At 43.3% G+C, this 72089-nt stretch overlaps 2 protein-coding genes and 1 pseudogene across 3 annotated transcripts; 2 read left to right on the top strand and 1 right to left on the bottom strand.

The window, feature by feature from the left end:
- Window positions 1-2887: 2887 nt before the first annotated feature.
- On the bottom strand, window positions 2888-4341 carry LOC308166808 (putative nuclease HARBI1; annotated as a pseudogene). The gene is made up of 2 exons: window positions 3318-4341; window positions 2888-2943 (listed from the first exon to the last, which is right to left on the bottom strand). The product of its transcript is annotated as a putative nuclease HARBI1 (transcript).
- A 10426-nt stretch (window positions 4342-14767) lies between these two features.
- LOC308166807 (uncharacterized protein) lies at window positions 14768-17463 on the top strand (the record flags this gene model as incomplete). Its single annotated transcript, XM_080541132.1, has 1 exon — window positions 14768-17463. One exon carries the CDS (start codon window positions 14768-14770, stop codon window positions 16376-16378), a length of 1611 nt encoding a protein of 536 aa, XP_080397258.1. The 3' UTR covers window positions 16379-17463.
- Window positions 17464-33952: 16489 nt separating this feature from the next.
- Window positions 33953-41775, top strand: znf1035 (zinc finger protein 1035; the record flags this gene model as incomplete). The annotated part of the gene is made up of 3 exons (XM_080541131.1): window positions 33953-34384; window positions 35459-36129; window positions 36781-41775. 3 exons carry the CDS (start codon window positions 33953-33955, stop codon window positions 40781-40783), a joined length of 5106 nt encoding a protein of 1701 aa, XP_080397257.1. The 3' UTR covers window positions 40784-41775.
- Window positions 41776-72089: the final 30314 nt, after the last annotated feature.

Here is a 72089-nt window from a genome sequence, read left to right as displayed (position 1 = left end):
ACACACGCACACACACACACACACACATGCATGTACGCACAGATCCATACACACACACACACACACACATGCACATATGCACAGATCCATACACACACACACGTACGCACAGATCCATACAGATACACACACACACACACACATGCATGTACGCACAGATCCATACACACACACACACACACATGCACGTATGCACAGATCCATACACACACACACACACACACACACACACATGCACATATGCACAGATCCATACACACACACACGTACGCACAGATCCATATACACACACACACACACACACACATGCATGTACGCACAGATCCATACACACACACACATGCACGTATGCACAGATCCATACACACACGTACGCACAGATCCACACATACAAACACACACATACATCTCATTTCTTTGATTCTCATTCAAGCCATTTCTGTGAGCTCCATTTTCATTTTTTAACACTGTGTAATGAACAGATTGACTAACAGTTATATGTGGTGTATATGTGTACATTTGTATCATTGAAGGAGACCTCCTTTCCTTTTTTTACTTTTGTCTATATTTGTAATATGTCTGTATTTGTTACCTTTTTGTTTGTGTCATGATTTTGTTTTATATTAAATGCTTCCTGGAGGATACTTGACTGATGAAGTCACTATACCTTGTACACACACACACAAACACATAGATCTATACCCTGTACACACACACACACACACACACACACTCACACACATACACACACACACACACACACACACACACTCACACACATACACACATAGATCTATACCCTGTACACACACACACACACACACACACACACACACATAGATCTATACCCTGTACACACACACACACACACACACACACACACACACACACACTCACACACATACACACATAGATCTATACCCTGTACACACACACACACACACACACACACACACACACACATAGATCTATACCCTGCGTACACAATACATGATGGAAACAAAGACACAATAGGACAACATATTGTTTGTTGATTCAAATACTGATTCCACTAACACTATAACCATATCTATACACACTATAACCATATCTATACACACTATAACCATATCTATACACACTATTACCATATCTATACACACTATAACCATATCTATACACTATAACCATATCTATACACACTATAACCATATCTATACACACTATAACCATATCTATACACACTATAACCATATCTATACACACTATAACCATATCTATACACTATAACCATATCTATACACACTATAACCATATCTATATACACTATAACCATATCTATACACACTATAACCATATCTATACACACTATAACCATATCTATAAAGACTATTACCATATCTATACACACTATAACCACATCTATAAAGACTATTACCACATCTATAAACACCATTGCCACTATACACACTATTACCATATATATAAAGACTATTACCATATCTATAAAGACTATTACCACATCTATAAACACCATTGCCACTATACACATGTATGCACTCATTGTACAGTACCGCTTTGAGTTGCATTTCATGTATAAAAGGCGCTATATAAATAAAGCTTTACTTACTTACTTACTTACTTACAGTAAGTGGTATTGGATAACGGGCCGGTTTCGGAGACAGGGCTTAAATTAAGACAGGAGTAGGCCTAAGTCAGACTAGTTAATCCTGGCTATTTAAGTGGCTTGCATGGACATGGCTTAAATTTGGCTTAGTTAGTCTGAGACTATGGAGTCCTGGAGTAAGCTTAATGAGAACACCTAGTTCAAGCCTCATTAGACTAAGTGGGAGCACAGGCTGTTGGTCCAATTGTGCTCATGAAAACCTGAAATGGAGTATAAAACACCATTGTTGCAGTGAATTTTGAGACAAGACAATGGCAGAGGCAAAGAGAATTCGCTCCAAAAATTATAGTGAGCATGAAAAAACACTACTAAAACAAATTGTATCAAACCATCCAGTCATTGAAAGCAAAATCCATACTGCTGCTATTGAACAGAAGAAAAGAAGTGCTTGGACTGCAATTGGCAATGAATTCAATGCAAATGAAGATGTCACCACAAGAACAGTACAACAACTGCAGGTGAGTTAATCTTCATTATTAGGCACAAAAATATGTGTTTGTTTCCTGTTGCCTATACCCTGCTTATTTATGCCCTACCCAAATTATTTCATGACATTTATGTCAAGTTCAATCTGTTTCTCTCATATCTGGCTCTCATATACTGTAACAATACTCCTGCTGCTTGTAGCATTCACATTGAATGAATATCCTGTTTTAAAACGATAGTAACCTATTTTAAGGGGCCATATGAATGTTAAACATGGTGGTAGAGTAAGATATGTTGCACAAAGGAAGATCCATACCTATGTGAGGGGGAAAGAAATATAAAATAAAATCATTTCTCCACCATGACCTAAATTATCAGGAGACACACTTATTTGTATTATGCCTTATCAGTACCAGTATTTCAGATTTCCCATATTACTATTTTTGTCACATCAAAAAAGAAAACTAATGAATGATATCTGCCTTCATAGGTTCTATGGAAGAACATTAAACTGGGATTAAAAAAAGAGAATGCAGCAAGCAGAAGAGAGCGATTTATTACAGGTGGTGGACCACCAATAAAGGACACATCTGATGAATTGGGTGTCTGATATAATAGAGCACCAGCAACCTCTGGATGGTATACCAGACAATGACCGTTTGGACAGTGAACATGGAGAACTGAGCACAAATGGTAAATATACCTCAGGAAGTAAATTGGTTACAGGACCATATTAGTTTATTTGAGTTTGTAACAGTGGTCTTTTTTTCCAGAGGAAACCAATCAAGAGCCAGTTCACAACGAGCCTGAACCCTCCACATCTGCTATGGCACCGCTGGGAGATGAAGCTGCTACCATCCAACAGAGACCAAAAAAGATAACTATGCATGAAAAGTTAGCCAGAGAATTTCATGAGCATAAAATTGCATATTTAAAAGAAGAACATGAAATGAAAATGAGAATTCTAGAGGTTGAACTGGATATGAAATTGGGACAGAGGGCTATGCTCCAAAAAAGAATTCTGCATACCAGTAGCCATGGTGAATATGAAGAATTGTGAAAAATAAAAATAAATGTATTGTCATTTGACATGCGAGTGTGAGTGAGTATTAATCATCACAAACTACATTTTAACCAGCCTTGGTTCACTCGTTTAATTTTGCTTTACATTATTGTAATTTTGTACAGAAACAGTATGCAAGCAAAACTATACCATAATGAATACATTCCATATTTAAATGCTGAAGTGCTGCACTGTGAAGTCCTCGCTGGTCATTGGCTGCCTCTGCCATGGGCACATCTGCATCATCCTGATCTTCCATTGGCAGATCAGGACAGCCATGATGCTTCAGGTAGTTGTGCAGCACAGCTGTAGCAATGATCACTTTGCAGCATCTTCTTGGCTTGAAACGAAGCGTATTTCGTAAGCACTGGAATCAACTTTTCCATACTCCAAACATACGCTCGACCATCCCTCTAGTACGGATATGAGCTCTGTTGTACCTTTGCTGCTCAGCTGTTGTGGGATTTAGATGTGGTGTGAATAAATAGTTACTCTGACCATATCCACTATCACCAAGTAGTAGTCCACTATGTTGTCCTCTCTCAAATTGTGCACACAATGAAGAGTTGAGAAAAATCCTTGAATCATGGGTTGCACCTTTCCAACGGGCAACAATGTTTGAAAACTCCAAATTAGGAGTGCATACACCCTGAACATTGATTGAAAACCAGTTCTTACGATTCCTGTATTCCTCTGCATCAGGAGTTGATGGACACTTGATGGGAACATGACATCTGTCTATACAGCCAATCACTCCTGGGAAGTGCCCATATTCATAGAATTGCACTTTATAGTTGGCTTGCCCAGCAGCATCAGGGAACTTGATGTAAAGACTCCTCAGTTCACAAATGGCACTGCAGACTTTGTGAACTATTCTACATACAGTTGGTTCACTGACACCACACAAATCACCAGTTTCACGATGAAAGATTCCACATGCCAAGAACCTCAAAGTGATCAGAACTTGCAGTTGATTGGACACAGGCCCTCCTCTTTGAGACAGAGAGGAAAGTCTAGGCTCAAGCAAAGTAATTATCTCCAATGCATTTTCCTTGTACATACGAAAGCGGTCTCGAAAAGTTATTTCATCAAACTGATTCAATGGATCACTCCTATCCAGCAGTATTCGTCTGGCTGGCCTTTGTCGTGCATGTTGGTCCTCATTTAGATATTCCAAATAGTCCATGCTCCCAAACAATCCAAGCTCAGTTTCACAAACAGTAGCCTAGCCTACTAAGCGGGAGTTAAACCTGCCTCCTTGGCAGATTAGTTTAAGCTTCAATTCAGTCCAATTTAGTCCTGGAGTAGCTCTAATCCTCAATTTTGCAATCGGCTTTGTTTAATCCAGAACAGGCTTAATCCACGACTATTTTAAACTACGTCTGTGCAAGTGAATTTCAGTTAAGCCAGCTCAAACAGCATTTTAGTCTGGGACTAGGCATAAGCCTTGTCTCCGAAACCGGCCCAACGTGTCTGCTAAATATCATATAGGCTACACAACTACTACCTACCATACAGTACTAGGCCGACTACTACTAACTACACCAATACCTTCCTTTACCTAGTCCTCTTCCTACTGTAAAGATGTGATACATAGAACTTCCAGGTCATTTCAAGTTTCATGTTTTATTGAAGTGAGAGGCAGTAAAGTTCTTAAGCCCAATGCACACGGCGTGCCATTTTGTCGCACGACAACATTCGATTCTCAATTCACACCAATGAATGAATGACTTGTGCATTGTCTCATTGAGATGCATTCAAAACAATGGAATCGAATTCGGCAGTGCGACAAAATCGCACGCCGTGTGCATTGGCCTTTAGGCTTCGGTTCCTGACATTGCAGCACAAGTCAATAAGGCAACAGGCATAAGTCAAGATAGAGAGTGATTCACAATCATGTCAGACCCTGAATAGTCCTAACCCTTATCCTCACCCTCACCCCCACCCACACCCTCACCCTCACCCCCACCCTCACCCTCACCATAAATCCACTCTGGTGTAGCACCCAGAACAAGTGTAAAGTGGTGTGCTCTTGTGGACACAGAGCCTCTATCTCCTATTGACACTGTGATAAGGAAATATAATCGTTAACACTATCGGTCGTTATGACGATAATTATATTTACACTGCTCCGAATGTAAACATAACCCCAGGCACAGGTGGGGCTACACAGTACAACCACTGTACTTTGAACAACCGCCAGTTTTTTTTAATGTGATTAGGATTTCAGTTCCTCTGTCTACAGTCAACACACTTTTACGTGACCTCCAGTATCACAATATTCAAAACCAGGAGGTAGCGGCTGTGACTATAGTCTTGCCTGTGTGGAGGAGGCCCATACTCCTGCTAACACACTGGAGGAGGACAGAGTTCCATGTGACACACTGTAGTAGGACAGAGTTCCATGTGACACACTGTAGAAGGACAGAGTTCCATGTGACACACTGTAGGAGGACAGAGTTCTTCGTGACACACTGTAGAAGGACAGAGTTCCATGTGACACACTGTAGAAGGACAGAGTTCCATGTGACACACTGTAGAAGGACAGAGTTCCATGTGACACACTGTAGAAGGACAGAGTTCCATGTGACACACTGTAGAAGGACAGAGTTCCTGGTGACACGCTGTAGGAGGACAGAGTTCCATGTGACACACTGTAGGAGGACAGAGTTCCTGGTGACACACTGTAGACTTCCTGCCTTGTGATCCAGGTACACTCCTATTCTGGAAGAGGAAGCAGCCTGGCTCTGAACAGCTGTGTTTTCCTTTACTATGCCAGAAAGAGGAACCCAACTCTGGGCAGACCAAACCCCAGAGCAGCATTGAGGCCAAGGCGGTTCTCATCAGGCGCGTTCTATTCCTGCTGACCTCCTTTATATGACATGGCTAGACACACGCGCTCCCCCCTCCACCGCTACCTCCACTGTGGCGGCCCAATTTGTCCCACCACAGTTTCATAATCAACCGAAACATCTTTTTACACTTCTCGTAATAGCATAAAATATCTTTAATGTTGTGTTTTGCGCCGTCTCTCACTCCCCCCCCCCTGGACCTGGGAAACATAGGACCTGGTAGAACATAGGACCTGGTAGAACATAGGACCTGGTAGAACATAGGACCTGGTAGAACATAGGACCTGGTAGAACATAGGACCTGGTAGAACATAGGACCTGGGGAACATAGGACCTGGGGAACATAGGACCCGGGAACATAGGACCTGGTAGAACATAGGACCTGGTAGAACATAGGACCTGGGGAACATAGGACCGGGGGAATATAGGACCTGGTAGAACATAGGACCTGGTAGAACATAGGAACATAGGTACGCTCCCTTCTGGGGTCCTTCACAGCATCAGTGCTGTCCTCAGACAGAATGACCTCATTGTGGGCCGTGTCGGGGTCCAGGGTCAGACAGAATGACCTCATTGTGGGCCGTGTCGGGGTCCAGGGTCAGACAGAATGACCTCATTGTGGGCCGTGTCGGGGTCCAGGGTGAGGGTCACACCAGTCTGAGGCATGATCACACAACAGTAAATAGTAATAACAAATAAAACATCTACCCAAGCATTTCATTACTGCAATGCACACGGCCCCGATTTTGTCGCACCGCCGAATTCGAATTCGATTCCATTGTTTTGAATGAGACAATGCACACGGCGTGCAATGCGATATTGTCGCAGGACAACATTCGATTCTCCATTCACACCAATTGAAATAATTCAAAGAATTGAGAATCGAATGTTGTCGTGAGACAAAATCGCACGCCGTGTGCATTGGCCTTTAGGAGGCATAGTATAGGGGAGAAGCAGGTGTCTCAGGAGACGCAGGGCTGGGGGGTGGTAATGTCTCAGGAGGAGCAGTTAAGGTGTAGCCTGAAGAGACAGTGCTGATAGACGTGCTGGTCGACGTAGATATGTGTAAACCACTTGGTTTGGTTGGTTATTGTGTGATAAAAATGTAATTTTAATACCTTCTATAACTCTTCTATAACACTTTAAGAGATCATCTCTGGACATCACGGGCTCTTCATGTTCATCTCTAAAGTAAATCAGTTTGTCAAGCAGCCAACCAATAGCTAACACTGGGACTCCACCTTGTGGTGAAAGATGGTATTGTTATCCATTGATGTGATTTTCTCCCTGAAGTCAACATTAAACATGCAGTGAGTGAGGGATGCTCAAAGTTAGTTGATAATCAGTGATACAGTAAAATATTCCGCGCTCTGGAGGCGTAGCCAAGTATAATACAGGCTATTATTATTATAATAACAAGGTGATTAAAAGCAGTAAACACTGTTGAAACGTTATTGTGCCGTGTGCGGTCTGAAATATCCGACATAATTCGGCACAGAATTAAGAATATCAGAACTGATAGTCATCATAATCTACACTTGGGATGGTTTTGTTTGTGTAATATTTAATACATTCCTGATCTCAGTCTCCGACTCAGAAGGCACTGGAGGAGATCTGCCTTTCTCGGCTTAGATATGGAGGACTAAGGAGAGGACGCGAGGATCGAACCGTATTAATATAATATCATGATAGGCCTACCTGACATTATTGCAGTAGCCAACATATTTGGTGGCAATTTTAGACGTATTGCACCTTTAAAACGAAGGGATTAAATCATGCATTTATGGGAACGAAATCAGCACATCACATGATCATGTGATGATGTGTAGATATTTATTTGACTGTCCTCAGATTTTGCCTACAATGTAATAAGAATAATATTAATATAATAATAATAATAATAATAATAATAATAATAACCTTTATTTGTATAGCACTTTTCCTGCAAACGTTGCGGCTCAAAGTGCTTTAACACATCCACACAGCATAAACACAATAATAGAACAATAGTAACCAATAAAACACATCATAGCAATAGTATAAACTACACAATAAAACAAGAATAAACCAAACAATCCAAGGGGCATAGAACAAAGATAAACAAAACAGCTAAGGTGTAATGTTCCTCCGCCCCCTGCCCACACCCCCCCCCCTCCCCCCTCCCCCCACCTGAGTGGACAGTGTAGGCTCCGCCCCCTGCCCCTCCCCCCACCCCCCACCCCCCTCCCCCCACCTGAGCGGACCGATGTTGCTATCCTGAGACGCCATAGAAACTAGTATTTACTGCGTCGCGAGCGAGCGAGCGAGCTAACGTCAATCCAGTGAGACACGGGATGATGGAACGTTGATCACAACAATCGAACGTCGGAATCTGGGTGAGTGCGTTGTTCGACAGAACCCCGCGGTGTACAGACGTCCCAGGCCTCGTGGTGTCTCTCTCTCTGGGCTGCAGACACGCAAACACGCGTACAAAAGCGGAACGCCAATAGCTCCTAGATAGCTGCTTGACAGCCAACAACGAAGCATTCATCTCAAGCCATTTCGCATGCATACATTGACAACGTTTTGGGACGTGCATTTATTATGTTCGTCTGTTGTAATGGCTTTATACTATGCAATTACGGTAGTGTTTTTTTAGATGGCTATCGGTGGTGATATATTGTAGCAGCTAGCTAGCCTGCTGGCTACATCGATAGCTCGACTGACATTTTGTAGCTGTCATAGCTAGCCGTGTCCACTGCAGGCAGAGAGGTTAGCTATCCGTCAGTCTGGTTACAACACGGGCGCTGGGCAGTATTGTACAGTATGTTACTCATATGAGACGTTGCTATGCAGTCCTATGATTATATGCGTTATGCATTCATTAAATGTCTCTACCCTCTAGCCCTTTCAGATAGCGAACTAATATAAAACGTTTTCATATTGCAAGTTAGCTTTCAAAATGGCCACTAGTTGTTACAATGTTCCAATGGAAATGTAGCCCAGTGTAAAGCAATGTAACATGTCTCCCCACCACCACCATTCTGTCCTCTATCTAGATGCCAAAACGAGACTCACATGCTGCTTGCCTAACAAGCTGCAACTTGCAATGTAGGCCAGTACTAGGGCTAAGTTGTAACTTTACTTAACCTGTTATTTTGCTTCTGAAACGTGCAAAGTTGCTAGCGACTAGCCTATTTCAACATCTCCATTAAAAGTGTGATTTAGTCCAGGAGAACTAGCCTTAGTCTGGGTCCGGGAAACTGCCCCCCACCATAAGGTTAGACACGTATAGATCCACAGACTTCAAATAGATATTTCATAGTTTAAACTGAACTTTATTGCATATCCACCATGTTTTTTAGACAGACCACCTGGTTTGTGTATTGATATCTTACATTTACATTGAGGCTGCGTTCGTAAATTCGCTCTGGAAATCTGATCAGCACTCATGGAATGCCTCTTGTCCAATCAAATTACTTACCTTGTGTGTGCTCCGGCGCTCTCAGAGCGAATTTATGAACGCACCCTGAGTCTCAATGTTGACCAATGTTGACAGTGTAGCTGTCAGTGATTAATGCATGGCTTGCATTAAGGTTTTAGCTAATCCGATCACATTTCTAAACCATTTAATAAAACCATGCTTTTAGGCAAATGTGTGTTAGGCAAATGCCAACATAACTCTTGAGTAGCTGGCTTGAGAAGGCAAATGCATCTCGTTTTGGTGGCTAGAATCTTACATTAGCTTTCCAACGTTACATTCAAGTCAATGCAGATCACTTCGGTCAGACTCTCTCTGCTCTCGCCTGAAGTAGGCCATGGCGCTTGTGCACTTCCCCACATTGATTTAAAAGCACAGGATTGGTACGAGCGTAAGCGCTTAGGCCCGTCCATACCCATTTAAATCACACATGCCCACTCCCAGGGAGAACAAAGCTCTGGGCACAGGGTCACCCCCGATGTCATGCCAAATAATGTCCGTTTGCCAAAATCTGTCCGGGGTGATGGAATCAGGTCTTTCCAATGCTATGACGCATTCATTACTATGCCAAAGCTAGCATTCTGTTATGCTAATACTTTGTTATCAATCCTAGCTAGCTAGCTTACTTATGTACTTATCATCCAGCAGCATGCCAGTCATTTGACTGAACTATTACTGCCCCAAATGTACATTTGATAAGTAAGCAAGCTAGCTAGCTATGATTGTAAACAGAGTAGTATCCAGTTATGGAATTATATTTATCACTACTTTGGCTGATGTGATGTCGGTCTGTTTGCTCAGTTATCTAGCCAACTCAAAAACATTAGCGCAGTGAATTACGCGCGAGCCAGCATCAACCTTAATGCTATTCAAGTGCGAGACGAGTACATTTGTCTTCCATTTACATTTACATTCCCAATTTAAGATGCACATGAATCTGTAGTAGTGAGCTAATGGAGAAACAACGAGAGGTAGAGTTTACTCAGGAATGTCCGGAATCCTAGCATCAGCATAGCGTCGGCATAGCAACGGTGTTCGAAAGGCCTGATTACATCACCCCAGACAAATGTTGGCAGGCGGACACTATTTGGCATGACAGCGCCTCTGGAGCAGTTAGGGGTTAAGTGCCTTGCTCAAGGGTACAACGGCAGTGGTAGCAGGGTTTCCGTTAACCGGTAATTACCGGTCTTTGTCCGGTAACATTTGTTGAAGTCCGACAAATTTAAACCTCTTCGGTCATAATGTCCGGTGAAAATAATTCCCTCTAAGCACAATTTGAATACAATTCGCTAAAGTTCACATTCTGATTCCTTCTATATTAAAAAAGACGAATATATAGGCTATATATTTATTTTATTATGATATGATTTGACGCCGGCATGATGATGACTCCTAATGTGTAGGCTAGCGGCTGCCTATGCGAAACAGCGGTGGCAGGGTTGCCAGATGGGATTGACAATACAGCCTAACTAACCAGTCTATTACCGCTAAACCCAGTAGCCCATTCGGCGATAACCCGGCCCATCTGGCAACCCTGCGCAGCGGGCCACCATAATAATAACTTTTATTTGTATAGGCTAGCGCTTTTAACCTGCAAACGTTGCAGCTCAAAGTGCACCATAGCGAGCGAGAGGTAAACATGGCAAGACAAAGTAAGCTTAACAATTACTTCATGAAACCAAGCTACAATGAGTCTGACTCTAAAGAGATGGAGGCGTCTCGAGGGTTCAGAGTTAAATGAAAAGAACATTTCCCCTGGCTGCGTTTAGATGGGGAAGGAAAAATGTTCTGCTCACCGTGCAAAAAATCGGGGAGGAATAACGGATTCACGAGAGGAGCATAATATAGCATATAGCGAATATGAGAATGTCTCACTGATCACAGTCGGTGCAGTGAGCACATATCGGCGGTCAGTTTGAGGCAACAGCAAACCACTATGAAATAGTGTTGTCACGATACCAATATTTTACCCTGCGATACTATACCAGCCCAAGTATCACGATACTGAGTAGTATCGCGATACCGCGGCACTTTTGTAACACTTTTTATTTTTATGAACATGCAATGTATTTATACAAGTTACAATAACTTAATGAGTGGTGCATGAATAACATGCATGTAATGCATTACACTGTAACTCTACAGGTAAGTAAAAGTACTGAAACCGATATTTTTGTGAATAACATGTTTATTAATAAGTAGTTTGAAACATCAAACAGACCAACTGGCCTTTTGCAAGAGTATAGCAAAGTAGGTGTGTGTGTGTGTGTGTGTGTGTGTGTGTGTGTGTGTGTGTGTGTGTGTCTGTGTGTGTGTCTGTCTTTCTGTGTCTGTATGTCTGTCCGTCTGTGGGGTCTTTTTCACGAACTTGAAAAGTAAAAGCAAACACTGGCATATCAAAAAAATAGAGGGCTACTTCCAAACTGTAGCTCAAGACTTAACTCAACTTAAGAAAACTCAGTGGTTTTAATTTTCTAGTTAATGCCCACTGAGCTCGCAGGAACCATAGGAACAACGTTTGAGGTTGCTAACCTGTTAGCCGACAAAGCTAACGCGATGGGTAGTCGCGAAAAAGGCTGCGTTCGTCAATTCGCTCTGGAAATCTGACCCGCACTCGCGGAACGCCTCTCGTCCAATCAAACGAATCGGTCGCTCTGTGACGTTGCACCCAGTGTGCGCTCCGGCGCTCTCGGAGCGAATTGACGAACGCAGCCGAAAGTGTTATGAGTTGCCCCGCTGGTACCGTGTTCAACACGGTAGTATAGTATTCCACGGTAGTACCGTTGTATAAAGCTTATGGTATAGTAGGCACCGTGACATTTTGGCACCGCGGTATATCGTTGGTGCCGGCATATCGTGCAACACTACTATGAAAGACCACTGTGAGCAGGCTAATGAAACGGCTCACAATAAGCTGCACTCTCAGCTACAAGTTGCATTTCACATGGCAAAAAATGGCATCGCATGTCATCAGTATGTGGGACTGACTGAGCTACTGAAAGCAGTTAAGGCTCCAGATTGTGTCTTGAGTGAGGGCATTTACCGCCACAGCGACTCCGTTGACATTGTGGCGTGCGTTCAGCGCTGGACATGGCATAGCGCGCATGCGAATCATGAAAGCCTATATTATATTTATTATATAGCTCGCATCTAATCGTATCGGATGAGAAATAGACATTAAACGGTATATATAGGCTACACAACAGTAATCACCGCGACAAACAGCTATATTATATTTTAATATGATGACCGGAATATCTCATGTTTGTCCGGTAAATTGAAATCTTCCCGGACACGTTGACCGGCACAAATTTTTTCTAACGGAAACCCTGAGTGGTAGGATACCTTAGATGTGGTGCCAGCGACCCTCTAGTCACCAGCTCACATTTTGCTCCCTCCTGGGGTGGGGATCCAACCAGTGACCTACCGGTTGCTGTCCGGCCTCTCTAACCTCTAGGTTTCTGCCGCCCCACAAAGTGCTTCCAGAGAAGGGTGGTGAAACGGGACTCCTCCTTAATCTCAGCTATCCTCCCTTGTCCATGAAGCACCTTTGGGAGTAAAGACAGTTCCTTTTTCCACCTGTGTAATACAACAACCCGCTGTTATCGGCCTACCTTGTTGCTTGTAACAAAACACATATGTGCCTATATGTGCACCTTTGCACTTCCCCACATGTAAGAGCCATTTCAGCGGGATGGGTTATTACTCAAGTGTAATGAAGACTGTTCCTTTTTCCACCAATGTAATAACCACTTAGTCACTCAGTTATCAGCCTACCATGTTGCTTATATAACACACGCTTATACAATGTTGTTATGACAGTAATTGTATCCTTATTACGCAGGTATAGGGCCAGCTTACTGTAAGGTGTTACCCACTCCTTAGTAATAATATTAAGCATGCCTGAGCATAGACTACTTTTTCTTGTGATGAGTGATGGATAGATGATTCATTTACTTCGAAAAATGTGTTTGTTGCAAGTCACTTTGGATAAAGGTACCTGCTAAATGGCAAAAATGTGAATGTAGAAACATGTCTTGACAAGACCAACGACTGTATTGCACAATATCTATGGTACAATTCTAACTTTCTGTTTCTTCTCTTTTCCACAGATCCTGTTCTGAACACGTAGAGTACGACCAAACAAGATGCTTGACAAACGCCCATCAAGAATGGAACTAACCCTTTTTGGGAAAAAAATCTTAAACGTTGTTCTTTTTTTTGATGGAATCCAATGAGTGGACAGTCCTGGAGAAGCGTTCATTGAAGCAAACCATCCACAGTAATCATGTGTCACTTTTACATGAGTTGGACAGACTCACTGATGAATGAAACACTGCTGGTCCTTTGGAGAACCCTTCCCCACTAAATGGAGAGATCTGATATTGTCAAGGTACATAGATTGTGCCCTCACAAAGTTACTTAATGCCTCCCGCAAGCATTAGCACGGGGGTGGCTGTGGCACAGGAGGTAGAGCCGGCGTCTAATGATCGCAAGGTCGGTAGATCAGCAGTTCGAACCCCGACTGTCCACATGTCGAGGTGTCCTTAGGCAAGACACTGAACTCCAAATTGCTCTCAATGAGAGTGCCGGTGCCTTGCATGGTAGCTTGCCGCCATTGGTGTGTGAATGGGTGATTGAGAGGCCATTGTAAAGCGCCATTGTAAAGTGCTTTGGAATAAGGCGCTATATAAGTCAGTTCGTTTACCCTTGCAAGTTTATGTTAATTCTCTAACCTCTGCTTTTGTTAATTGTCTTGACAGTTGCCTGAGACTACTGCTCAACTGTCGTCCGGCTCCCTCAACCAGGATTGATGTCATCAGCTCTAGGAAGACAGCCACTGGACTCTGAATATGGAACACCCCCCAATGGATTACTCTAGCTATGTTGAGCCAGATGGAGAAGCAAGTGCCTTCATCTGCACAGAATGTGGCGATGGCTTTATTCGCTACCCAGAATTCCTCAACCACATGAATACACATGGACCATTGGATTCGTTTTCCTTAGATGGTTCTTCAAATGGGTTCGAAGTCCCCCGTGAGTATGTGCTCCATGAAAATGGAACACTCACATTGGTCGACAGGTATTCGGTCAAACCACCTTCCGCCAAACCACCTTCCTTTAGACCACCATCCCCGACTCCGCCAGTGAGGAGACCGCCATCCCCACCTCCCAAAGTGAGGCCAGTATCTCCATATCGACGTGCACGCTTTTCTACGTTGGCAGCACCAACCAACCCACCACGCGTTAACACCTCTCTTCCGGTGAAGTCTTCACCATGCCGATGTGAAACATGTGGCATGTCCTTTAATGGCCAGCAGGGTTTACGACAGCACCAGCAGTATGGGAATGCAGAGAGAGGTTTTAAGTGCACCTTGTGTTGCAACGTCTTTGAAAGCAGAGAGGAGCTAAAGAAACATCTTCAAGAGCACAGCGATCAGAGATTTTACTGCTGTGGTCAGTGTGGAAAACGCTTCCTGAAACGGGAGAGCTTGAATGCTCATCGGACAGAGCAACACAGTTGGCTCAGGCAAGAGAGAAGGTCGGAACACGATCAAGAGAACAAAGAGAGAACGTATCCTTGTAAGAAGTGCAACTTATGTTTCTTCTGGCTCTCCGACTTGCAGAGCCACTTAATCAACCATTCCAAGAAAAAATCGGACCTACACACCGTTGACTCTTCAATAGACTCCAAACGCCAGCCTCAGCAAGACCTTAAGTCACACACACCCCGTCAGAACATCGACAAATCTATTGATCTGAAGAACCGGAATGGCAATTCTGTGACCTCTTCTGGACACAACGATGACACATCTGTCAATGTGAAGAACCGCAATGGCAGCGTTTTATCCTCTTTTAGACACAACGATGACACTGTTGACACGAAGAACCTCAATGGCGCTGGTGGCACTTCCGTCAGACCCTACCAGTGTGGTTTGTGTGGCGCCAGTTTCCAGCATTTAAAAGACTTAAAGGAGCACCACCTCTCCCATCAAACTGATGAAGACATTGAAAGAGAAAAACAAGAATCAGAAGCCACACCTAGTCGGCGCATGTTCAGGGTCCACCATGCGTCCGCAGTGCAGCCGCCACCAGCGGGGAAGACGCAAGGGAAGAAGAAGAGACGCAAGGGAGGCTCTGGTGCGAAATTGCATCCATGCAAACACTGCCACCGTGTATTTAATCACTCCAGTAGTCTTTCTCGGCACATGAGGTACCACAAGGGGACTCTTCACACTTGCGTGTTCTGTGGGAGACATTTCCCAGAGCGCTGTGATGTCAGGAGGCACATTTCCATGTATCACAAATCTGAACTGGAGAAGAAGCCTGGGCTGAAATACATGGCCTTGCACACCAAACCAGTGAGTGGTTCCCAATTGAAATCTGATAGGTTGGTTGTGAAAAGGTCGAGGAGACGCAAGAGGTCTTCGGTAGAGGTAGACGTGGACATGGACGATGACGGGGAAGATTCTTCTGGCTCTAAACCAAGGGTAAACTACAAGTGTCGAGAGTGTGGGAAGAGGTTTGGGCTCTTGTGCGTGTACCAGAGGCACTTGCGGTACCACAAGAAGGAGCCCTTGATGACGGAAAAGTGCCCGCGCTGTCCAGCTCGCTTCAGGCATTCCTCTGCACTGGAGCAGCATCTGGAGAATCACCCTAGTCAGTCGGCAGGGGAAACGCACACGGAAGGACAGACTTCCCCCACCGGTGGGTCTAATCAGGACCCTCACGTGGAGTATGACAATGCAGAGGACCAGGAGGATAGGGTTGTCGAGGGTGAGGATAATGGCGCTTTATCGCAGGTGCTATACGAATGCACCGAGTGCACAGAGACGTTTTCAGATCTGCAGAGGTTTCTGCAGCACCAGAGTTCTCATGGGTCAGATAACCTTGGGGAATTGAAACAATAGACCTGACCATGTATGTACTGAGGGTGAGGGGAAAGTGTATCTTGGGACTGCTTAAGTAACATGAACGTTCATATACATTTCCCACATACCCCCAATTCCTGATTCATGTGAAAGTCTTGAGTTGTACCAACACATTTCCTGTTAAGATTTGGCCTTTGATCAATTTTGCCGTGAAATCGATACCAATCAAGGAACTGAAAGCGGTATTGTGCTGTGGGTGGGCATTTGATTCTTTACCAGGTCATGATGGCATTAATTTGATGGAGACGACGGAATTACTGAAAATGTTTTTATGTGATTATGTTAACTTGAGGTAGTTTTGTAATTCTGATGTTTTTTTACCTTCTTTGTCTACGCCAGATAATGTTAGACGCAATGTAAGGTTGCAAAATTCACGTAAGTACGGGAATCTTGCAACCCTAGATGGTACTCATGGGAATAAAGACATGGTAATCTTGTAGAAACATGTCTTGCTCTACCCTCTAAACATAAAAGCTTTTTTGAGACTGAAAGTCTCCCATGGTGCATCTTACATTTTTCAGGATCATGAACTCTGTGACACAATGACAATTTTGAATGACATCCAGGTCAGGGTTTTTGGCTCTTGTGAAAAGGCTCTTGATGTTTCTTTCTGTTTTATCATCTCTCGGTTGTCTGCCTCTGGGAAGTTTCACCCCCCCAAAAATTCACAAAATAGTTTGGCTAAATGTACTCAACAATAGGACATCATCATATCTGAGGGACTTCTTGCTTCCAGCAACCACGGACAACATATTTCAAATCAGCCAAGGCTTCCCTTATTGGCTATTCTCAATGTGGGTGTGCCTCTTGGGAGGGTTCAATATGGGAGGAGCCAATGACTACCCTTATGACAATTTGGTTATTGTTAGCAGGAAGACCCCCTGTGTATGGTGATGTCATACTTTTGAGTCTACCTAAATTCTCTTGATGTGACCCCAAGATAGCTGTTGTTATATTAGTTTAGGATTAGCATATTTCCCCATCAAGCAGATACATTCTGATGACCACGGTCAATGATTAGAATGCTACAAACTGTATTGGCACCTGAGAGTTTGTTGTTTTTTGCCATTAAAATTTAAGGAAATAACTTGTCTTTTTTTGTCCTGGCACTGAATGATTTCCCCTTGGTTACCTTTCAGACATCTCAAATGAGGTTACTGCATAGTGTTAACAGGCATGTTTTCCTGCTCGCTAGTTGTTTTGGATTAGAAACCTATGTGTTTCTCTCAGGGTTCTCCACAAATGTAAAGATTTAAAAGTGGCGCCGTGCGCCGTCACTATGTAAAGATTTCAGAGCAAATGAAACAGATATTTTGTAATGATAGAGTAACTATGTTTCATCAACTATGTTTCATCAACCAATGAGGTAGTGGATAGTGGGTTGGACTGGTGATCGGAAGGTTGAGAGTTCAAATCCCGCCTGAAACCACACCACTACTAGTGTGCCCTTGAGTAAGGCACTTAGCCCTCAGTTACTCCAGGGGGAATCTCCCTGTAATTCGTAATTGTAAATCGCTTTGGATTAAAAGCGTCTGCTAAATGGCAAAATCAATGACTTTGTTGTTAAAAGTGAACAAGGGTTTTTTAGGTCTGTTTTGATAAAGCACACTTCCTGTCATCCTTTCACCCCCTGCCACAGTCTCACAACATCCTGTGAGAAACACAGGTGTGTGTCTGGTAGCCTATCCCAGAATATGGCTTTGTTCAGGATTTCATTCATCATGTGGATCCATCAGTGTCCCAAGTGTCAAACAAGCAATTCAGTAGATTCTGTGACCACTAGGGCAGAGGTACCTTTCTGGTGGACATTATGTTTTTCTTTTGAAGTGCAACTAAAATAGAAGTAGACACCATTAGTTGGGCTTCATTTAGGTCATCCAGAGTGAAGGGTCGCTCATTAAGTTCAAACTCCGCCCTTCCGGTATGCTGGGTAAAAAAAAGCACCCTACAGAGCTTTCCACTTTGACTTTTTCTGTTCTTCAACTGACAGTTCTCACTGGTCAAATGTAACTTGACCATCACTAAGTGGTGATTAGTCAGGCTACTTTTGTGTTCGAGTAACAGTATTGGCTCTATTCTGAGACAACCCCTAGCCCCTACCTCTTAGACACTTGTGTAGATCTGAAAACATGATGAGCATAAGTATGATGGCGAACATTCCTCCTAGCTTTTCACCATCTTATTTATACCTATCCAATCCTTTCAGATCTAGGGTGTCTCGGGTGAAGGGTCAAGGTTTGTTTCTTGACAGGACCCTATGTTAGACAGTTAAAGGGGATGGAACTGGAGATGACAATTGGGTATAGTTGACCTCACTGATTAGCCACCTCCATTGTTGCAATCAGAATGTATTTCGAAGGATGGGCAGAGGCTCAAAGAGACTCATCTGGGACAAACCCCTTGTCCATCTATAGGACCACACCTCTAGTAGGTCACAAACCTCTGGCTATATAGCTTATTAGTTAGCATTTGCTCATTGGCAAGTCATTGCTAAGAGCCTTTGATTGGCATGTTGACGATTGGCAGCTCTGTGATGTATTGCTATAAGTAGCCCTGAAGTAAATTGTGACCAATGTTGGCCAGAGATTGGTGTGCTATCAGGGCCCACCTTGAACTCCCAGATGTTGCCTAGCCACAGGCATTACTGGCAAACTCGGTGCTTGGTTTGATCCATGAGGAGCAAAATGCATACATTCTACCAATTCCCTACCATCAATAATGGATTTCCATTCGTGGTTAATCAGAGTGCAAGTCTGACCCTAAGGTCTTACCCTGACTTACCTTAACCTGCCCTAGGATCAGACCATAGGTATATATATCATGATTTCCCTGTGGCTGTTTCCAGCCAGCGATGGAATGTAAATGCCCTTTGAAACTGGTGGTGGTGCAAGGTACTGCCAAACGGAGATTGTCCATAGTGTCTCCCGGTAGGCCTAATACAAGGCCTCAGATCAACCCTCTATCTAACAGGTTAGTTCTTTAGTTGAAACCACTGCTGTTATTTTTACATTCCATTTGTATTTGGCCATTACATCTTATTACAAATCACAAGGTCCCTATTGCTGGGACTTCCTGTACTTCCCTGTTGCTGATACTTCCCTATTCCTGAAACTAGTGTTGTTCCGATACCATTTTTTGATCCCGATACCGATACCGATACCTGACCGTGCAGTACTTGCCGATACCGAGTACCGATCCGATACCACGGCGTTTGAAAAAACAAAACAAAAAAACATGTTTTTTGAGCCGCATACTAACCTCGATGTAAAATTATTGCTAACACTTAGTCTGGCACTGCTCAAAACCTTTGTAAAACTCGTAAAGTTTTTGTAAAACTTAAGTAAAAAAAAAAAAAAAAAAACTTACGTTTTTGTAAAGTACTCGCCGATACCGATACCAGCATTTTTGTGCGTATCGGTGGCCATGCCGATACTAGTATCGGTATCGGAACAACACTACCTGAAACGGGGCCAAGCCCTGTGGGTTGGAGCATTCAAGCCACAAATGTTTTCTGAATCGCCTCAGATCTTTTTTCCTGGGGGGGAATCTGGGATTGGGGGAGAAAAAGAAAACAAAAGTTGCAATCTACAGCATCATCTTCGATTTAGCACATCTCTGTCAATTTAGCGCGAGCTACCACCCGTCAATCAAAAATTCCGCTACCACCCTGTTTTTGCACAGCAATGCTGCAGTGCTATGGCCACCTTCTGGCGATTACCTCCACAGGGGCGGCTGTGGTTCAGGAGGTAGAGCTGCCGTCTAACGATCGCAAGGTTGGCAGATCGGCGGTTCGAGCCCCGGCTGGCCACATGTCGAAGTGTCCTTGGACAAGACACTGTACCCCAAATTGCTCCCAGTGAGCGGGCCAGCGCCTTGCATGGTAGCTTGCTGCCATTGGTGTGTGAATGTGTGTGTGAATGGGTGAATGAGCGGCCGTTGTAAAGCGCTTTGGATAATGGCGCTATATAAGTGCAGTCCATTTACCATTACCATTTACTGCGCTGCTCTGTCACTTGGGCAAAAATCGCATTTCTTACTAGCCGCTCTGACGTGACGTCAAGGTTTTATTTCAGGTATTGCTAAGTCACCACTTACTTATGGTGTTCCTTCCGTAGCAACACAATGTAGATGTTCTAGCCAATCCAGCAACTAGCTGCTGTGACATTCTCTCTCCCGATTGGTAGTCGCCAAAGTCGTGGTGAAAAAAAGAGTTGGGGTCTATTCTGGTTGCGTCTCCCTATGGTCGAATCGCTCAAGACTTCGGATGTCGCAACTTCCATTGAAAAGGACTGATTTCCGACTGCTTTGTAGCTGCTATGTCGCTAGATGCTTGAACACCCAGTCACATGCACTGACCCTGAGACCAGCTCCACCCATCCATCTTACATGCCTAGAGAGTACCGGGCGTTAATATTGCCCAGGACAAGAAATGTGGACCAAAACCCAAAAGGACAAAAGCATGTGTACCCAGCATGTACTAGTCTGTATTAGAACTCATTGGTGCTTGAATCCCAGATGGACCCATCCTTGCCCTTACCATGCTGGGGGGGGGGGGGGGGGGGTTGGTTGCGAGTACCCATTCAACCCGAACCAAGCAATTTCATGGTTTCAAAAGTTACAGGACGTGCTTTTGTATTTAACAACTGATTTTCATCATATCACCACATTGACCCACAGTTCAGAGCAGAGGAATGAATTCTCTTTTCAGTCTCCACTGATTGACAAGACCCCTGTGGACCTCGATCCTGCTTCTCGATGGACCACTCGACCATCCTTGACATTGACAACCCCTCTGTGTGTGCAAGTGTATAATTTCAAATGACACTTTTTTGTTGTTGTTGACAGATACAAGCTAATGGAAGTACAGTCAGTTTGGAATCAATGCCATGGACAAGAGAGGGGACTATTCCAAGGGCGTTACTATGCACCGGTCATAGTCCATGCTTGCTGTACTGAACCATGTGTTATTTTGAGTCATATTGTGTGGTTGTGCTTTACTGGTATGACACAGAAAACCCTTGCTGAGAACTCAGGAAAAAAATGTCCTTAAAAAAAATGGGCACCATTTTGAGTGTTTCTTGCTTCCCTCCATCTTGGCTTCTTCCAGGTATCCTGTTACTAAAATGGTGGCCAGCAGGCAGCAGCACACCAGTGTGACCTAGTTGTAAGCAGGCTGTTGCCATTCCTCTTGCTGTAAACCGACCTAGACTGGCCATAAATGATGCTTGGGAATGGTGAAGGGGGGGTTTCACATCATTAACAGTTGCCAAACAACACAGTTAGGGAGAGCAACATGTCGGACAGCCGTTGCTTCTGCTGCTTCTGCTGCTGCATTGTGTGTGTCAGCCATTGCACGTCCAGCAGCAGAGCCCCAGAGGCAGGAGCCCAGAAGTGCAGGATTGGTGCTGTGCGCAGAAACATCCCGCGCAGCCCATGGAGGGGCGGGCCCACGTAGGGCGGATTCTCGTAAGGTTCCTCTGCGTTCTTATTGGTTCTCGCCAGGTTCCTCTATGTTCTCATTGGTTCTAACAAGGTTCTTCTGTGTTCTTATTGGTTCTGGACAGTGAGGAACCATCAGGATTGTTCCCGGGGTTCAGGCAGCCCCATTGTGTGATGCGCCAAAAGAGGGAAAAAAACAGCTGAATTGTGTGTGTTGCGCTTCTGAAATGGTAACATTGTTTTCGGTTTTGATTCGTGGATCATATGCTCGAGGTGTGCACGGAGATTACTGTCTGACAGAGAGCGACGGAGGAGGACAGGACTGCAGGATTGGTAAGTGAGGTTTCTCCTTCTGCACCGAAGGGAGCCAGGGAGTTGTTGCGGGGGGAAGAAGCCATTTGCAGATGGGGTGGTGCTACACTAGTTAGCATCGTAAGCAAGCAAGCCAACATTATACAGTCATTGAATGGCATTGCACATTTATTTCTCACTATTTCCACATTCCCACTCGACCCTGGGAGTCCGTGTTGGCTGATGTGCTTATTGTTCTGGACACCCTTGTTGTAACATTGTGTTACACCCTTGTTGTAACATTGTGGCTGGACACCCTGGTTGTAACCCGCTCCTGCAGGCCACACACACACACACACACACACAGGGGCGCTATGGCCAAGCACACGTATGCAACGTAAATACCTGTACGACCTGGATATGACAACAATGTGTGATCAGATGAATGAACTACTGATCATTTGCGCCGATGAGTAAGCTGAGCAGATTTGATTGAGATCATGCATGCATATATCATACAAATATACATATATGTGCATATGCCTCGGTAGGTAACCCCCATATGTAAGAGAACAATGCAATTTTAACACACGATACGAGTAAGTCACGTATATTAAGCTCATATTCCGCCCGGCTAGACATTACACACGTGTCATATTTATAATCCATTAGAAAAATAACGACGTGTTTTTAATTGTCCAGCAGCCATCAAGTAGAGATATGACTTGTTCAGTCTAACAAGACACTGATATTGGTGTCCGTCACTGTTAGATAATGATAATTAGATGAATAATAATAATAATAATTAATCTTAATTAGATTCGAATCAAGTTGATTCCTTTCTGACAGGATTACATCCTTTTGTGATGTAGCAGCTATCTAACGGTATGTTTACATGACGGGTTTCACGGGAACTTTAGTTTGTTCGCTGACTGACTACATCGTTGAATTGATTTGCCAACTTTTTGTCTTTTTATCAGTTCACTTCAGTTAATGGCTAAAGTTCAATATACAACAAAGAACACTCAATGCATGTAAATAAGACAGGAGAAACCACAAACGAAATCATATCCATGGGACAAAACGGTAGGATGGCACAAAACTGACACAAGGATACATAGCCTGCTCAGAACACGTCAAGAAAAGAAAAACAGTCAGCAATGCTTCCCAAGTGTACTATATTCACTTGTTTATAGCACTATATTCACTTGTTTATAGCACTATATTCACTTGTTTATAGCACGTGATCATAAGGAATGTGATTCATTTGGTTGTTATTCATCACAACCTCCAAAAAATGACTCCAACAGCCTCCTACTCTTCTGATTGGCTAATAAGTTGCGATCCAACCACAATAATTATGTGATGTTACAATTAGGCTGCATCTTCCTTTGTGTTTTCTAATCATATTCATGATTTAGTCACATTGCTGGTCTTGGTGCACATTTGTTTGGGCCTATATCAACTCCAGGGATTTCTAAACCAGGGGGCCGTTCCACTAAAGGTGGCTCAGTATATCGGCGTTTGAAATAAATGCGGCGATCAGGCAACTCGGGATTGGAATTCAAGCCTCAGGTGATTCCTCGAACGAGGATCAGGCTTGTGTTATGAGTGTTCACAGAACACCGGCTTACAAATCTTCGATATGGGCGCGTGCACGCAGACATAAAGAGCCCCGAAGGGTCGATCTGTCGAAATGAAGATACTCTGCAGGGGTACTACATTTGCGCAGCATTCCGAATTATTGATCTTTATGAAGACGGAAAAATAAGATGTAAAATAGTGCAATACTGCCGCAATTAACAAGGCGAGGGAAATGGTTTGGCAAGAAATTGCTGACCGATTAAATGCGTAGGTCATACTAGCCCCAGTTATTGTTATATGTTCATATTTTAATAAATGAATATTACTACTGTGGTGATATCAGCAGCAGGCTACAAACCGTCATATCGCCGCAATGGCCTAGTGGTATCGACCGCTGCCAAAGGATTTATTCGTCATTTTTAGACGGTGGTTCGAATCCCTCTTCGGACACACTTTTTACTGCATTTCGTTGTCTGAATCTAATCTAAAATCTCATCTAAAAAAGTATGTAGGCTATAAAATTATGGTGCAGGCTAATTTACAAGAACTGACACGATTACAATGGTGTTTGAAGCCTTTTCATGAAATCTTCGGTTAAATGTAAAAAAAATAAAAATCACTTAGACAAGTCTCGAACACGCAACCTTTGGAACGCTAGTTGTCTGCCTTAACCACTGCGCCAGCCAGACCGCTGTGATGACAGCAATGCAAGTTGAAACAAAGACTTTTTTTTTTTACACTCTTTTATTTATTGATCTATCGATCTATCTCACACTTTCAAAATATCAAGTTATCTATCACACAATCAAACTATCTATCGATCGATCACACTTTCAAAATATCAAATTATCTATCTATCACACAGTCAACCTATCCATCTATCTATCTCGTGTGAAGTGGGAACTAATATTTCCTAAAAGAGGAACTGTCGTTCGGGATTTCCGCCTGTGAGCCTTTTTTGAGCGCGTCTTACTTTAGCCAGTGTTTTAGCCTGGTTTAATGATATCTGACTCAGAAGGAGCTCAACCAAGCAGCGAATTATTTGAGCCACATTGATGGAACCGAACGCAAGCTAACATTATCGAGGCTTAGAAGATAATCGACCTTAGTGGAATGGGCCCCAGGCAGCCAAGATGATGACATAAACATTAGCTAAGCCTGTTGATTTATCAAATTGTATAGGCTTATACGGTTGATCTGAGATAGTCATTCAAGGAGCAAAACATTTTTCTTAATGTCCCAAGGACATTTAAAGAAACAACAACAAAAAACACGTTCATTTCCCAGAGGTCCTACCCTGATCTGGCGCCATGGGGGGGATGTTGTTGGGCACTTGGGGGCGCGGTACTGTCAATTGCTTGGGTAGGCTAGGCTACGGGACTGTGATATGGGGGGTATTCCATCAACGTCGCTAAAGGAAAATCCAGGCTTATTTTTTGTAGGTTTCTCGGGAGACTTATCAAAAATAAACCAGTATTTTCCTTTAGCGATGTTGATGGAATACGCCCTTATGTTACAAAAGCATGAAGATGCGATATACACCTCTTGGTTACTTTGGTTACGAGTCACGTATAGAAGCATTTATATGCGCTGTTCATTTTGCTTAGCTGCAGATGTTTAATTTCATGGGAAATGTGACTCGCCCATCTGGCTGGCTAAATGAACAACATTCTAGTTTTCATATAGGCCTATATTTGCAGACTAAATAAATGGCTCGCATTCAACCACACAACTCCTTTGCTAGTTTCAAATACACGTTACTAAGAAATTCGCTAGAAGAAGATGCGAAAACGATTGACAGATTTATTAGTTATGAGTAGGGCTGTCCCAAACGACAAATTTTCTAACGATTAATCTAGCGATTATTTTTTCGATTAGTCAATTACTCTAACGACTAATTTAACGATTAGTCTAACGATATTTTTTTTTACTGTTCGATTAATGTATCACTTAATTTTCCCCCAAATAATGGCTGTATTGTCTCTCTGTTTAACAGTGTCTTTATAAAGCACTCTGGGTAATAGCGGCTGCTCTTATAAAACAAAGCAGCGTGTGACATGCACATTACTCAGACGGCCGCCCCTTTAAATGATCAGCTGATGTATGGGGGCTGTCTGTGGGCCCGCAATTAAACACAGACACCTTTAATTCGGCGACCTACTACTACTACTACTACTACTACTACTACTACTACTACTACTACTACTACTACTACTACTACTACTACTACTACTACTACTACTACTACTACTACTACTACTACTACTACTACTACTACTACTACTACTACTACTACTACTACTACTACTACTACTACTACTACTACTACTACTACTACTACTACTACTACTACTACTACTACTACTACTACTACTACTACTACTACTACTACTACTACTACTACTACTACTACTACTACTACTACTACTACTACTACTACTACTACTACTACTACTACTACTACTACTACTACTACTACTACTACTACTACTACTACTACTACTACTACTACTACTACTACTACTACTACTACTACTACTACTACTACTACTACTACTACTACTACTACTACTACTACTACTACTACTACTACTACTACTACTACTACTACTACTACTACTACTACTACTACTACTACTACTACTACTACTACTACTACTACTACTACTACTACTACTACTACTACTACTACTACTACTACTACTACTACTACTACTACTACTACTACTACTACTACTACTACTACTACTACTACTACTACTACTACTACTACTACTACTACTACTACTACTACTACTACTACTACTACTACTACTACTACTACTACTACTACTACTACTACTACTACTACTACTACTACTACTACTACTACTACTACTACTACTACTACTACTACTACTACTACTACTACTACTACTACTACTACTACTACTACTACTACTACTACTACTACTACTACTACTACTACTACTACTACTACTACTACTACTACTACTACTACTACTACTACTACTACTACTACTACTACTACTACTACTACTACTACTACTACTACTACTACTACTACTACTACTACTACTACTACTACTACTACTACTACTACTACTACTACTACTACTACTACTACTACTACTACTACTACTACTACTACTACTACTACTACTACTACTACTACTACTACTACTACTACTGTAACTGCCTCTGTCAAACAGCCCCAGACACAGGGCAGACTCACTGCTATGTTTAGCCAACTTGAATGCCATCAGGGTTTTTCCTGGCTCAAAATGAGGCGGAGGTGGTACCAGTGGTGTTTGACATCGGGGGGGACCCATGAAGCAGGGCTGTCTGTGGGTCCTTAAACATCAAACACTTAATTTCTTGCATTCTGGTGAATTGATATGCACCAATTTGTGCCCTTTCTGCATCAATTTATGGTGGAAATGTAATTATTTATGTAAAGGAAAACACAATATTCAGGCACCAGATGACCATTCAAAATATAATGAATATTAGGATATAATGAATATAAGGCTCTCAGGCATTCTGTACTTTCAAATATGTATTCTCCTTGAGCAGTCAACATACTATCAGCTATTTCGCTAGCAAAAACGAAAGCTAACTTATTTGCGAAACAGCGCCCCCGCCACCACGTCGGCGCAGTGCCGCAATTGCAGTTAGATTTTTATTTTTTTTGCGACGCACATTACGCAAGTCGACGTCGACGCGTCGTCCCAGCCCTAGTTATGAGTAGTCCTGCTGGTTTGATGGTCACAGAGGAAACACATTTCTGATGACATCAATAGTTTGCTCCCACCAAGGCTGCGTTCGTAAATTCGCTCTGAGAGCGCCAGAGCGCACACTGTGTTCAACGTCTTAAAGGGACCAAGTAATTTGATAGGACAAGAGGCATTCCAAGACTGCTGATCAGATTCCTGAGGCTCATGGGAAAGGGCCATAAAAGAAAGTTTTGAACACGAGTACTGCGGTTTTTGTGTTTTGCTTCTTTGGAAATCGAGCAGTTTACTTAATGTTTATGAGAGTTTAAATTAATTCATATGTGTTATCTGTATGTCTAGAATGTGTTTGTGTAATTTCATTTGCCTATTTCTTTCTCGGTCTCTAGTCTCCTGGACAGATGTAGCCTAACTCACGGCACCTTGGATCCCATTCACACTTACTGAAGCAGAGGTGGTGAGTACCGTATTTGGGTTACAATGCTGTAACTGGAGTAATGACATAGTTGACATAAGGGCAGTGTGTCATGTATGTATCGTGTGACATTTTTCCTGAGGTTGTGTCCTCTTGTGGGCTATAGCCAGTAGGGTTGGGAGGTTATACCGTGGCTTTTGAAAATAGCAACGGTGTCCGTTTCAATATCGTCATACATTTTTAAATATATATAATAAATAGCTATATATAGCCTAATAAACGCCTTAAAGGTCCCATATTATGAAAAACTCACCTTTTCAGTGCTTGTGCTATACATGGGTCTCTGATGACCCATTTTGTGGGCTGCGTGTTTCAGGAAACATGCGATTCAACAACAAGCCATTTAGGTTTCGGCCTCACGTTAAACTGGGAGCATCAAAGTGGAGTTGGCGCATATTGACATCCATTGTATTAAATTTCCCTCGCCGTGTTCATCCGTCCGCTACATTCGAACTCGTTTACATCCCATCGTTTCCATGTAAATGGTTATCGATTCCATGTTTTGTGGGCAACACTGGGATATTTGTTTTTTTAACTCTATTCCTTCGGGAACCGTGTGTTTTTTCAGCAGAAAACTACTGCTGATTTTCTGACCTGTATGTATCTGCATGTTACTTTCGAACGCAAGGTCCGACAGTTTCTATTCAAATGGCTTTGTATTCCTTGTGTTGTGGGGAACGCTGGGATATTTTTATTTTTATTCTATTCCCTCGGGAACGGTGCGATTTTTCGCCGCAGAACGAAACAGAGACATGCTAGAATGCCTTTAGATAAAAATCTGTGTGGTATTTTCAGCAAACATAAAAACATGTTAAAAATGCTAATGTAGTAAGATGGAAAATCACATAGCCCTGCAGCCAGCCACCTTGTGGCGGGAAACGGTATACAGGGCTTAAAGTTCTCCGGTACGGTGCCGGATTTCCGGCGCGGGGGAATTTTTTAGCAAAAAATAAATTAAAAAATCACATGCTATTTGTTTACATCGTAATTTAAAGAGTCGTCTTCAGCAAAGAGACAGTTCCGCCTACCAATGGTATCACATTGCTCAAGCCAACCAACGACTTCTAGCCAATCGGAGGCAGAGTAGTGGGGCGGGCCTTAAGAAGTTTGAATGAGTGTAATGTTAGCTTGTAGAGACGTTCGCTTTTAGCTGCCCGGTATCTCGCTAACATGGACAAAATCCTCAATGTCCTTGTTCGATTTTTTGATGATGATCTGGCCAAAGTAACAACACAACACCTAGCCAGCAGGAAAGTAAACATCGCCAACTCGTCAGCCCTCATGCAGGAACTCAAAGATATCCTGGAGTCCAATGGTCTTGACTAGGGTTGGGTACCGAAAATCGGTACCGGTTACTTTACATTCGGTATTTACCGTACCGAATTGCAAAGGAGATTTCGGTACCTCATTTCGGTACTTTTCTACTTTTTTCCCCCCTGGTGTCCGGTGTCATGCAACAGTCAACCACACGTGACTGAGTCGTGACGTAACATCGCCTGTTACATTTCCAATCAGTGCATGTCATGGTAGTGAGCTGAGCAGTTGTGTTACGAGTTAAGAAGAGTGAGTTTATAGTAAGTGTAGTAATATAGTTAGTGAATTTATACTAAATTATATATATATGAATTGTATTATTATTATTATTATTATTATTATTATTATTATTATCATCATATTATCGAATTTCGCTAGCTAGCCTAGCTACGAGGTCACGAGAATGCCGAAGCGTTCTAAAGTGTGGCTGCATTTCACCCGACTCGATGAAAACAACGCGAAGTGCTCAAAATGCTTAAAATCATTCGCGTGTAAAGCAGGCAACACATCTAACTTGATGAAACACCTGGCAACGCACGGGATAAAGTCATAGTAGACCGTGGAACTTTCCGAACTGTGTCGGCAGCGTAGATGGAAAACACGTGAACATCAAGGCACCGCCGCACGCTGGCAGCGACTACTTCAACTACAAGGGTGCCCACTCCATTGTCCTGATGGCTACCTGCGACGCCAGATATCGGTTTACCATGGTGGATGTCGGGGGATACGGACGGGAAAGTGACGGAGGCATCTTCAAGGAGAGCAGATTCGGTTCTATGCTACTAGTCATAGTCAAGAGAGGTGTCGTATTTTGCCAGAGAAGGCAAATATGCTGATCTTTTTGCAAAAGAATTGCTGAGGTGGGAGTTTTATTTTTATTTATTTTAATTTGAGTGTATATTTAACTGTAATATTATATATATGTATATTGTGCCTCAGTCAGCAGGAGTTTTATTTTCATTTATTTTAATTTGAGTGTATATTTAACTAATATATATTGTGCCTCAGCAATAAAAAAGTGAGAAGCTGTTTAATGTTGTCGACCGTGTTATAATTATATATATGTCATTTAAAAAAATCTAAAGTACCGAATTAAGTACCGTTTCGTTACCGGTACCGTTTTTAAAGTATCGGTTAGGTACCGGTACCGGATAAAACCCAAACGATACCCAACCCTAGTCTTGACTGGTCACTAGTCATCAGTATTCTACTTGATGTAGATCTATTGTTATAGTGATAGTGGCTTAATAAGTGATGCAATCAGTTTGGCCTTAAGTGATTTAATCAGTTTGTTCTTTTAAAGACACATCTAAATATATTATTTTATTTTGTATTGAGTATAAAACAGTATTAATGCATTTTAACATTGAGACATATATTTAGTATTGACTATAAAATAGTATTAATGCATTTAAACATTGAGACAAGAAGCTGTCTTCTGTACCCGCTCTCCCAATATCTTTCCTTATTTTTTCCCACTTTAAGCCCTGACTATTGATTGATTGATTGATTGATTATACTTTATTGTCCCCGAGGGGAAACTCGTCTTGGGCATGGTACTTTCATGCTTCAAGTGCAACAGAGACGATACATACAACATACAGTAGGCAAAGTAAACAACAGGACAGCAGCAAACATTGAGTGACATTGGCAGCAGTTTCCACCTGGACATGGCATCATTTGGTATAAATATATATTGCACATAACCCTTCAAGTGGTGTTTTTCGAATATTGCACATGGCCCTTCAAGTGGTGTCTAAGATAAAGTGCAGGTGCTGGTGATCATGTCCTAATCATCGTTTCTGCTTGAGCGGATTGACTATGTATGGGAAACACTGCCAACACTCACCGGAGTACCAAGCGCAGAGCGTATTCTTCTTCTGAGGAGAAGCGGTCAGGTGACACACGATTATGATCGCTTCTAAGTAGTATTTTTTGACAGGTTATTTCTGTGACACATTTGTTTACAAAACATTCTGTCATCACTTTCATAGCATCTTCACCCACACACACAGTGGTGCTGGACAAACACAGAAAAAAAGGCGCTTAATATATATAGCAATTTCTGACGGTTTTATGACGGTATTGACATACCGCTGCTATTTTCAAAAACCGTGTTATAACCGTACAACCGCCCAACCCTAACCGATATCCATGTGTACCAAGGTCTCTCTTTAAATTGTAAGATCTTAGCCTGTATGCACATTAACACTTGCTGACTTATTCTTGTCTTGTGAATTCATTCTCTCTCAGGATCGGGTGAAGGAGGACTGAGGTCCCCAACCCCCCCCCACCCCCACGTGAAGGATGGCTCATGGATGGAACACCTGTTTGCACAACATTCAGCCTCTGTCCTCAGACCCGAGGACTGTGACGGCGCCGTTGGATCCAGAGGAGAACTTGGTCCAACACATCGAGAGCCTCATCGAACAGGATGGCCTTTCCAACATGGGGGTTTCCACAGAGACCCTCTCCCCCGTTTTGAACTTGAATTCAGACCTTGACTCAAATTCTAACCCTAGCTCAGATTCTGTGCCACAGAATAGATACTATGATATCTTCCCATGGCAAGGTGAGAGACAACAGATAGTTGAGGCAGACCTGGTAAAACACAGAGGAGGAGGAGGAGGCAGCTCCTTCACAGATTTTGCCCCAGATAGATCAGCCAGTTCCAGCCGTTTCCCCATATGTTTAGAAGTCGACTTGCGTGATTTCAAAGACGACTGTGACATGCTAAATCCATCTATTCTAGAAGACTACTCCGACGTCAGCAGCTGCTCAGAGCCAGACAACGACAGGTCGAGGTCCTCCTATCCAACGTTTAACCACGATTCTAGTCAGCGTTCTGAAACCCAAGGAATCGACAGCAACAGGAATTTGAGTAATCCAAAATGCCCCCCTACTCCCTCTAGCAATCCTAAGGATACCCCACTGCGTTCAGAGGACAACAGATCACCCCCTGTGGAAGGAGGCGGTGCTTGCAAGGTCTCGATTCCCCTCCCAGGGGACCCAGGCAGCCTCTCCGCCTCAGAGAATGATAGAGAGGAGGGTCCAGTTGACGATGCACAGGAGAGAGAAAAAGAGGAAGAGGAGGAGGAGTCAGGCACACAAGAGGAGGGGGAGAGGATAAGAGGAGGAGGATATGGAGGAGGCACGCCTAGCGAAGAGGAGGACAAGGAGACATGCATGCAAGAGGATGAACACTCATGTGCCTCAGAGTCATACACTCAAGAGCATCAGGAGGAGGAGGAGGAGATCGGAAGAGGAGGAGAATGTGAAGGAGGAGGAGGAAGACAAGGAGATACACATGCGGAGAAGGAGGAGGAGTCACACAAAAAAGAGCATCAGGAGGAGGAGATTAGTGGAGGAGGAGGAAGACAAGGAGATACACATGTGGTGGTGGAGGAGGAGGCGGAGTCGCACAAAAAAGAGCATCAAGACTCAGATCCCCACTTAGGTGCCCCAGAGAGTCAGCCTGTCTCCGCAAGCGAGGGAGGAGAGGATCTGGATGGCAGAGCACTGGAGGGGGAACAGGAGGAAGAGGAAGAGAAGGAGGAGGAGGAGGAGGAGACATGCATGCAAGAGGATGAACGCTCATGTGCCTCAGAGTCATACACTCAAGAGCATCAGGAGGAGGAGGAGGAGATCAGAAGAGGAGGAGAATGTGAAGGAGGAGGAGAATGTGGAGGAGGAAGACAAGGAGATACACATGCGGAGAAGGAGGAGGAGTCACACAAAAAAGAGCATCAGGAGGAGGAGATTAGAAAAGGAGGAGAAAGTGGAGGAGGAGGAAGACAAGGAGATACACATGTGGTGGTGGAGGAGGAGGCGGAGTCGCACAAAAAAGAGCATCAAGACTCAGATCCCCACTTAGGTGCCCCAGAGAGTCAGCCTGTCTCAGCAAGCGAGGGAGGAGAGGATCTGGATGGCAGAGCACTGGAGGGGGAACAGGAGGAAGAGGAAGAGAAGGAGGAGGAGGAGGAGGAGGAGACGAGCATGCAAGGGGATCAACAGTCCCATGCCCCAGATAGCATGTCCGTCTCAGGGAGTGAAAGAGAGGAGGATATGGATGTAGAACAGGAGGAGGAGGAAGAAGAAGAGGAGGAGGAGAAATCGATATGGGAAGAGAATCGATATACCAATGTCAGCAGTCGGGAGGGCCACAATGAAGGGTCTGTTCTGAGAGAGGGTGATAAAGAGGAGGACATTCCTTCATCAAACCAAGGACCAGTGGATTCAGGGGATATCAAGACCTCTGACGCTCATGATGCCGCTCACAAGTTAAACGACTATACCAATGCCATAGACTGTCCCAGTGCCGATAGAGAAGCCAAGCCAGAAGATGGAAGCAAAAGTTCCTTAAGCATAGGTGGACCGGAGGGTAGCAATCAAACATTTGAATCCCGCTTAGACTTCCCCAAAAATCAATGTTTGATATTTCAGGAAGTCATCGGCAGCTGTGAGGTGAGTGAGGCAGAGTCCATTGGTGCAAGTGAAAGCAAAGAGGACAAATCACAGACTGAAGAAAATCCCTCTCTTCAAAATCAACGGACTAGCCCCTTTGAGGAGGAGACCGATGCTTCTTCTTGTTTGGAGGATCATCAGACCGTGCCACAGAAACCCTTGGAGCCACCCACCCTTGAAAGAGCTGGTCTGGGAAACGCAAGGCCACTCTTTGAGGGTGTATCCACAGCAGTCGATGGCGAAGAACCCCCCATGCTCAGCATGTTCTACGGAGAACCACTGTCAGAGGAGGAATCCCTCAGTGAAACTGAGAGCAAGGTGGAGACGAGATCTGAATCCAACCAGGCGGAAGGAACCGAAGCAGCCCAGTTGAAATCCTCGCAGCATATGAAGAGACGCCTTCACCCTATCGTGCTTCTGAAAACCTCCAAGCAGAAGGACGACGCGAACGAGACGTACCACTGTTCAGAGTGCCAACAGACGGCGCAGAGTGCAGACCATCTACTCGAGCACCACCATTGTAGCCACTCCCAGCACAAATTTCAATTCTGCCAGACCTGCAGCACCTACCTGGTGAATGACGTGATGGCAGAGCGACATCGCTGTGGGGTTGATAATGAAAGTGCTGAGCTCCCCTCTAAGACTAAGTCCAGACCACAGAAGAGCAAGTCGACCTGCCGTCCTGTACCCATGTGTAAATTATGCAACAAGACATTCCCCAGACTTTACATTTACCACTCCCACATGCGGCTTCACTCTGGAATAACACCGTTCAAATGCCCCATATGTGGTCTTTACTTCGCCCAGATCGGAAGCATGAACAAACATGTCCGTCTGAGGCGATGCAAGCATTTGAGATCCAAAACCGCAGCTCCAAAACAGAATGATGAAGTCCCGAGTACCAGAGTAATCGAAAACAAACCCATCACGCGCGGCTTCATCCATAAATCTGTTGAGCCCTTTGTTCATCCACCAGACAGCCTTTATGCCAGTCTCCCTGACTGTTACGTGAAGCTGGTGGACATCTCCAAAAAACATACTTGTGGTATTTGTTGGAAAAGTTTCTCATGCAGGGAAAAGCTCCACAAGCATGGACATAATGTACACAAATGCAACATCCTCCTCAAGAAACCTGTGACTTCGTCCCAAAACGTAGTAACTTCAGTTAAAGTGCCAGTGAGAACTGTAAGTCATGGCATATATGACTGCCCCCTCTGCCCATCCGTTTTCAAGTACCCCTACCACCTGTCCAGCCATCTGCGTATGCAGTGCATCAAGGACACTATTTACAGACGCAGGAGGAAAGCGGGCTATAAGATTAAATGTCCTCTGTGCAGCAATTCCTTCTCTAGTGGGTCTAACCGATCCAGACACCTAAGAAATAGTTGTATCAAGGAGTATGTCCTTAAATGCGGTGGAGGAGAAAGAAAAAGTGATCACAAGGAAAACATGAAGCAGAAAAAACTTCCTACACAACCTCCACCGATGACATCTGATGATAAAAATGGGCTACGCTTCAAATGCAAACTCTGTGATGCCATTTTCTCTACTCTCTCTGGGAGGTACAGACACATGAAGAAACATGAGGTGTATAAAAAGTCTGGGAAGAAGTTCAATTTCAGGCATTCCAGTCTTGATCCTGATTCCAACCAATCTGAGACATCCCAAGAAGCCCCTGCACTTGCCAGTGAAGCTGATGCCCAACCCAACTCTTGCCGTTTTTGTGGGAAATGTTTCAGTAATCCTTATTCCCTAAAGAAACACACTCGCACGCACAAGGGTGACAAACCGTACCGCTGCCTGCAGTGTGGAAAGCGTTTTATGAAACAATATCATCTTTTATCTCACAAAAATGTGCACCAGCGCAGGATACAATGCACTGTATGCAAGAAGATTGTTCCAACCATTGGTGACTTGCTGAAGCACAGAAAATCTCACACTAAAAAAGGAATGCTTCAGTGCCCAGACTGCCCACTGCAGTTTCAGTACCCTGCCTATCTGCTCCGACATATCCGCTCACACAAACGCCAAGAGGATCAGGCCCTTAATAGGGAGCAACAGAAACTGCAAAAGCAACAGAAACTACAATCGCAACAGCAGCAGATAAAGGAAGAGAAAGAGGAAGATGCAGCGGAGAAAAAGTGCTCTGTATGCCAAGAAGTGTTCCCTGTCGCAGAACTAGGCAACCACATCCTGAGCCACCTCTCAGGGCCCACGTCGCGCCAGTGTCCGTTCTGTAAGGACCACTTCTCTAGCCGCGCCTCTCTGATTCGCCACATGCGTATTCACACAGGGGAGAAACCCTATTCTTGTCAGGATTGTAGTGAATGCTTTTATCGCCAGGAGTTACTTGTGCTTCATAAGGGGAAGTGTCCAGGACCTCCAGTCATCGCCAGCAAAGCAGTAGAAGGGAAATCCATGGCTGAGAGGTATCCATTTAAGTGCTCATACTGCCCTCGAAGGTTTGAGCGGTGGAATCGCCTGACCAAACATCATGATGGTCATGATTCAAACACTGTGTGTCCCTGTTCGAAATGTGGCCAGTGCTACGGACTATATAAATATAGGGCACATGAAAGAGTTTGCAAATTCTCCAATACAGAAGGTGGAAAAAGTGTCCGCAGGAAATTTGACATGGATGTCAATGAGAAGACAGGCAATGTCTCCAGCACAAAGCCCCAAAGCACGTATATGTACTCATGTAGAAGTTGTGGAAAGAACTTTGATCAACAATCCATCAGGAATATCCACGAGAGAACTTGCAACAACTCTGGTGCAGTGCCCGAAATCACTTTTGTGTATACATGCAGAAATTGTGGAAAGAACTTCAATAAACAAACTAACTGCAATGTCCATGAGAAGAATTGCTTATACACTGGCAAAAAGCACAAGATGATATTTTTGCATCCATGTGGGATGTGTGGAAAGAAGTTTACCAGAACAGATAATCGGGATGTACATGAGAAGAGATTCTGCCCCAACAGCAAACCTGGATCAACGCCCATGGATAATAACACCACAGTAATGGGAACCAAAGGCAATGAGGCGTTCAAGCACAAATGCCCCCACTGTTCACACAGATTCAAGTACAGGAGTTTTCTGCTAAGACATCTTCCTTCACACACTGGAGAAAAACCTTACTCTTGCATGCACTGTGGTCACAAATTTGCTGACCGTTCTAGATTCTTACAGCATGAAGCTTTCTGTGACGGTGTGAACAGACAGAGGCCATGCAAGAGTGACATCACAACACCACTGTCTAATGCCTCTGGCCATGCAGAGTTAAGAAGGCGTCCACCAGGGGAGATTGAAGGGGAATACAAGTGCAAATTCTGTACAAAAACCTTTATGAAATCACGAAACCTAAGGCGGCACATCCTAACACACACAGAGGTTAAGCCATATCGCTGCAAGGCCTGTGACAGCTGCTTCTCCCGATATGATCATCTTGAACTGCATCATAGTCGCTGCAAAGGGAAAAGGCAACGATTGGAAGTTCGTATTGCCAAAATCAGTGTTGAGGATATCGGACGAGGCTGGCAAAATAAAAAGGATACGTTGGATTTAGGCAGAAAACGACACATGTTCTCATGTGACGACTGTGCAAAGAGCTTCCACACTCAGAAGTCTTTGGACAGACATATTAGTATCATGCACGCTACAAAAGAGTTCAAATGCAGCTGCTGTGACATCAGGTTCATCGCTGAGACGTCACTGAAGAGACATCGCAGAAGCAGCTGTAAAAGAAGGTTTATCAATGAATCTATGCAGCAGAGTTTGAATTTGGAAAAGGCAAGTGTTGATACTCTGCTACCTAGACGGAACAGGATTCTACAGAGGATACAGCTGCACTGTAGAGTTAAGACAAAATTCAGATGTTCCTATTGCCCTCGTTATTTCAAAGCATCTGAGCAATTGAAGGTGCACACCCGCTTACACACCGGGGAGAAGCCGTTTGGCTGTGCCAGCTGTGGCGAGAGGTATATCCGGAGGGACTACTTACAGCGCCACCTGATCAAGTGCAACGGCATGAGAGGGGAGCCTATCGACCCAGAGCTATGCGAACAGTGTGGAGAGGTGTTTTCTCCAGGTGAACTACAGGAACATCTGATGAGCTGCGTAGTGACATCTAAATCGCCTTCCCGCAGCCCCCGCGTGTCCTCCACTTACAGCCCACCTAAGGGCTTTTCTTGTGCTGATTGCAGTTCCCGCTTCTTGTTGTTCTCACAGCTGCAGCAACATTTCCTCACAGCACACAGAGCAGACACGGCTGCAAAGCCACCGAACCAGCCTCCGCCTCTGCAGCAGAAGCAGCCGCTGATTGGCCTGTCGAACGTCAAGGAGGAGCCTCTGGATGAGGGGTATGGTGACAAACTGCAGAGTAGCGATAACAACCCAACAATGTTTGATCAAGATAACAATTCTCATAATGAGGTGGATAAACCCTTCCTGTGTACTCATTGCAATATGCGCTTTATAAATAAAAGTGCGCTGCATGCCCACATGCGTACACATACAGGGCAGTATCCGTTCATCTGCAAGAAGTGCAACAAAGGTTTCTGGAACAGGAACATGTACAGGAAACACGGTAGAAAATGCTCTAACCACTGGAACAGCCGGTTCAAGGAGGAGCGTAATGTGGACACTGTAATTACCTCAGAGATAGACTCTACTCTTAAAGATGGCGTGCTTGTCTTTAACCAAGGGTCCAAAACAACAGGTACTGGGGTTCTGCAGACAAACTTCTCCTGCAAAGATGAACACATAAAAACATTAAAACCGCAGGATTCCACTGAAAACCAACAGGATAGGAGCACATTCAAAGAGAAAAAAGCTGTCCAGTACCAGTGCTCAGAATGTGATAAAAGTTTCTCGGATGGGCTGCTACTCATCAGTCACTTAGAGGACCATGGGCGTGAAGATCAGGAACAGAAAAACAGCACCTGCTCCAAGTGTGGGAAGGTATGTGCCAGTCAGGGTCAGCTGGTGAGACACATGAAAGTGCACACCAATGAGAAGACCTATTCTTGCCCGGAATGCTCACAGACCTTTCTCTACTCCTCTGACCTTGATATCCATAGAACATGCCATGACCCAAACAGACCGTTTGTCTGCACAGAATGTCAACAAAGGTTTTGGACGAGTCAGTCTCTAGATAACCATTTCAATGAAGCCCATCCCAAGGAGGTGTACACTTGCCATTTCTGTAAGAAGGGCTATGCACTCCGTAGCTCACTGGTCAGACACTGCAGGATGATGCATCCAAACGGACAGCTGGACAACGAGGCCGACGGCTCGATGAAGGAAAAGGAAGCTTCAACGCAGGAAGTTGATATTGAAGTAGAAGGGACTAACAAAAGTGAGGCATATGATGACAACGATGATGATGATGACGACGAACCCGCCAATGAAACCGACGGCAGCGACGATAACGACTCTGACTCGGCTCCCTACTTCCCCTGTCACGTCTGCAGTAAGACCTTCCTCACCTTGGAGTGTCTGGAGGACCATCAGCGGTGCCACACCGGCGAGAAGCCCCACGAGTGTGCGGAGTGCGGGAAGTGCTTCTTCCAGGCGGCCCAACTGCAGCAGCACGAGAGGAGCCACAAGTCCGAGTTTCAGTGTCAGACGTGCGGGAGGGGCTTCGTGTCCGTCTTCGCCCTGCGCAAACACAAGCACTCGCACGGGAAGAGCCGCCCCCACCGCTGCCCCAAGTGCCAGCTCTGCTTCAAGGGACTCTCGCAGCTGGCGGAGCACATGGCCACACATCGCGACGACAACTTCCCATGCGACTTATGCGACCGCACCTTCTCCTGTAAGATCAGCCGCATCGAGCACCGGAAAATCCACACCGAGCAATGGGAGGAAAAGACCTCATCCTCCCCTCCTCCTTCCTCTGCTTCCTCCTCCTCCTCCTCCTCGGCTGAACGCTACAAGTATCGCTGCGACGTTTGCACCAAGTGCTTTAAAGACCCTGAGCAGCGCTTCGAACACGGCTGCAAGCCAGCCAGAGAGAGACCTCATAGATGCCAAGACTGTAATAAGCACTTCTTACATGGTTCTCACTTAAAGAAGCACCAGCTCAGCCACCACCAGGGGGCGAAGTCAAGTCAGTATCAGTGTGATCAATGCCACATGACTTTTATTCATCGGGCCCATTTCCTCCTCCATTTGAAGAGACATGGTACTGATGAGGCTGCAGAAGAAACTAAAACAACAACAACAGCAGCAGAAGAAGGTGGCGCAGAGAAGATCTATAAATGCCCTATTTGCCCCCACAGGTTCGCCCATGCCATGGAACTGGCCAGGCATCTCTCGGTGCATTCTGAGAACAGTCATGCATGCCGCGTTTGCAAGATGGCGTTCCCCAGCAAAAGCAAGCTGGCGGAACACGAGCGTTGCCACCAGACGGCTGCTATGCAGTACGAGTGCACCGAGTGTGGCCAGAGCTTCCTGGGCAGCGACGCTTTCCGCAAACACCGCTGCGCTCGAAGACAGCGTGCCGTTACAGACGGTGAGCGTCCGAATCAGTCCACCACAACAAAGCCTCCTCCTCCGGTCAAATCAGAACAAGCAGCGGACGAGGAGATCGAGGTGGACGTGGGTGAGGACTTCTATATTTGCCCGATCTGCTCTAAGAGGTTCTCCTCTCAGTTCAGTCTCCAGGAACATCAAAGCAAACAGCATAACAGCGAACGGCCGTTCAAGTGCCCTGCCTGTAAGAAAGCCTTCACCCAGAAGAGGTACCTCCAAGACCACGAGAGAAGGCATTGTTACAAGGCCGACACCAGACACAAACAACCCCCGAAGAGCACCGACAACCAATTCAAGTGCTCCCTCTGCCCCAGATCTTTAGCCTCGACGCAGGAGCTGGCCACGCATATGAGGAAGCACGCCGAACAGGACGTGGGGGAGCACCGCTGCGACATGTGCTACAAGTCCTTCTCTCGGTTGAGTCTTCTTCGGCAGCATCAAGAGAGTCACGTCGGACAGGTTGTGTATGAATGCACAGAATGTGACAAGGCGTTCGCCTTCCCCCATCTCCTGGATCAACATCAAAAGAGTCATGCTGCCCCCTCTTAATAAGACCCCCCCCACACACACACACACACACCCCAACGCCCCACCAAAATCCAATCAAATTAATTGGTTAACCAAATTGGTCACAGGAAAAGCCCCCCCCCCCCCCCTCCTGCTTCACTGACCAGCAGCTGAGTCCATCAGTGTTATCCAGCAAGGGAGGCTGGTGGAGGTAGAAATCGGAGGACAGGCTCAGTGTAATGAATGGAATGAGGAATCCAGCAGCCTCCCCCTGTTATCCAGTGATCCAAGTACTTTATCCTAAAGACGTTGTATGTTCTCTGATGACCTTCATTGCATTTGTACCATGCAGTCATTGCAGTCCTTTTTTCCAGTTCTTGGTTATTTCATTTGTGAAGAATTGACCGCAGGTCTTTAAACTGTGTTTGTTAGGCAATTACTTCATCGTGATTCGTTAGAATGATTTGATTTGTGAGAATGTTCACATTTACTGAGTTCCTCCTTTGAACTTATCTGTCTATATATATTTAGCCAGAACTACAGTTCTTTTGTATTCTGGCAATTTAAAGCTCCTTTTTGTAGAGCTGTGATTTGTAAAATCTTTACATTGTGTACAGTTGTTTAAATGTTCTGCTGTCCCTGAACGCTATTACAGCATGCATGACACTGAGGGTAGAAGGAAAGCTGTTGGCAGGGAAAAAGTGGACTGCTATTGTCTTGGATGCATTTTCTAAACATTTTTGACAATGACACTTCTTAGTTATTCTCTGAGATATAATTACACAAGATTCTCTGAACATAATTATAACTATTTTTCCCTAAATATCAGAAAATTACCCAAATGTAAATCGAGACGACACAGCATTTTATGTGGCGTAAATATGTCATTGTGATTGACAGTTTTATCAAAGAGAGCCATGATGTGCAGGAACCTTGTGCATAATCCACATGCTTCATCTCGGTAAAATTAATCAGAGCAAACCTAGATTTCCGAGGGTGCGTTTTGAATGTAGTAGTTTCAGGCCACATATTGTTTGTACATACTGTTGAAAAAAATGGAAATCATTTATTATTTTTTCTCTTTTTTCTTCTTACCTTTGATGTTATTTTTGTATAAATGGTGTTTGAGTGGAGAGACATTTATTCAACACAAAATAAACCCGTCAACTGGACACCGGTTGTTTCATTGCATTTTCTTCTTTCACTCCCATATTCGGCCTGGTCTAATTTGGCTCTTTTTTAGGGATTGGGGTAGCTCTAAAGAACAACCCCAAAAAAAAATGTTCCCCCCAAAATTAAGTTCGACAACAATCAATTTCATTAATGGGAGACCCTAAAGATAACAACAATCATTGTTGTCTTTTGTTCTACCTTGGATAGGGGTATCTCGAAAACTAAAGCCTTTTTTGAGGACTTGCTGCTAGACTATCTTGGGGTTGCAACTTTTCAAACAACAACAAAGCATTCATTCAAGTATTCAACACATAAGCAATTTTTCATTCAACATATTTCCATTGCAGCTATTCACATGAAATGTAGACCAGGGGTGTATTCCATCAACGTCGCTAAAGGACAATCCAGGCTTATTTTGATAAATCCTGCGAGGTTTATCTCACGAGACTTATCAAAATAAGACTGGATTGTCCTTTAGTGACAGTGATGGAATACCCCCCTGATGTTGGTATTATCTCAATAAAACTACCCAGTTAAAGAAATTGTAACACTCCAATCCCTAAAAAAAAGTTATGTGCAATAAAGGGGAATGACAGGAAAGTAGTATTGAACATGCTAACTGAAATGTATTTAGTGCTTGGTGGAGAAGCCTTTGTTTTCAATAACAGCTTCAAGACGCTTCCTGTACGAAAGAAACTAATCTCACAGTGATCAGGTGGGATTGAATGCCATTGAAGATTCCGGGGGGCCCGCTGGTGAATCTTGATATTGACTTCCTTCAACACATTTTCTATTGGACTCAAGTCTGGCGATTGACTAGGCCATCCCTTTGGACCTTTGGGGACAGAGCCTTCAGCGTGGCTGCACCTACCCTCTGGAACTCTATAGTGATCCGCAACGCCCCCACCCTGGACTCCTTCAAATCAGCCCTTAAAACCCATCTGTTCACCAAGGCCTTTGGCCCCTAGTCACTGTTTCTGTTTTGTTTGTTTTCCGTTTTGTCTGTCTGACCATTTCCTTTAGAATTGTAAAGCGTCCTTGGGTTTTATGAAAGGCGCTATACAAATCCAAGTTATTGTTATTATTATTATCATCATCCCAACACCTTTTATTTTCTTCCTCTTGAACCAATTGAGAGTCTGGTTTGCAGTGTGTTTGGATCGTTGTCCTGATGCAAGATCCACCCGTGTCTCATCCTCCTCGTCCTGGTGGATGGCAACAGATTCTTAAGAATTATAAAGGGTATATTATATATATATTTATTTATACTTCAATATGAAAGGGTGTCCTATAAAGTTATATACAATGGGATACACAATGATGGAAACTTTCGAGTATTTACACAGGACATGAATATTCATTGGGCATTGGGTTACAGAGGAGCACATTACCCTCCCAGGCCACTAGGGGGAGGCATGTTTTAAGACGTGTGTTTGGTGGGATGCGCACAGGAGCCCCTGAAGTCCATCCGCCAATCACAACGCCACGTTGTTCTCATTAACCAAGCAGTTATTTAGCTTTGTAACTTACATATTTTTTTTATTTGAAATTCAAATTAACAGGTGGAAAGAGAACAAAACAATAGGTAAAAGGTTAAAGAAAAGATGAGAAATTATTCTTAATACTAAATCATCACTGCTTCAAACTGTATTCCTAATAATAATATAACAATAAAAACAATACAAAGTATCAACACTATCCAAAAAACAAAACAATAACATAAATAACAACAATAAAAGAACATCAAGGCACATACATATTCACTTCGAACATAAACAATTTGTTTTCTAATGTGTGCCCAAAAAAAGGGCATTTTTAAATGTTTAAATGCCCCGTGTGGTTTTAAAGCTGTAAAGTCTGGTGGTAAATTGCTCCAATCACCGGGTCCTTTGTCCCTGAATGATCTCATTCCAACATCATGATAAGCCCATGGAACTGCTCTTCTACTGTAAGCGGTGTCTTATGTATAGGATTATTACATGCACCTTTATGGTTACGGGATAATTCAAATGTACAAATTTACTTAATGAGAAATTGCCAGCTGCCTTCCTTTTGGGAGTGATAACCAGTTTAACTTTGAGTGGTTAAAGTAAGGGTTATGGTTAGGCATTCACATTGAGTGGTTAGGGAAGGATTGTCTGGGGAAGGTGTTAGCGAACATTACCGTAAGCAACAAGAATTAGCAAACTAAAACAGCAAAAGCACTTTTGTCAAAATTGGCCCAAAGCTGACTTGAACCTGCAACGTCCTAGGCTCTTCCTCCACCTAGCAAAGCAATCTTCCTATTGTGGTCTTCTGCCAGTTGCTCTTGAAGCTTTCTTGCACATTAGCTGGTAACTACAATCATGCGCAAGTGCACGTGTCCTATGAGTGACTGGCATGTTGAAAAAAATAGTCAACATGAAAATAAAAACATATATGTACACTTCAAACTTTACTAACTGAAAATACGGAAAATAATAATACAAAAACAAACAAAATCGTCACTGAAATACCAAACAAAATAAAATAAAAATAGCATCAACTAAATATTAATTTGTTTCATATTAATTACCAACGGTTGAATGCATCTTTTATTTGCCCCTGTTTTTAAAGTGAACCTGGGCATATTCACAATCCACCTTATTTTCCACGTCATCATTAGGACCCAACACGTCCCTTATATCCTCACGCCTGGGTCTGACTACATTTCCCAGCTCACACCTCTCTGCCTCCAGGACATTATCCATCGACCCCTCAGTCTTCTTCTTCCAAATCACGCTGGAGTACAACACGTCAGAGTTATCCCCTTCCTTCTTTGCAGCGTCGTGACCAGGGTCTGTGGGGGTGTCAGGGTCGGGGCTGGGCAGGTCAGCGGGGCCGGTCTCACAGGTGGGTTTGGGGGCGGGGCCGGTCTCACAGGTGGGTTTGGGGGCGGGGCCGGTCTCACAGGTGGGTTTGGGGGCGGGGCCGGTCTCACAGGTGGGTTTGGGGCCGGGGGTGGGGGCCACCAGGTCTTGTTTGTTCACAGAGAACTTGTCAGCGGATGTGTTGTGGGTCTCCCCCTGGTTCTGCTGGGCTACTCCTGTTCCAGCCCTCTCTTCTCCCTCTCTCTGGGCCTGACCAAGCATCTTGCTGTTGGCGTAGATGGACTCCTCTGGCGCAGCAGGATCCTGTAATAACAAACATTTCTGTCCTAAACGTCCTACTGGATTGTCACAACATTTCTAGAGTACGTTCAGTTTCTTACCTTTGTCAACTGAGTACTGGTCTGGACCTGGTTCAACACCTCTCCACTGCTGTTAGATTTGAGTCCTCGAACCCTGTGAAGTTTAGACTGTTATATACAGTATATGTTACGGTACATGTGGGTAAACTAGGGTTAGGGTTAGGTGCTATGTCGACTTGGTACATGCTGGCATGTCTAACCCTAACCCTAATCCTATCCCTAACCCTAACCCTACCCCTAACCGTAGCACCCTAGCACCTAACCCTAACCCTAGTTTTCCCACATGTACCGTCTTCCCACATGTACCGTAACATATAGACTACTATATACTACTATAAGTAGTATATACTAGTATAGACTGTGTTGAATGCATCATTCCACAAACTGGTAAAACCAAACACCTACAGTAATTAGAGAACCAGAGAGGTTAATTGAGTTGTGAGGGAGGCCATGCAAATACATGAACACAGTAGTAAAACCTGAGATCACACAGACAAGCAGAGGAACGTACCTGTAGTACAACATGAGATCACACAGACAAGCAGAGGAGCGTACCTGCAGTACAACATGAGACCACACAGACAAGCAGAGGAAAGTACCTGCAGTACAACAGCAGAGCACACATCAGACCGGTTACTAGGACAGAAACTAATATCCCCGTCAGGAAGAGCGGCAGGGACAGCAGACCTACACATGGACAAGACATGGTCAAACGCCATCATCAAGGGTGTCAAAATTAATAAACAAGACTGAGGTGGTTTCCAAAATGTTAATGTACAGCTCATGAAAAACTCAAAGTCAAGGGAAAATAATTTGTCTCGTAGAGGAAAAAACTGAAAAGACTGACATCTCATTCATGACATTTGATTACATCAAATATACATAAAGAACATTAAGTATTTACCTTGATTAGCCTCCGGGCAATCAGCAGCAGAGAATTGGAGGCTGGCGGATCCCACAGAATTGGTGCTGAGGCAGACCAGAGGGGGCGTGTCCTCCTGTGATTGGCTCATGGTGAGGACGCTGCCCAGAGGCTCCTCCCTGATGGCTGTGGCTGTAGAGTGATTGACAGGCTGTCCATCCAATCGCCACTGCAGTGTGGGAGGCGGGTTCCCAAGGCTCTCACAGGAACATGTGATCTGGGTTGTAGTTCTGTTGCAGTTGGAGGAGGACAGGATCTGAGGAGCGACTACAGAACACAGGAGGAGGAAGAGTTCAGCATGAATCCCAGTCAAGGTCTCAGGCCCATGTGTATAATGTGTGCTCTGCTCTCATGTGTATAATGTATGCTCTGCTCTCATGTGTATAATGTATGCTCTGCTCTCATGTGTATAATGTATGCTCTGCTCTCTAATACATTGTTGTCATATAGATATTATTTCTGTCTTTCTTCTATATAAACTCCTCAAAAAAAGTTTGGAAATGTTATTTCGGTCGATTATTCCTCCCCTTTAATAATACCAATTGGTATTGTTTTTTATATCGTTGGAAGGCCTGATTAGTCACTTTTACAACGAGGTACAACTTGTAAGGATCATGTATTCGTGGAAGGAGCAACACAGCTAACTGTGTGGGTAGAGGCCCAAAAATGTTTGCCAATGAGGTTAAATTAGGTCAAAACAAGGTCGAGTTGATCTTACAGAAAACAATGATTGTCAGATTGGTTTCAGATGACAGGTCTCTGTTGCCATGTTGGCGTGGGTAGAGAGCCGTGCAGGAGATCTTCTGTCCATTATGGAGGGGTGAAGCAGTGAAGCTGAGAGCAGACGTCATGTCTTTAGTTTGATCCTGATTCTCCTGCAGTTTCTCCCCACTGTCACCAAGTGTGGGGGTCCATGTGAGAGTTGGGGGGATAGGGGGACAGGGGGCTGCAGCAGAGCAGGTCAGACTCACTGAGGCCCCCTCCATCACCTCCACAGTAGCTGGGGTAAGAGTGGGTTTGGGTGGAGAGGCTGATATACAGTGGAGAGAGACAAGGGGTCTGGTTATTGTTAAAGCAATAGAATAACTCACACAGCTCTCATAGCATTATATTGATGTCTATCGATGGCTCTGCATGTGAACACTACACAGTCTAATTAGATATGGAACCATATATACTGATATGCACTCACTGCAATGTAAGTCACACAATTATTATTATTATTGTTATTATTATTATTGTTATTATTATTATGATTATTATTGGTATTATTATGATTATTATTGTTGTTGTTTTTATTATATTATGATATGATATAGATAGATATGTATCCTACCTGTGGCTGTTATTTTGACAGGCGGAAAAAAATTCACCTTTAGAACGTTATCACACTCTAGTCTGAAGTAATAGTTATCGTTGAAACCAGTAGGGAAGTTATTCAGGAAGGTGGTACAATCTTTCTCCTTTAAGTTCCCAGTAAGACGTCCTGTAAGAGTGCCTGTACCAGGGGAACTGGAATCAAACACATTTGTTGAACCTTTCTTCCATATTGCTTTGCATTGTCCCTGAGCTAGGAGAGGATTAAACTTTTCGGGGTCAAGCAGCTGAAATGAGCATGGTATGACCACACAAGATCCAGTCAGAGGCTCTATACTCTCAGGAACGGAGACTATCCAGTTTTGTCCAAGAACACCTGGAACACACACAACACAACTCTGTGAGGAGGTGGAGGTGACTGATAGGCTACCAACCCAGCAGTGGAGAGAGATGAAATATCAGGATAACAATGTCTGAATGTCTGATCATATGAAATCATTATGTGTGTTTCTGTCTACCTTCTGTTTTGGTGAATGTTCTTATTTTCTATCCAAGTTTACAAATCATGGTTGGAATATAAAGTGTGTGTCCATGAGAAGAACTAATGAATGACTTCCATGGCACTGAGAGAAGACACAATATTAGCACACCCAGCCTCTCTCCCCATAGCCACATGCTAACACTAGAGTGTCCCAGCCTCTCTCCCCATAGCCACATGCTAACACTAGAGTGTCCCAGCCTCTCTCCTCATAGCCACATGCTAACACTAGAGTGTCCCAGCCTCTCTCCCCATAGCCACATGCTAACACTAGAGTGTCCCAGCCTCTCTCCCCATAGCCACATGCTAACACTAGAGTGTCCCACCTTGCAGCAGACAGCCAATGAGGAGCAGTCCCTGAGCCCCAGCCATGTCTCTGTGTCAGGGGGCAGCAGAGCAGCTCAGTCACCTGTGACACTGGAGGTTGTGGACATTTCAGAACAAGTGGATGAAACAGTTATGTCCTTGTAGGTGTCACTTTTGCATGTGAGGACATTCATATCAAATATAAATAACAGTTTTATTCCATTGTTTGTAAACAATGTGATTTCAAACAGAAACTGTATAGCTTCAAAATATGGTCAGATATTGTTTGCCGGTTTGGTGAAAAGTCCCATAGCCTTTTATCACTTCCTCTACGCATTATAACTTCTGCTGTTCAGACACAAGGAACAACTATGTATGTTTTTTAATGATATTTGGTCTAATCAAAAAGTGGAAGACAAAAATGCACTTGATGGAGCTGAGTAGAACATCTAAAGGACATGGAGTGGCCAAAGACAGAATCCACCTTTGTTTAATGGGTGTTCATACTTGTGGTGCATTGACTCAACATGCTTATCAAGTCCCAGTGACAGAGCAAATGTAAAAAAAGAAAAAGGTTGCATTTTATTTTTGGGCACTCAAACCTGATGTAGTAAATCATTCTAACATCTAACCCATCCAGCTGAAATGTACAGTCTTAAGTACATGAAAAGGAGCTTCTTCAAAGTATTATTATTCAATAAACACACTACTTAAATAAACGTCTTACTGTAGTAAAGCTCTTTTGGAACATGTTGTTAACACACCATTCACCACACAATTTCAACATTGATGAACCGATCATGAATTCATAATTGACAATATCACACAGTAACGTTTCTTTGCAACAAAAGGTGAAGAATAAAGATGACAAATAATAATCTGCTGCTGAAGATATAATGACACCATGAAGTAGCTTACCTTTATTTCTGATCTGTATAATATACAGTAGGCTGTGCTGCCCAAGGTTGAAAGAAGAAGTGTGTTGCATTTCCTTTCAACTGTATATCTGACTGGTTGTGTCATTGAAAATGAGGAACTTTTGTCTTTATTCAGCTTGACATGAACTATTGTAAATGCACAATCATTAAACAGTGAAACTTCCCTAGAAACATTCCCCAGTTCCCCTCGCTTAAAAATAATCTGAACTCTAACACATAGACAGCATTTAGTTTATTAAGAATTATGCTATACACATTTGTGCATAAAGCTGCTTTGACATGATGAAAAAAAGAAGCCATTGAACCAGGCAAGCTGTTGTTTAGCAATGTGTGGCTGCACTTTCCTAATGAGCTGTTGCCTAAGGGGCTGTTTCCTAGAAAACCACCAGAGTAGATTTCCTGTATTCTGGTGCCTTTTAACAGGTGGTTTGATACTTTTATCTGGCTATTCTAGCATGAGAATAATGATGGTACAATTTGTAATTCCAACCAGAGGAAGTGGAGGCTCCAGATCACCTACAGTGGCTATTTGGTTGTTAAGTCGTGACGTGTTTCCGGGTCCAACGTTGGCTGAAGCGCTCTCTTCCAAATGCCGCAGTAATAATAATAATTCATTATATTTATATAGCGCTTTTCCGAGGCTCAAAGACGCTGACAATGGGAAAAACAGGACAGTGCTGTGTCCCTTGTCGTATGAATAGATCCGAGTCTAAAAAACGATTGAACTGTCATTCTACCGCTTGAGTATACTGGTACTCTGGTGCGGGGATTTTTTTATTTGGACCCGGAAATTGCTAAACGTCAATCGTGATGTCAGACTTAACAACCGAATAGAAAGTCACTTTTGTTGTGTTAATTTAATAGTAAAAAATGTAAAAAATAAATTTAAAAAATGCATCAATCCACACACAATACCCCATAATGACAAAGTGAAAACAAGTTGTTAGAAATTACTGCTAATTTATTAAAATTTAAACACAGAAATATCTCATGTACATAAGTCTTCAGAATCAGAATCAGAATCAGAAGACTTTTATTGCCATGACATGTAAACATGTTAGGAATTTGGTTTGGAACAATGGAGCACGGTTTACAGCAGGACAGGTGCAAGACAGGACAAGACAGTGCAAACCAACATCAAAGTGCAAGAGTCATAATTAATATAAATATAAAGTGCAGAGATCAAGTGTTCAAGTGTTCATATCCAGACAGTCCAAAGCTCTCTGGGTGGGGGTGGAGGGAGGGTAGATAGATAGGGGTCAGGTCAGGGGGGGGGGGGGGGGGGGCAGCGGCATTTAGGAGCCGGATGGCTGTGGGGAAAAAGCTGTGTGTATGTCGGGCCTTCACAGTTTTTAGGGACCGCACCCTCCTGCCTGAGGGGAGCGGGGTGAAGAGACCGTGTCCTGGGTGTGCGGGGTCAGCCATGATCTTCCTGGCCCTCCCCAAAGCCCTACTTTTAAACAGGGCCTCAAGGGGGGGCAAAGGGCAGCCAATCACCCTCTCCGCCGAGCGTATCACCCGCTGCAGCTTGGCCTTGTCCTTGGCCGCTGCAGCGGGGAACCAGATGATGATGGCGGAGGTGACGATGGACTCAATGATGGCCGTGTAGATGCGTGGTCTTAGGAAGGTGGAATTTCCTGAGCTGCCTCAGGAAAAACAGTCTCTTCTGGGCCTTTTTTGTGAGGGCGTCGATGTTGGGCCCCCACTTCAAGTCCCGAGAGACTGTCACCCCAAGGAAGCGGCATGACTCCACTGTGGTGACTGGAGTGCCTCCCAGTATGATTGGAGAGGGAGGGGGTGGGTTCCTCCTGAAGTCCACTATCAGCTCCACTGTCTTAAGAGCATTCAGCTCTAGGTTGTTCCGGGTGCACCAGGAGACCACCAAGTCAATCTCGCTCCTGTAAGCAGATTCATCCCCCCTGGAGATGAGCCCTACCAGGGTGGTATCGTCCGCGAACTTGAGGAGCTTGACCGACTGGTGGCTGGAGGTACAGCAGTTTGTGTAGAGGGAAAACAGGAGGGGAGACAGGACGCAGCCCTGCGGGGAACCGGTGCTGATGGTCCTCAGCTCAGAGATGGACTTCCCGAGCTTCACCCGTGTGGGTCCTGTTGGACAGAAAGTTTGTGATCCACCTGCAGGTGTAGTCAGGCACCTGCAGTGCAGAGAGCCCACACTCCAGTATGGGTGGCAAGATAGTGTTGAATGCCGAACTGAAGTCAACGAACAGGATTCTGGCGTAGGTCCCGGCCGTGTCCAGGTGTTCTAGGACATGGTGTAGAGCCATGTTGACCGCGTCCTCCACGGACCTGTTGGCTCTATACGCGAACTGCAGGGGGTCTAGGAGAGGGTCTGTGATGGACTTTAGGTGGGCAAGGACGAGGCGTTCACACCCTTTGCTATGACACTTACAATTAGCTAAAAAGCCAAAATGTCATAATCACTCAATAAGTTGAATTGAGTTCATCTTAATGCAAGGATAATAGTTTATGTCATTTAGGAATCAATATCTTTGTTTTTATAGGGTCTCTGATTTGCATAGGAATCAATTACACACTGTGTAGATTAGGATGTCACTAAAAACTCAATTAAACAATCAAACTAATTATTACAATTTTCTCTTGATCCTGACGAACTCCTCAGTCCCTGCCAGTGTTATATACTCATAACTTGATGCTGCTGCCAATATTCTTCACAGGAGAGATGGTGCAGAAACTACATTGATTGCATGTGCTGGATTCTTTTTGGCCACTTGGTTGTAGACCAATTTTGTAGAGTGACTGAGATGATGTTGTACCGTCGACTGTGCTTTCTCCTCTCCACTATTCAACTGTGTAGATGTGTGTAAGTCTCCCCAGGCCTCAGGGTCGCATTCCTGAGCAGTTTTGTTCCTCTCCATTTGTCAATTTATAACGACAAGCTGATCCACACAGTGTGTAATTGATTCCTATGCAAATCATGAGATTTCCCAGGGTCACTCTATCATGTAACTGCCTGTTAACATAAGCGCTAATGTTTGCTAGCTTCTTTCCACTGTTTCAGGTACAGAAGCTGCTAAATGTGTTTAGGTATATTGAACTTTCAGTGCATGAATATGCCACAAATCATGTGAAAGCTTGTTGAGAGTGTGTTAATCAGTTGACATTGATGACCGTGATTGTAATTTTACAATACAAAGTTTAAAACGCCACCTCTCCACCTCTCCTATACCCGGCCTTCCTCACCCTACCTCGGCCTCACCCCAAACCCCTGCCCCTGGCTGGGGGGTCCAGAACGTGTTCACTAACCGAGACAAACATCGTCAAGCCAGCCAACATCATTCTGACGATAAATCCGATCCATAATTCTCAATAATCGTGCCTCCAGTGTTGTAGCCTCCTAACCCTGACATACAATTGTTTTATGTATGGTTAGTGAAGAAGCGGTCAGAAGTGATTTGTTGCCTGTTCTGACTCCAGTGTTCCGTTATATGTATTGGTGGTTTTAGGTACTGCACCTATTCGTTACCACTTTTGATGTCTGTCACAACAGAGATAATAATAATTATAATAATAATAATAATAATAATAATAATAATAATAATAATAATAACGTTGCAGCTCAAAGTGCTTTTATCATTACATAATCTTAATTTAATTATTTTGTAATTTAAATGCAATATTAAAAAGATGTTTTTTTAGTCTTGACTTGAACATATTTGCTGAGGTTGCATCTCTAATGTAAACTGGCAGTGCATTCCACAAAATATGACGGGTTGTTGCTGGGGTTTCACATTTGGGTATTTTCTCCCGACAAATATGGTTATTTAAATATTTAGGGTTATGGTTAGTTATTGTTTATTTCATTGTTTTATTGAAATTCTTCGTGAATAAATGATATTTTGGGGGGAAACAATCTCTCTTATTTCACGGCTGGCTGGCTGGCTCTCTCTCTCCCACAGGACTGAGCGCCCTCTGATGGTGACATTTGGCATGACATAAAATATATTCCTTTATTTGAAATCAGCATTTATACATTACTCTATACTCCAAAATAACCCATCAAGTTGAGTTTATATAAATAATCAACCATAAAACCAAGAGCTATATCTGTAATATGTCTATTAATTATGCTAATATCCGAGTGGCAGCTGGATAACTTCCTGATGAAATTCAAATTCACAACTTTTGTCTTTCATTATAATATTCTTAATGAGGTCATTTGATGTAGTGATTTATTTATGTAAATAGTAAGAACAGTAAGAACACATGTCAATAGTAAGAACACATGTAAATAGTAAGATAGCACATGACTGTCTACATCAAAACAATTAAATTGTTTAGGTAGATTGAACTTTCAGCGCATCAAATCCTGCCACAAATCATGTGAACACTCTTTGACAGTGTGTTAATCAATTGGCATTCATGACCGTGATACACTATGAAAAACACACATTTTAAATGTGAAACATATTAACTGAGAGAAGCAATTTACAGACAGTAACATATTTTGCAGGATTTTCAAATTACCTTTTAAAAATCAATTACTGCAAACAAAAAACATAGGCATATAAGGACTGAAAACTACATCAAATGGATTCTAACATGTATTATGTCACTTGCACAGAAACAGCTACTTTTTAACATAAATGATAATGTTTTACATGAAAGCTACACATTGAACTTTGTCCATGCTTTACAGTAAATGAATAATCTCAACACCCATCAATGAAGAAGTCCAATTTGTTCTGTCATTGCTGATCTGAGAGGGCTGTTTAGCCAAGTTTAATCTGACAGATTCAATGACTCATAGACAGATATGGTTTGAATCATGCTAACATGCTAAAGGTGTTACACAACATTTATTTAGCTCTTATGGATATGTTGAAAATGTAGAGCCATAGAAATATAATTTGGGTGCTATATTTACAATATAACTATATTAACCGTTCCTAAGATGTTTCCATGACAACAGAACTAATGATCTCAACAGTAAAGTCACAAGAATGTTTCTGTTCTGGCAGTTTGTGTGTCGTCGTCTAAATTAAAAGATCTAAATGAACCTTTGGAACCAATTGAAGCTGCACATCATCCTCACTATGCCTCCGTTTCCATGGTGAATAAGGTCTCACTCCTTCAGCTCTAAGGCAGTCTATGTCTCTGGAACACACAGACACTATTTACTTTACATTTACTTTGACATTTCAGTCATTTAACAGACGCTCTTATCCAGAGGGACTTACAACAATTACTTTAGTGTAAAGTAAGTGAATCAACTATACATCACAGTCATCGTAAGCAAAACCTTCCATGACATATATACTGACTTTGAATCAAATCCCATTAGTATCAATTGACTAAATACAGCTGGTTGTTTACTAAAGAATGATAATCATTTAGCAAACTGACATTGTTCAGTGGTAAACCTCAGTCAGTAGTAACAGTCATTAATGGCCTCTCTGTCTGCAGACTGTGGTGTTTCTCACCTGATTCACCTGCAGAGTGTCATAGTTAGGACTCACAGAGGACAGCTGCAGATTGGCGTAGGTGTCCCCCCCCTCCTTCTCCTTTAAAGGGTTAACAGCATCAACACACACAGTATGAGGTGAATGAAACCATAGACCAAGCCTTACTAAACCATAGACCTAGCCTTACTAAACCATAGACCTAGCCTTACTAAACCATAGACCAAGCCTTACTAAAACATAGATAGACCAAGCCTTACTAAACCATAGACCAAGCCTTACTAAACCATAGGTAGACCAAGCCTTACTAAACCATAGACCAAGCCTTACTAAACCATAGACCTAGCCTTACTAAACCATAGACCAAGCCTTACTAGATCATAGACCAAGCCTTACTAAACCATAGACCAAGCTTTACTAACACCCAGTGACAGAGAGAGACTGGAGGAACTTACCAAAAGCCTCTTAGACAACCTGGGGAGATAAAAGAACACATTTACAGCAGTGATGTTGGTTTACTGGCTATTGATTCATTATGATGGCCGGATTTATTACAATATTCATGCAACTTACCGTTTGAATTTGTACAAACCAACCCCGACAGTGATGATATACAGACACACCATAACCAGAATGACGACCATGCACACTATCAAGGGTTTGTTGTTTACAAAGATGCTGTTGGAGGGATCTGAGAAAAGAGCTATTCATAACATGGTCATTATTATTACAGCCAGAATGCAGCAAAGAAAGTGAAGTCAGATTAGTGACTCATGAACTCCTGTGGTTTTCTTCAGCTTCCTTCACATACCGGACACCATCACAGCCCTGGTTAAATGCTACTTCCAAGACCTGCAGTTCTGTTTTACCACCCCTGAGTTTACCATCTCTTGGCAGTGCCTGGACGTGGGCATCATGGCGGGATGTACTATCTCACCCCTAGCGTTCACGATGGCAATGGAGGTCATTATCCGAGCCTCAAAGCCGGGATGTGGGTGGACAGCGAGGTGACTCTGGTCTTCGCCTCCCTCCTCTCAGAGCTTACACGGACAACATTGCAACTCTGTCCCCCACCGTTCCACCATGCACCAGGAGACTACTCAGAAAAAAACTGGAGGAGAACCTCAGCTGGGCCCATATTAAGATCATACCTTCTAAGTCACGCAGCATTTCGGTTGTCATGGGAGTGCTTTCTGACCTTAAATTATTCATCGGAGATAATATCTTAGATTTATATAGCGCCTTTCTCAAACCCAAGGACGCTTAACAGATGTCATAGACAAACAGTCAGACAGACAGAACAGAAAAACAAAGCAAAGAAACAAAGACAGCGAGTGACAAACTAGAGGCCAAAAGCCTTAGAGAACAGGTGGGTTTTGAGGGCTGATTTAAAAGTGTCCAGGGTAAGGGCATTGCGGATCGCTGTGGGGAGAGAGTTCCAGAGGGTGGGAGCTGTCACACTGAAAGCTCTGCCCCCGAAGGTCCGTAGGTTGGTGCGGGGGGTGGAGAGCAGACCCATATCTGAGGACCGCAGGTTCCGGGAAGGGGTGTGTTGACAGAGAAGGTCAGTGAGGTACTGGGGGGCGCAGGCGTGGAGGGATTTGTAGGTGAGGAGGAGGATTTTGTAGGTGATGCGGGACTTGACCGGAAGCCAGTGGAGGTGAATGAGGATGAGGGTGATCTGCTGCCAGGGCTTGGTGTGGGTGAAGACCCTGGAGATGACCCAATCCCAACGGTATCCGAACAGCCTGTCAAAAGCCTTGGAAGGTGGTATGATGCAAGCCTGAAGGACAAAGACCAGGTGCAACAACTGCAGAAGGAGATCAGCAGCGGCCTGCTAACAGTCCATCGACAACATCCAGCTGCCTGGAATATTAAAGACCTGGTGCTTTCAGTTTGGGCTTCAACCCCGGGTGCTGTGGCCCCTCACAGTCTATGAGGTTCCAATATCAACAGTGGAGAAACTGGAAAGAGGAGTCACAGGCTACATCAAGAAACGGCTTGGAGTTCCACGGTGCCTTACCACCACAGGCCTCTACGGACATGTAACATGGTCATTATTATTACAAGAAAGTGAATGCAGATGGTTGATCATTAGTGGGTACTTACAGACCACCATGATTGCTCTTGACTTCTCAGTTCCACGGTCATTTCTGGCCTGACAGTAAAACTGGTTGTAGTCTGCAGACACCTGGGTAGTGACGCTCTCTCCAGACCTCACTGATGTCACCTGATCTCCATTGACTCTGTACCAGGTGTAGTCCTCCACTGCTGGGTTGGCATCGCTGCTGCAGGTCAGAGTCACAGAGCTGCCCTCTACCACTGGACCAGAGGGACTGGCTGACACTGAGGTGTTCCTGGGGGAAACTGAGAGAAAGAACACAACCTGTTATGTTAATGAACAACTACCATCACCCCACTGATGTTTAAATGAGGTCAAAACAAGGTCGAGTTGATCTTACAGAAAACGATGATTGTCAGACTGGTTTCAGATGACAGGTCTCTGTTGCCATGTTGGCGTTGGTAGAGAGCCGTGCAGGAGATGTTCTGTCCATTATGGAGGGGTGAAGCAGTGAAGTTGAGAACAGACGTCATGTCTTTAGTTTGATCCAGATTCTCCTGCAGTTTCTCCCCACTGTCACCAAGTGTGGGGGTCCATGTGAGAGTTGGGGGGAGAGAGGGACAGGGGGCTGCAGCAGAGCAGGTCAGACTCACTGAGGCCCCCTCCATCACCTCCACAGTAGCTGGGGTAAGAGTGGGTTTGGGTGGAGAGGCTGATATACAGTAGAGAGAGACAAGGGGTCTGGTTATTGTTAAAGCAATAGAATAACTCACACAGCTCTCATAGCATTACATTGATGTCTATCGATGGCTCTGCACGTGAACACTACACAGTCTAGTAAGATATAAAAGGAAAAACATATGCACTCACTGCACATTATTATTATGATTATTATGATTGTTATTATTATTATTATTAAATTATTCTTATCACATTATGATATAGATATGTGTCCTACCTGTGGCTCTTATGTTGACAGGCAGATTAAAATTCCACTTTAGACTGTTATTACACTCTAGTCTGAAGTGGTAGTCATCGTTGAAACCAGTAGTGAAGTTATTCAGGATGGTGGTACAATCTTTCTCCTTTAAGTTCCCAGTAAGACGTCCTGTAAGAGTGCCTGGGTCTGTACTAGTGGAACTGGAATCAAACACATGTGGCCAAAAGTATGAACCTATGCTCCATATTCCTTTGCATTCTCCCTGAGCTAGGAGAGGATTAAACTTTTGGGGATTACCCAGCTGAAATGAGCATGGTATGACCACACAAGATCCACTCAGAGGCTCTATACTCCCAGGAGTATAGACTTCCCAGGATTGGCCAAGAACACCTGGAACACACACAACACAACTCTGTGAGGAGGTGGAGGTAACTGATAGGCTACCAAACCAACAGTGGAGAGAGATATGACTGAAAGAGCCCTGACAATGTCTGTACATATCATAATGTGTGTTTCACATCCACTTTCTGTTTTGGTGAATGTTCTTATTTTCTATTTAAAGGTGCAATAAGTACCTTTTTCCCCTTCAAAATGTCACAAAATAAAAGTATTTCATGATAAGTATTACTTATCATGAATTTGCGCATGTAAATTCAGGTTTAGAGAATGTGATATATCTCCACTGGCTGGCTCATGTTTCCAGGAACATTTAGCCACATGCTAACAACACTAGAGTGTCCCAGCCTCTCTCCCCATAGCCACATGCTAACACTAGAGTGTCCCACCCAGCCTCTCTCCCCATAGCCACATGCTAACACTAGAGTGTCCCACCTAGCCTCTCTCCCCATAGCCACCTGCTAACACTACTAGAGTGTCCCAGCCTCTCTCCCCATAGCCACATGCTAACACTAGAGTGTCCCACCCAGCCTCTCTCCCCATAGCCACATGCTAACACTAGAGTGTCCCAGCCTCTCTCCCCATAGCCACATGCTAACACTAGAGTGTCCCACCTTGCAGCAGACAGCCAATGAGGAGCAGTCCCTGAGCCCCAGCCATGTCTCTGTGTCAGGGAGCAGCAGAGCAGGTCAGTCACCTGTGACCAGAGCTGCCAAGTCTCACGCAATCGCCGTGAGACTCACGCATTTCAACCAGTTCTCACGCTTTCACGCCGCACCTCTATTTCTCACGGCGAGAAATAACAATTGTTTTACGGGACTTTTATTTTTGAAATTCCTTGAAAGAAAGCTACCGGACATGAGTTTCGTGGCATCTTTCTGCACGCGCGTTAAGGCAAGGCAAGGCAAGGCAAGGCAAGGCAAGTTTATTTGTATAGCACATTTCATACAACAGGGGCAATTCAAAGTGCTTTACATGCATTATTTAAAAATACAGCAAGAGGAGCATAAGAAAATAAAAATTACAATGAATAAAAGCAAATATAAGAAGTAAATAGATAAAACATTTAAAAAGACAATAGTTAATGGAAAAAGACATTGATAGACATTGATATCCCTCCATATCCCTCGACATCCCTCTACATCCCTCCACATCCTTCTACATCCACCTAAGCCAATCAGATCACTTGAGAAGTCATCTGTTGAGAGTTTGAGGAAGTGCAAGGGGGGGGGGGAAACAGATGATTGAATGATTGAGAGGACAACAGACACCTGTGGCAGAGTTGACTGTGTGTTTGGAGAGCGTGCGACTATTTTGTGATTTAAGTTTGGACTACTGTTTGACATTTAGCAATTTCGGGTTTTGTTTCAGTTTAAAGGGGTTAGCCGGTTTGTTATTTTTCATTTTATGATAACGGGTTAGGGTACAACGACCAAACCGGGGACGTTCTGCCTGCTACCGGAGCAGCAACTTGTACCCTAGACTGAATCAGAGGATTGTTATCAACATTGCCGCCATCAGGACTGGGTCCGTGTGTGCAACGCGGCAACCCAACTCATCTTACAACTCAACCGCATCTGCTTCACCTCTACCGTGAGTAAACCGTTGGAACACACAGTGCACAGCTGATTAATCAATTAAACCAATAGAGTGAGACAGGATATGTTCATACCAGTTGCCTTTCAGGAAGTAGTGAGATCGTGCACCTAGCCCATAGGGAGTTACCGGATTATTGATACCACAGACTTATTTTTCTTTCATATGTGCACCAACAAAACCCAAGCGCTTGGTAATCCTCAAACTGTGAATCTAGAACTCTGGACTTTCTTTATTATTTTTCATTGATTGTTGTAGTAAGGTTTGTGTTTGTTTCAACTTGATTGTTATTTTTGTTTTGCACACACACACACACACACACACACACACACACACACACACACACACACACACACACACACACACACACACACACACACACACACACACACACACACACACACACCAGCTTACATACCAACACATAGGCCTACACATAGTATAGCACACTGACATACAAACCCTAGCACATAGTGTAGCTCACAGCATATACCTAAAATAAAAGAAACATATTTTTGATATTCCTTCTAAATTGCTGTCCTTTGTATATGGGTTTATATGCTTACTTGGTTTATGGGTTTGTAAACAAGGAGAGTTAGTCAGTTCACCATCAACCATGGGCGTCAGCAGCTTTTTGAATGTGGGGGGGACACTTATTTTTCGGGGGGTCTGGGGGTCCTCCCCCCGAAATTTTTTAAATAGTAGATTCAATTTCCTGCATTCTGGTGCGTTTTACACCCAAAATAATCTCCCTCTTTCTTTGTTTTTCCTTGGAGCTGGCATGGTCTGCAATTACTGACTACTATTATGTTTTGGTTTAACTCACAGAGGCCTGACACTGACACGTGGCACTTTTTAGGTACTTTATTAAATATGAAGATTAAAAAAGAATCAAAGAGTGAATTAGAAAAGAATGAGGCTATTACAATCAAACTTAGCCCTCTTCAGTGCATTGCAGAACATACAACTATAACAAACAAAACAAAAATCAAAGAGTGAATTAGAGCTGTCTCCACTGCCCCTGCCTGCTGCCCCTGCCTCTGACTCACTCTCACTCTCGACCACCTATATCAGGAGAAATGGGGATGCATTGAGCACTTGTTCATATTGTTTTTCTCTAATAGAACATTTGACATAGAAATACAATCATCAATACAAAAAATACAATCACAAGCATTTTAGAAATAGAAAAATAAATGGAACAGGTGTTTTCTTCTTATTTTTTAACCCTAGCTCAAGCAATCAGATGCAAAATTGATTCTTTGGGTGGGTGCAATGGCCAAATTAAATAGTGCAAAGGCTCAGGGCAATGAACACGGGCAGGAGATGCAATAATGACAGGACAGGTAAGCACTGTGAGGTGTTTGTCGCCATTCTGTGCTTTTGATGACATTTCGCCTGTGTCTGTTCTGCATTTAAACATGTCTAACCGCACTAGTAATGCCTAACAAAACTGCTAGTGCCATATAGCTGATCTAGCTCGTATTTGGTTGCTAGTAGGCTATGCTAATTCTATTGCTAATACAGAGAATGTCTCATAAGGTGCTAACATTCTTATCAGAAAAGCTGGCTGTGTTTGACCTTGGGAGAACGCAATGTTGCTGTTCGGCCACTCACGGGAAAACTTGGATGACTTTGACTTACTTTTCTCTTCTTAGAAAAAAATAATCCTTATATCCATCTTGGTGGATGATCTAAATATCGTCTTGCCTCAGTCTGAAAGTTTTGAATCTGCGTGCGTGTCTGATGCTGCGTGCCGTTAAAAACAGAAGTAAAACGCGGAGTGGATTTCTGGATATGGGCAATCCCCTACTCATAAAGTGGAACGGATTTGATTGTGAAGCAATGAAAATAACGCTGACCAGTCATGCAACATATTTTTGATGGCAAATGTGGGGGGGTCCAAACGACCTTGTTTCAAAGGTGGGGGGGACACGTCCCCCCCCAAATATATGGTGGTGACGCCCATGCCATCAACAGCTAATCCTGTTGTATCTTAATTTATTGAAATAGTACCTCAGGAGAGGGTTACATTGATAATCAAAAAGTGGAAGCCCAAAATGCACTTGATGGAGCTGAGTAGAACATCTAAAGGACATGGAGTGGCCAAAGACAGAATCCACCTTTGTTTAATGGGTGTTCATATGTGTGGTGCATTGACTCAACATGCTTATCAAGTCCCAGTGTAAAAAAGGTTGCATTTTATTTTTGGGCACTCAAACCTGATGTAGTAAATCATTCTAACATCTAACCCATCCAGCTGACATGTACAGTCTTAAGTACATGAAAAGGAGCTTCTTGTGGCCTTCTAGCTAGCCATTTTTGCCGATCACCGATCGGGTCATTTGGAGTGAAATCGGCCGATTTAAATCGGTGGCCGATAAATCGGAGCATCCCTAGTCCCAGACACTTCAAACATTGCTGAAGCTAGCAGTGTCTATGAGCGATACGAAACTGCATGGCTGGGTGTCGTATTGCAGGATTTAAGTTTCTCTCTATATTTCGGGACGAGGAGCAGCATGGCATGGTCGGACCTTCCCAGCGGTGCCCTCGGGAACGAACGGTAAGCCTCGTTGATAGTAACGTAGCAGTGGTCTAGTATGTTAGCTCCTCTGCTGGGGCATGACACCTGTTGTTTGTAATTGGGAAGTTCTGTTGGTGTGATTAAAATCGCCGAGCACAATAACTGCTGCGTCGGGATTAGAGTTTTCCACAGAGGAGATGTAGGTAATACTTGGGACATTGCAATTGAAATTGCGTTCAAAGTAAAACACACACACACGCAAATATTGACAGTAGAGCTTGGCTTGATAGTGTATATCCCCACTGTGCTGGGTCGCCTCCACACCTGGCACCACAGGGGCCCGTTAATAAGACTGCTGTCTGTGGATTAGTTCGAAAAAAATGTGTCCAATACAAGGTTGTAGTTGTTTAGTACAAATGGGTCTCTTGCAGCTAGGTAACATTAGTCCTGTATCAGAGTTGTGTTGTTGGGTCTTGTAGCAGGGTTGGGTTAGCTATAGCAGCTAGGTAACATTAGTCCTGTATCAGAGTTGTGTTGTTGGGTCTTGTAGCAGGGTTGGGTTAGCTATAGCAGCTAGGTAACATTAGTCCTGTATCAGAGTCGTGTTGTTGGGTCTTGTAGCAGGGTTAGCTATAGCAGCTAGGTAACATTAGTCCTGTATCAGAGTCGTGTTGTTGGGTCTTGTAGCAGGGTTAGCTATAGCAGCTAGGTAACATTAGTCCTGTATCAGAGTCGTGTTGTTGGGTCTTGTAGCAGGGTTAGCTATAGCAGCTAGGTAACATTAGTCCTGTATCAGAGTCGTGTTGTTGGGTCTTGTAGCAGGGTTAGCTATAGCAGCTAGGTAACATTAGTCCTGTATCAGAGTCGTGTTGTTGGGTCTTGTAGCAGGGTTAGCTATAGCAGCTAGGTAACGTTAGTCCTGTATCAGAGTTGTGTTGTTGGGTCTTGTACAGTTGCTCAAAATGCAGATAAGAGAAAGTATAGGCTAATATCAAACAACAATCCTAGAGATGACTAACTCAAACGTACGCATAACTAAATAAAAGCAGGCCAACTAACGACAGCTACACGCCCTCAACTGGGAACATAAAGGATAAATGAATTTTGCAATCGAACGTGTCCTACAGCGACAGCTGGTCGTGCAAATCAGGTTCTGGGAAGATTTTTGTAGTTTTTTTTTTTTTTTGCCATCCTCCCTCTAGTTTGAAATTAGGTCGTTGTTTTGAGCGCGCGTGCGCGTTTCATGCGCGTGCACGCGAGAAAAAAAATCTGCGCGCGCGGACAGAGCTATCCGCCACTAATGGAAAATTTCCGGGAGGAAACACTGACACCAGTAACGTGCAGTGAGGTCATTGGCTGGGTAGGCAGTGAGCTATTTAAAAAAAATCATGCGATTAACGCAGCAGCCAGACTTCAAATGGCATAGCGCATAATATAAAGGCAATCAATAGCCCTTATATCTTTTAACGCAGGCTCAAAACTCACTTCTTCAAGAAGTAGGCCTACTACCAGAATCCTTCAAGCACCTATTGTATTGTTAGTTTGCTATACTTCTCTATGCTATTGCTATTGCTATATTGCTATACTGTATTTTTAGTTTGCTATTCTTCATTTTGCCTTAAAAAAGCAGTACACTCCTACGTTAAATGCAATTATTGTAAGTCGCTTTGAATAAAAGCGTCGGCTAAATGACTGTAATGTAATGTAGGCTAATATACTATACTATAAAGTCAATCACATAGCCCATATATACTATACTATCAAATAGCTGGTAAAAAATGTCATGTATTGTTATCTCATAACTACACATAGCGTAGCGCAACAGCCTGTATGGCATTGCCTACATTCACCTGCATCTCAACAGGATTTACAGCAGCACACAAAACAGCTCAATGACAATATAAATTCACCTGCATCAACAACACAGGATTTACAGTATTTGAACCGGCACGCAATAGCCTACATTATCTTAACTGTTGGATATCCATGATGCTGATCTCAAGTTAGCTGTGGAAATGTAGAACCGCGGCGCGAACAGCAGACGACTGGAATGCCGCTACGGCAAGCCAAACGCAAACTGTCAATCATGCTGTCAGAGGCAGCCTGCACGGTGCCTCAACGTCCATCAATGAAGACAATGTGAGAACAGACTACGCATGCGCAAACCTACGAAACCGTTGGTCTATCACTTCGCATAGCACAGAAGCACAAGCACAGTCTGCCTCAGCCTCTCGCCAGCAATCAGCAATCAGCTAGCTTTGGGAGCAAACTCTCCTGGTGCCAGGGCATGCATTATATTTGTATAACAACACATTTTACATCATTTATTTTTATTTTAACAACATTTTAACACATTAAAGTTAAGAATAATGAGTAAAATAAATTTAAAAAAAATATATATAACTTTTTTAGATAAAAACAAAAATATTTGTAAAAGACTGATATTCTTTTTCTTTCTTAAATGCCTGGGTGAGGCACTGCCTACCCTGCCTCACCTGACTGCACGCCACTGCTAATATCTAATGCTGAAAAGCTTCTAGACTAAATATTCTTGTCATCTTTTAAAAAAACATTTGGATTGGACTATTACTTGCTGTGGTAAATAAAAAATCTGAAATTTGCCAACTCCCACCGTTGTAAGTCGTTGAATGTCATTCAGTCACGGTCGGTCAGTCAGTCACTGCCAGTGAAGCGTTGTTTGTTTGTCAGAGTTTTCAAAGGGGGCGTGGCTTAGCGATAGGTGCATTGAATGGTGAATTAAAGCTACCTCTATCGGGGTTCATATGTGTGTAAATCTGTCTCTACTAGCCAGTGCCACCCAACCATAGACCTCACCGCACGTCACTGGCACACACACACACACACAGACGTAAACACACACACAGAGCAGCACAGGAATAGCTCTCTATCCTAAACACACACACACACACACTCTCAAACACTCTCTCTCTCACACACACACACACACACACACACACACTCACTGAGGTGGATAACTAGAGAATACTCTGCTTTTACAAAAATGTTATGCTGTTTTCAAATGAAACAAAACTTCCTGCTCCTGTGATGCTTTTGGAATTTGTTTGTTTGGCAGCTGAGGTCTCTCTACCAGGGTTAACTAGCTGAGGTCTCTCTACCAGGGTTAACTAGCTGAGGTCTCTCTACCAGGGTTAACTAGCTGAGGTCTCTCTATCAGGGTTAACTAGCTGAGGTCTCTCTATCAGGGTTAACTAGGTCAACTGAGGTCTCTCTACCAGGGTTAACTAGCTGAGGTCTCTCTACCAGGGTTAACTAGCTGAGGTCTCTCTACCAGGGTTAACTAGCTGAGGTCTCTCTATCAGGGTTAACTAGGTCAACTGAGGTCTCTCTACCAGGGTTAACTAGCTGAGGTCTCTCTACCAGGGTTAACTAGGGGAGGTCTCTCTACCAGGGTTAACTAGCTGAGGTCTCTCTACCAGGGTTAACTAGGGGAGGTCTCTCTACCAGGGTTAACTAGGGGAGGTCTCTCTACCAGGGTTAACTAGGTCAACTGAGGTCTCTCTACCAGGGTTAACTAGCTGAGGTCTCTCTACCAGGGTTAACTAGCTGAGGTCTCTCTACCAGGGTTAACTAGCTGAGGTCTCTCTACCAGGGTTAACTAGGGGAGGTCTCTCTACCAGGGTTAACTAGGGGAGGTCTCTCTACCAGGGTTAACTAGCTGAGGTCTCTCTACCAGGGTTAACTAGGTCACCTGAGGTCTCTCTATCATGTTTAACCAGGTCAACCATCCATGTACTTAGTCTAAGGCTCAACCCCATAGGGTTCGTGTTAGGCTTAGGATCTGTTCTTCAGCAAAGAACATTATGACGGATCTGATCGTTTATTGGTTATTGATTATGGTGGAGGATATAGATTTCTCGTCATAGATATCAATCTCTCGATATAGATGTCTCTCGTCTCTTGTCTCTCGTCTTTGCCGACACTGTCAACAAGGCTCTACTAGCCTGAAACCACGCAAACACAACCCCTGTGACGTATGTATGTATGTATGTATGTGTGTGTGTGTGTGTGTGTGTGTGTGTGTGTGTATGTATGTATGTATGTTTGTATGTGTGTATCATGTATGTAAGAAATTGTCATCAATTATCAATCCACACACAATAGCCCATGATGACAAAGTGAAAACAAGTAGAAATGTCTGCAAATGTATTAAAATTGAAACACAGAAATACCTCATATGCATAAGTATTCATACTCTTTTGCAATGACACAACATTAGCTAAAATGCCCAAATGTCATCAACAAATCACTCAATATGTTGAATTGAGTCCAACTTAATGCAAGGATAATAGTTCATGTAATTTGGAATCTATATCTTCTGATTTGCATATCAACACACTGTGTGGATCAGGTTGTCATTATAAATTGACAAATGGAGAGGAACAAAACTGCTCAGGAATGCGACCCTGAGGCCTGGGGAGACTTACACAATGTGCAAAGTAGAATAGTGGAGAGGAGAAAGCACAGTCGATGGTACAACATCATCTCAGTCACTCTACAAAATTGGTCTATAACCAAGTGGCCAAAAATAATCCCTTAATGGATAAATAATCTATCTGATATCCATAATTGTGTTTGCAACAATGAATTCAAGTGATACAGCAAAGAAAGTGGCTGGAAATGTGTTTATTTGGTTTTACTACAAAGCATTAAGTTTAGTGCAAATCGAGCACATGCAATGCAGTTTCCGCATCATCTCTTGTGTCTAGTGGTTAGCAGCATCAGGTTATGGGTATATTTGTTACCGGCAGTGACTGAGGAGTTCAGGATCAAGATAAAGTTATACTGTATAACTGTATATTGTATGTGTGTATGTGTGTATGTATGTAGGTAGGTAGATAGATAGGTAATACGTATGTATGTATGTGTATGTATGTACAGTATGTGTGTATGTGTGTAGGTAGTAGGGCTGGGTTCAAAAAATCGATTTCCCGATTCTGAATCGATCTTCATTAAATGAGCGATATATCGATTCATAAATCCCGAGATCTATCTTTTTTTTTATTTCTTTTTTAAAAAAAATTTTTTACTTGCAGCTTCAACCCGCAACGAGATCTCGTGGCCAGATCTCGCGCTACAAGAATTTATCATATCTCACGCAACGTGAGGTCTCAACACTAACATCTAAAAACATGGCGATGGCAGGGACACTCAAGTCACCACCAGGCTTAAAGTCAGATGTCTGGGTGCATTTTGGATTTAAAAAATGTGACGATAGAGATGAGCTGGACAAAAGCAAAGTCATATGTAAATAAAAACTACATTCATGTAACTGCTTTGGAGTCAATTCATTGATATGTTTAACAATGCTACATGTTATAGGGTTCCTTGAACCATTTATAGCATTAGTTCGGAGAATCTCTTTCATATTCAAGCAAAAAATGTATATTGTAACCAGGGGCGGACTGGGATCAAAAAACAGCCCTGGCATTTGTGACACAACAGCCCTATTTCCAAACGCAACATCAACACGGATTGTTAACATAAAAAGCTTGAGATAACCAGACTGACTAGAATCGAATGTAGACATTTGGAACACAAATGTAACACACACACGCACACGCAACTGACACACTACAATCGCTGATGAATTCAGAGTGCCGACAACAATCCACACAACGTTATTGAGAGCATAGTATAACCAGTAGTATGCTATAAGGCACATTCAGGACAAATAGGCCAGACCAAAACATGAGAAACAATGCCAACTGCTAAATTCTGAAATCAAACTCACAACAAGTAGGCTAATTCTTTAGATCTTATATTGAACTCCATTTCCCAAGCATAGCCCCTACCTAGTGGGGGCCCCTGGGCTTGAGTCATTGTTCGGGCCCCTACCTACACCAAGAAAGGTTAGAAGTCATAAGGAAACATGTTTATTGACTGGGCAACACAGTGTAAATACAGTACTAGCCTGACCTTGGTCATGTGAACCAGCTTCATAAAATAAACCAGAAACACTCATTCTGCAGTCTGCACGTTTTATTCTGATATTAACCAGCTTGTTAACATTCAATTTGTCACATTGTATACCCACAAACCATATTACTGTGTTGACGCAACTTCAGGGGAGTGTGTTCATTTTCTGCTGTGCACTGCTCCCCTCTTTCACTTTCCCATAGTCATGCTCCCTCCGGACTCTTCAGAAGCAACACTGAGTCATCTAATAAAGTAACACTATTTAGGAGCAGTAACTAGTCTGCAGACTTCAACCATACTCAACTATCATCACTTCTATTCAACACATGGACAACGCATTATTGGATAACGTATGTAGGTAGGTATGTATTTATTTAGGTAGGTAGGTACGTAGGTAGGTAGGTAGATAGGTAGGTAGGTACGTAGGTATGTAATATGTATGTAGGTATGTGTGTGTGTGTATGTTTGTATGCATGCACAGTGATATGCTCCAACACATACCTCTCTAATCCATGTGTTGGCTTCAGTCCAGACAGAACTTTGTCAGGTCCTGCTCGCACTTTCTGTTTCTCTCTAGAACATGGTCATGACTTTTGAGCTTTTGAAAACACACACAAACACACACACACACACACACAAACACACACACACACACACACGCATTCTATCACTATTGATATCATATATCATGTTGCTAACATCTGTCGACCTGTATCCTGCCAAAGCATATCCAGTGCGCGCGCGCGTGCACATGGTGCACTCAGTTTCTCCACCCCTCAGAGATAAATACTGTAACTGGAGAATCCCGACTCATTGTAACCCCCCTCCGCACGAGCTCTCAACATGCACCTGATCCTCCTCATCCTCGGGAGCGTGTTGCTCCACAACGGTAAACTCATTTATTTTGTGTTTGTTGTTGTACAGATTTGATATAATAATAATAATAATAATAATAATAATAATAATATTAACTTTGTATTTGTATAGCGCTTTTCCTGCAAACGTTGCAGCTCAAAGTGCTCCAATCATTCTATAATCATAATTTAATATGTTTTTCATTTAAAGGCAATATTAAAAAGATGGGTTTTTAGTCTTGATATGTTTTTAGTCTTGATATGTTTTTAGTCTTGATATGATTATAAGTAACTGGATGTCTCTTTAATTAATCGTTTATTTGCTGGGTATTATTGATATTTTATCTATATCTATATCTATATATATATATATATATATATGCATATATGTAGTTCTGAGTGCCACTGTTTTTGCCATATATATTTTATTACTTTTCAAATATGTTTAGGCTTATCAATTAATGGGGCTACTTGAAACAGTAACTATAGCCTATCAATGATTAAATGTTTAAATCATGAAATATTTTTTTTAAAAAGTTAAAAATAAAGAAAGAAAGAAAAATGTAAGTAAATCCATTAACTTAACTTTCTAGATTGTTGATGTCGTAGAAAATATTCAGTGTGTCCGCTAAGTTCTAAATGGCTGCCAATAAAAACGGAATCGGCCTGAACCTGTTTCATGGCCCGTATTGATCTGTGATGTAAACTTATCTTCTCAGCACATTCACTGAGATGTTATGAGTGTATTCCGAGAGGCTCTGCAGCGTGCACGGACACGCAGAAGGACTGTCCCGGATCCACCCAATGTGGCGCAACGACAATGATGACGAAGAGTGAGACAATAAACATTCAATATGTTTTTTTTTTTTCATTCAACAGAATACATGAGAATAAATAACCGATTGCATGCAGGGACCTAGTCTTCTTAGTGCTTGATTGTTAATTGTTTTGTTTTGTTAAATGTTATAGATTTTATGTTTTATTTGAGGCTATAGGCTATATTATAGGTTATATAGGCTATATCTAATAGGCTACTCTATCGAATGTGAAATAGGACAATATAAGCTTTTCCAAACAAAAACAAATAATAGCATTGTGCTTAACGTCTATCTGCGAATTTACGAACGCACCCATTGACATCTCCCTCTCTTATGCAGCTGGTTCTGTGGTGACCGACATGAACATGAAGTTGTGCTTGACGGCGGAGCAGTGCACAAAAGCGTCCGTTAACTATGGGATCACAGCGGTGTACATCAACACGAAATGCTGCCACACCGATCTGTGCAACTCCGCCTCCGGCCCTGCCTTTGGTAAGTTAACTTGACTTAAATGTATCACTGAATCAGCGCTTACTATGTGGTGTGTGTACGCGCGCGTGTGTTTGTGCGTGCGTGCGTATGTGTGTTCAGCTACCCGTAGGTAGATTGGTTTATCGCAGTAAACGACACACCCATGTTGACACAAGATTGTTTATCTGAGTGATGGAGTGTGCAATTTTTATACCGTGTTGTTCTGCACGTTGGACTATGTGAAGTGAAGTGAAACGTTATTTATATAGCGCCTTTCGTACACGGATGCAACTCAAAGCGCTTTACAATGATTGAAAACAAGATTACAGAATAGAACAATGAACATTGACTATAATGAACATTGGTCCAGAACAGGGGCGGATTTAGTATCGTAGGAGATCCGGGGCTTAGCCCAGAGGGAGAATATAATGTGAAAAATGTGCCTTCAACCTTCAACTTACCACCACCTTAAAGCGGACAAAAGGCACTGGAGAACACATAATACATTCACACCCTTTAATGAAGCAAACTAATTGTGGTGGTTCTGGGCACAGAGGGAGGTCAGCACACGTAGCTCCCTGTCAGTCACCATCATTTATATTTGTATAGAATTACATAATTGATGGGCTGAGGCTAGTTATGTTACAGTATGTATATCAGGGCAGACTCTGTGCTCACCACTTATATTGTATTTAGAGTCTTGTCCTGTGTTATATGACGATATTACATGTATTGTTGGCCTGTGTATAGTACTGTGAAATCAAATCCCCCCTGGGACATTAAACAAACTTAGTTAGTTAGCATTACATCTTAGGATAGATTTGAGTCATGTTCTGTATACATACAGACTACCATAAGGGCATACTTAATGTGGTTACTCCATATTTACTAGCTGTAACATTAACATTACATCATTCTTTTTCACTTGTTACTCAGTCAACCAGAGTGCAGATATCAAAGACTATCAGCCTGTTATTCACTTTATTTGTATAAGTATTATCCTTTGTTTGATTTCTTACCATGTACCGTAACAGTACCTTGCTATGTTTCATTTTCATTATAACATAACGCTATGTTATGATAGCCAGCTTGCATTAGCAAACCGGAAAAGTAGTGTCAGTGAGTCAGTCTCCTTTCTAATAAGATTCACAAACCTGAAACATCATCTGCTGCTGCTGGTGATGTCATTGTTGTCAGCTGCTGATACGGCTGCTGCAACAAGGCGCTTGTTTTGTTGAAAACAACTTTCGGATATCCATCCTTACAATTTTGCAAGTCAGGCACTGATTGAAATCACTTCTTCTTCAGGGCAGGGCAGGCTACGCAGTACGCAGGCTAATGTCGCGCAGCTGCTGCCTCTCTGTTGGACTCCGGTACTGCACGTTACTCACGAGAGTTTTTTTTATTATTTTTTTAAGTAAAACATTCGGGGCTTTTCAGAAAACATCCGGGGCTTGAGCCCAAGTAGCCACCCCCTAGCGCCGCCCCTGGTCCAGAAAGAAGAAGCTGAAATTCACTGTGCAAAGTCTATGTGCAGGGTTGCCAGATGGGGCGTGTTCCCGCCGAATGGGCTAGCCTACTTTTGATCACACTGGGCCAGCAAAAAAGCATTTGGGCGGGTTGGGCTGGATAAATAGCATTTATTATTATTATTATTGTTATTATTATTATTATTATTATAGGTTTGGGCTGGATAAATAGCCTAGAATTTAGGCGGTATCAAAATGTCAGTGCCCGAAAGTTACAAAATGCGTGAAGTTAAAACACCTTACATCCTAGTAGCTACATAGCCTACAATGTGCAGGTTTTTATTTTATTTTACAAACATCATTGGCAAGTTTGGGGGCAGGAGATGGGCACCTGGCCGATAGTCATGCCCAATGTGG

This window comes from Nansenia antarctica, assembly GCF_963989245.1.
Source record: "Nansenia antarctica genome assembly, chromosome: 10".
NCBI lineage: Eukaryota > Metazoa > Chordata > Actinopteri > Argentiniformes > Microstomatidae > Nansenia > Nansenia antarctica.
The sequence above is the reverse complement of the archived record's forward strand: the minus strand, read 5'-3'. Positions and strand labels throughout refer to the sequence as shown.